We start from the raw sequence: 72089 nt of genomic DNA, 5'->3' as shown, positions 1-72089 counted from the left end.
ATAAGTAGATGTGTTCTACCGAAATATAGTGTTTCACTCTGATAGACACCACATCTATACACAAGCTGCAACCCCCCTTTCATCCTAAACATTCTTGTTCATAAAATGCTCAAATGTAATGCAAAAAAACATGTTATTTCAAAGGGCCTTTAAAAGATTGTCATCTAATCCTATCTAATAAAAGCATAATATGCTAAGTGTCTGACCCCTATCATATACACTGACCAAGGGGCAGGAGCTCTGACCGGTATGTTAGCTTGCTGCTGGGGTCCAGCCAATGGGGACTGGGTGAGAGGGCTGGACATGCCCTGGAGCCCTCCTGCGAGTCTCTCCCCAGCCAGCCGGCCCCCATCGGCCCTGATCAGGACTGGGCAAGACAACCCTATTGGCCGTGATCACTGGCCAGTCCAAGGGACCCCACCTGGGCACAAATTCATGCACTGGGCCTCTAGTTGAGAATAAATATGAAAGGACATCTTGTCTATGAGCTATAGATCACTGTAAATAAGCAGGTAAATGGTGCAGCTAAGTAATTCATTAAATACTTACTGAGCAACTGTTTTTTCTTTTTCTCAACTTATCAAATATTTGTTGATTGCCTACCATGTGTAAAAACCTGGCCCCGCATTGGGAAAAACAGTGAGAATAAGTTAAATATGGTCCTGGAATTCTCCCCAATAACTTAGATCTTCCAAGTACCGCATGCAAAGCTCTCTGCTGTAATAGTGTGTCAGGTTGATGATGGTGGTGGTGGTGGTTAATAATGTTAACATTATTAATGTTAACATAATTATTAGGTTTCAGACTCTAAGTTAAGAGCATATCTTAGAAAAGCCTCATTGCAGAGACTTGGAAAGTGAAGCTTCAATGTGAGTAACTTGGCCAAGGCCTTGTTTCTTTACAGGACAGAGCTGAGGTGAATCATCAGATTTCAGATCTGTCCTCTAAACCACCGTGTTTTATAGCCTCCATACAGAATGCACGTGTGAGCCAGGCTGGTCACTGAATGGGAATAAATTAGACATACTTTTTGTCATTGTCCTTTTTTTGCTTGATATTTCATGAGCACCTAACCATATTGATAAATATAATAAACATTAAAATTCTCACTTTTAAACAGCTGAACAATATTCTATTTTATGAATGAAGCATCATTTGTGTTGGAAATTTCAGTTATTTATTTGCTAAGTGGAAGGAAGTGTTCTAAGGGCCAAGGTTATGGTCTGAATCAAACAGACAAACTGCCTGCCCACCAGGTGCTCACGTTTTAGTGAGGAAGTGTTGCCAGTCCATCTTTCTTACCAAGGCCACTGCACTCATTCTCAACTGGGGTGACTCACAAAGGCACTTACAGTACAGTCTCCCTGCATAGAAGCTGTAACATGTGAAGTCACTTCGCTAAGATCTCTGTTCCCTATTACTAACTTTGTCAACCTTTTGAGCTCCAGAGGCTACCATTTAGAACCTACTCTTTAACCAAAAGCAAGATTATCTATATATATAAAAGCTTAAGCAACCATCACAACCGAATGGATGACCGAACAGGTTGTGTGGGGCGAGCAGGCCGGCAGGGGGGTTAGTAAGGGACAACCAAACCACTGAGCAGCAGACTGTGTGGGGTGATCAAGTTGGCAGGGGGGTTAGTGAGAGACGACAAAACAACTGAGCAGCAGGCTGCAAAGATGGAGGCGCCCACAGCCAATAATGAGGGAATATTCTAATTGACTGCCATGCCCTCAAAGATGGCAGTGCCCACAGCCAATAAGGAGGAATATGTTAATTGAATGCCACGCCCTCAAAAATGGTGGCGCCCTCAGCCACAAGATGGCTGGCAGGGGAAGGCAGTTGTGGGTAATCAGGCCAGCAGGGGAGGGCAGTTAGGAGTGACCGGGTCAACAGGGAAGGGCAGTTGAGGGGGACTTGGCTGGCAGGGGAGGGCAGTTGGGGGCGATCGGGCTGGCAGGGGAGCAGTTAGGCATTGATCAGGCTGGCAGGGGAGTGGTTAAGGGGTGATCAAGCTGGCAGGCAGAAGCAGTTAGGGGCAATCAGGCAGGCAGGCAGGAGAGTGGTTGTGAGCCAGCAGTCCCAGATTATGAGAGGGATGTCCGACTGCCGGTTTAGGCCTGATCCCAACTGGGAGTCAGACATCCCCGAGGGGTCCCAGTTTGGAGAGGGTGCAGGCTGGGCTGAGGGACAACCCCCCACTCCCAGTGCATGAATTTCATGCACGGGCCTCTAATCAAATATAAAATCGTAGGCACCAAAGAATCACAGGGGAAGGTGAGCGGACAGAGGGATGGATGGGGTCTCCAGTTCTCTGAGTCCTCATCCTTTAATTTCTCTTTAATTTCCTGGACTGTGATCCCAGCAGTGGGGACTCTGCTCAAAGACTATTGTGGGCTAAGTCTAGTTTCATTACAAGAAAACGAACTCAAGTCCTCTTGCTCCTTATTGCTGTGGCTTTTGGAAAAATTTCTTCAGGAAAACACAAGTATTGATCTGACTGGAAAAAATCAATGTTTTACATTTATATTTTATGAAGAAAAGTAAGTTATTTCATACATACTTTGAAAATATATTTTGTTTGACTTTGAAAGGGGATAGATAACTGACAGGGGACAGAGTGAAAATGACACGGGTCCTTATTTAACTGCATGTATATCTATGACCATGAATTTGATGTCTGAAGTGAAACTATATTCATATTTATACATGGCTTGGTAGACTTTTATACCCAAATTTCACCCTAAAAATTCCTTTTTTGAAGGAAGGGAAGGTAGGGTAAAAAGAAAACATTAATACAAACAAAACAAAATTTTATTACAATTTCAAAATTTAAACCTTAGAGAAATTAATCATTTCTGTTGATTTTGCCTTCATAGCTGATAATTTTTTAATTGGCTTTATTGACTTTAGAACATTTTATCATACACAACATAGACATGTGTGAGTTGTTAAAGGTGATTATTATGAAACTAGAGGCCTGGTGCATGAAATGTGTGCACTCATGGGAGTCCTTCAGCCCAGCCTGTGCCCTTTCCCAGTCCATGAGCCCTCGGGGGGATGTCCGACTGACAGGGAGTGGGCCTAAGCCAGCAGTTGGACATCCTTAGTGCTGCTGTGGAGGCAGGAGAGGCTCCCGCCACTGCCGCTGTGATCGTCAGCCATGAGCCCAGCTTCTGGCTGAGTAGCACTCCCCCTGTGAGAGCACACTGACCATCAGGGGGCATTGAGCGTCTGCCCCCAGGTAGTCATTGCACATCATAGCAACCAGTTGTTCCACCATTCAGTCGATTTTCATATTAGCCTTTTATTATATAAGCTAGGAACTTGACATCAAAATTTAATAATGGACTGTATTTGGGGAAGGGAGGAGCTGTTATGTTATGTTCTTTTGTGTTACATAAAACCCATTTTTAAATGATAAATGATCCCACTTATTATGGGCTTGAATATATAGGCTTCATAAAAATGCAGACAGCCAATTTCACTATCTTATTGGGTAAAACAGTCATGTAATATTATCTATTTTTCACATAGTGCAGTAAAATCACTGTGATGGATTCTTCCTTCAGAGAGAGGAAGGGAGAGGGAAAGAGAGATAGAAACATCAATCAATGATGAGAGAGAATCATCAATTGGCTGCTTCCTGCATGCCCCCTATTGGGGGTCAAGCCTGCAACTCAGGCATGTGTCCTGATCCGAAATTGAATTGTGATTTCCTGGTCAACAGTCAACCACTGAGCCACACTGCTGGGCTTTGATGGATTCTTTTTTTTTAAATATATTTTATTGGTTCTTTACAGAGAGGAAGGGAGAGGGATAGAGAATTAGAAACATCAATGAGAGAGAAAAATCAATCAGCTGCCTCCTGCACACCCCTACTGGAGATGTGCCCGCAACCAAGGTACATGCCCTTGACTGGAATTGAACCTGGGACCCTTCAGTCTGCAGGCCAACGCTCTATCCACTGAGCCAAACCTGCCAGGGCTTGATGGATTCTTATATGCAACAAATAACAATATAGTATTTCTGATTTTTCAAACCCAAAATATACATTGTGTGCAATGAAGATTTCTAATATTCAACTATAGTAAATAAATTCTATTTCTTAGAAAAATAGAAAAATTTATATAGTGCATTTATAGCTAATTAAACATTACATGCTTATCCTCAAAAATTGAATATATTTTGAATATTTGCACTTGACACATTGCTTGGTATTATGAAGTACTAGAGGCCCAGTGCACAACATTCTGCACTGGGCGGGGGGTGGGGGAAGGTCCCTCAGCCCAGCCTGCACCCTCTCACAGTGCGGACTCCTTGGGGTTGTCTGCCTGCTGCAGAGGCAAGAGAGGCTCCTGCCACTGCTGCTGCGCTCACCAGCCATGAGCCTGGCTTCTGGCTGAGTGGCGCTCCCCCTGTGGGAGCGCACTGACCGCCAGGGGGCAGCTCCTGCTTTGAGCATCTGCCCTCTGGTGGCCAATGTGCATCATAGCAACCGGTGGTTCCACAGTTCAGTCCATTTGCATATTAATCTTTTATTATATAGGATGATCTTGGTAAGTTATTTATATTCTCTAAGACTCATTTTTTTCCGAATGTGCAAGGATATAAATAGGAAATACAATATCAATTTCTCAAGTTTATTACAAGTTTACATAAACTAGAAAATGTGAAATGGCTCAGCACAGAGATTGTATACAAGGGTGCAGAGATATTAATAACACATTTTTAAAATGAAGTCATAAGTTGTTTGAGTTAAAGCTACATATGTTAACATTAATTAATCTTGAAAACGATTTGTTGAGCCATAAGAAGGACAAGGCAGGGAGAGGATATGATTAGAGAGGACAACCCAATCACATGAATGGAGCATCATTTGAAGATGTTGTTGATGTGGGTAATGAAGCGGGTTGGTAGGGTCCATAAGTACTTGCTGTATTATTCTTTGTCATTGGTTGCATGCTTTTATTAAAAAATATAGAAATTAAGTATAAAATTGAGCCTACTCTCAACTTAATGATCATCAGAAAATGTGTTTGATATTGGCCATTTCTGATATCTTTGTTTCCATACTGCATAACATGTATCATTTCATCTGCACCCCAGTGAGCAAAAGCCTAGCTCACTCTGTGTATTTCTCTGGCACCAGTGGATGAAGTTTGGAATAATCTTCATATCTTGCTCCCTGTATTTACACTGATTTTCTTATACCCAACAAGATGCTTTTTCATGCTGACTACCATTCTAAATCCTTCTGCACTAACTTCTGTAACCATGAGCCTGCCTATTTGTTTACCTTTGGTAGCCCCACACCCAGAAGAAACAGTGTGTATATTTAATATAGCCAGAGAGAACCGTGAGATTTGTTGTCAGTTGCCCGACAATTGATGAGGCGCTTTGGGCATTCCAAGAACATAAGTTATCTCCAATTCACATATGCTTCAAACCTTTACTAGACCTTGGTCATGAGTTTCAGAAAGGTATGCTTTAGGTTTGCTACATTACTGGTTTAAAAAGCTAGATTTTTGCATAATTCAAGTATAATGGTCATAATATAAGAAAGGCTTGACTTCAAGTTAGTATCTTTAATCTGTATTATTTTTTCTAAACAGAATCTTAAATAAACATTTCACTGATTGACAGTCAGTAGCTGTAGCCTTCTAATTTGAAAGTAAATTTTAGTTTAACCTTCATGTTGTTAAAGAAAAGCAGTACTATTCACTCAATAATTAGACCTAATTGGTTTAAGAATTTAAATGCTGTCTTGGTACCACACATTTCAAATTGTGTATATTTCACAACTGTAAATGGACTCCTGAGATGACAACTACAAGCTCTATCTTATCAGCTTGTGGCATACACTCATGTAAACAGGAAAATTTAGAAGCCCAGTTGCTGACAGTTGCTGACATTTGAAAATAAAATTTAAAACCAAAGGTAAAATAATGTGATTTCTATTTTGATTTCTGAACTGCATATGACATTGAATCTCTGAACTGCAGAGATTGACTACACTGTTTTATATGTATCTTAATCAGCAGCATCATTAAATATGTACCAATAATTATGATACCAAAAGCACAAGCAACAAAAGCAAAATCAGGTGAGTGTCACTATGTCAAACGAAAAAGCTTGTGCACAGCACAGGTGAAACAACCACAGAATGAGGAAAAATATTTGCAAAAGATATATCTGATAAAGGATTAATAGTCAAAATATATGAGGAACTCCTACAACTCAATAACAAAGACTCAAATAGCCTTTAAAAATGGGCAAAGGACTTGATGGACATGTCTCCAAACGAATACAAATCAATAGCAAAATGAAACATTATCTTACATTGTTAGAATGGTTACTCTCAAAGCAAACCAAAGCATAATGCATGTTGGTGAGAATGTGGAGAAATTGGAACTTTTGTGCACTGTTGGTGGAAACTTAAATGAAAAACAACATGATGGCTCCTCAAAAAAATTAACAATAGAATTACCATAGGATCCAGTAATCCTGCTTCTTGGTATATATTAACAAGAACTTAAATCAGGATCTCGAAGAAATATACTCACTCCCATGTTCATTGCAGTATTGATCACAATAACCAAGATACAGAAACCACCAGAAAATGTTCATCAATGGATGAATAAATAAAGAAAATATCATCTACATTACAATGGAATATTACTCAGCCTTTTAAAAAAGAAAGAGCTCTATCCAGTTTGACTCAGTGGGTAGAGCATTGGCCTGCAGACTGAAGGGTCCCAGACTCAGTGGGTAGAGCATGAACATGACCGGGTTGTAGGCTCCAGCCCCAGTAGGGAGCATGTAGGAGACAGCAGAACCATGACTCTCTCTCTCTCTCTCTCTCTCTCTCTCTCTCTCTCTCTCTCTCTTCTTCTTCTTCTTCTTCTTCTTCTTCTTCTTCTTCTTCTTCTTCTCTGAAATCATTAAAAATATATTTTAAAAAATAAAATAAAAAAGAAGGAAATCCTGCCACATACAACATGGATGAATCTGAAGAATGTTATGCTAAGTGAAACAAGCTAGACACAGAAGGAAAATATTGTATGATTCTAATTCTATGGAATTTAAAATAGTCAAACTTATAGAAACAGAGTAGAATAGTGGCTGCCAGGACTGGGGGAGGAGTGAATGGAGAGAAGGTATTTGAAGGGTATCAAGTTTTAGTTATGCAAGATGCAGAAGTTCCACAGATCTGCCATACAACACCGAGCCTACAGAAAACAATACCCTAGGGCAGTGGTTGGCAAACTGCAGCTCGTGAGCCACATGCGGCTCTTTGGCCCCTTCAGTGTGGCTCTCCCACAAAATACCACGTGCGGGCGTGCACATACAGTGGGATTGAAACTTCGTGGCCCATGCGCAGAAGTTGGTTTTCGGAAAGGTGATAGATGAAAACAAGTATACAAGACGAGTGTGGATGGGGGAGTTGGAAGGGGTCGACCTCAGCGAACGTACCTCAATCAGATTGAGGACGTTTTTAGCAAAGGCCAGCTTAGGAGTACCCTAATTAAGTTAATAACAATGTACCTACTTATATAGTTTACGTTTAAAAAATTTGGCTCTCAAAAGAAATTTTAATTGTTGTACTGTTGATATTTGGCTCTGCTAATGAGTTTGCCGACCACTGCTCTAGGATGTACTTAAAAATTTCTTAAGAGGGTAGGTCTCATGTTAAGTGTTGCCAAATAAAAACATTTAAAAAATTTACCAATCATAATATCTACCATTTATTAAACATCTCCCATGTTTCAAATATTCTGTCAGACTCTTTCATGCATTAGCAATGATATATTTTAAAATAAGAAAGTGATGATGTACTTTAGAATTGTACACCTGAAACCTATATAATTTTGAAAACAATGTTACCCCAATAGATTCAATTAAAAAAAAGAAATGGGAAAAATAAGATAAGCACAAATAAAACTCAAGATAACTACTAAAAAATAAAATAAAAAGAGAGTAAATTCCCAGAAAGTGTGATAAATGTTGTTTTTGATTAATACACTTTTGCCCACCCCTCCAATTTTTATACCATCTCTCTGTTCTATAACAGAGATTTTGGACACTTTCCCTCCAAGGCAACCAGAGAGAGTTAATGAGAAGAATGACCTGACCTGCTATGACTGTGGGATATCTCCCTGCCATGTGGAGAGGGAGTATAGTGGGGTAAGATGTAAGCAAGGGAACCAGTTAGGATCCACTAAAATGGACCACAACAAAAAGATGGGTGTTTCGACTGTATCAGTGGCAGTAAAAATGGATGAAATAGAGGGATTTGAGAAATATTAATGCGAAAGTTTGCACACTGCTAATCTTCCACTTACCCTTGCCAATTTAAAACACTTTGCCGGGCCATTTTAATTTCAAAGACCTCATTCATTTTTTCACAGCAGTGAGCCAAATTCTATGGGAAGGTGAAGAACAGAAATGTTGTGGCTTGCTTAGAATCTGGCTTTACTGGAATAAGAAATTTCTTTAAGAAGCCAATTCTACAAGCTCTATAATAGACTCCATTTTTACCCATAAAACATAAAAATACTAATATATCCTATCTTGATATTTCAATACAGAGGCGCCAAGTCTGCATTGAGCCTCTATGTGTAGTTCCCTCAGTAACTTTGCAAATGGAAAGCCTCCAGCTGCTCCCTCGCTCCTCCAGGTGTTAAAACCACCTTTGGGGTTGTCTTGGACATCTTTGGATCTGATACCTTCTGGCTCTTGCTGTCTCTGTGGCCTGCAGGCTGGGAGATAAGGCTTTCTCCGATCAGCACGGGCTTGCACAGGGGAGTACACAGGGTCCTGCTCATGCCGGGCAGCATCTGAACACTCGGTATCATTACACAAGTTATGCAAACGTCTCAGGTGTTTCTCAGGTGGTTGGCTCACAGCCTTCACTTTGAAAAATGCTGCATTAAAGGTGAAAGTGAATCAAGGGAATTTAGATAGATTAAGGTCTTCTTATATCAACCTGCACCTGCTGTAGGGCTCTGTGACTTGGAATTGCATTCAAAAATCTGTGTGTTTGTTTATGGGCATTCTTTTATTGAGGGGGAAAGTCTATAAATTTCATTACATTCTTCAAAGGTCTGCCCACAACTCCACCCCCAATGCTAATAAGCTCTGAACATTTTGTTTGTTTTGAAAACCACTTGTCCAATTCCTCCATCCCCAAGCTAGACCTGGATATCTCATTCTACGTTAACGGCTATGGTTCCCACCTTTGTTGAGTCCCCTCCAAAACTACTGAGTGCCACAAAGCAGGCCAACGTCTGGGCTTCCCAGCCCTTGATATTTACCTAGATTAGAGGACTCACCACATTCCATCCTGACTATTTGCTTGAGTGTCTGTTTCCCAGTCGAAATACACAGCAGCTGAAAGCAGGGACCATGCCACTGCTTCGCTCTAGATCACCGGTTCTCAACCTGTGGGTCGAGACCCCTTTGGGGGTTGAACGACCCTTTCACAAGGGTCGCCTAAGACCATCGGAAAACACATATATAATTACATATTGTTTTTGTGATTAATCACTATGCTTTAATTATGTTCAATTTGTAACAATGAAATTGGGGGTCACCACAACATGAGGAGCTGTATTAAAGGGTCGCGGCATTAGGAAGGTTGAGAACCACTGTTCTAGATGCTTCGCATAACCATCACCTAACATGTGTCAGGTGCATAAAACGAGGCACATTCCTAATAACTGAATGAATGCATATGTGTGCATATGCTGAATGCTGAGAAAGAGATGAAGAACAGAGGAAATGGATTTCTTTTTCTTCTTACTCAAAGCTGTAATTAAAGAACACTTTGGTATTGAAGATCATCCAATATAAAAAGATTTCAGTGACCAAACTAAGGTCCTCATGCCCTTGGATATTCAACCAAAATCCTGGCATCTCCAGCTCCAGTGGTTTGTGGTCCAGTTGTTCAAGGTGGCAGGTAAAGCGAGGCCGTTATAACAAATAGGATGCAATTTCATTATAGCCCAACTCACCTGGAGAGGTTTGTCCCTGCAGTGGCATAACTAACCCCATCTCACATGGAGAGAAAGTTACACCTTAGTGCTCTTGCTTCAGTCCTGTCAGTCAGGGACTTCGGTTTGAGGAATGACTGCTCCTTATCACTCTCCATGCCTCCAACAGGTCTGCGAGCCATGCCCCCGCCACAGGGCCTGCCTAGATTTCCCTCAAAACACATTTATTTTCAGCTACGGAAGAAATTTACTTTGCTCCAGACAGAGAGCTGTTTCTGGCCAGAGGCTTTTAGCGCACAAGGAAGAGCTATAAACCACTCTTCATCCCCTTCTGCCCAGAATCTAGGATTTTCAATCACTCGGCCTCGACATCCGAGGACTTCAGCTTGGCATACGCAGCAACTTCAAATCTGTTTGTGGTCACCAAATAATAAGGCTGTTCATGAGGCTGGCAAGAATAGACTTTTTTGGTGTTGCTTCTATTGTGTGTCCGAGGTTGCATTCCGGTCTCTGGGAAGGACAAAAGATACCATGTTGGAACGGTTGGGGTCCCGTGTATGAAGATAGCTGTTCTTCTTACTGTTGGGAGACAAATGGCTGTAATTGTTGCTCTATGTGTCACAGATATTTTTGCTGAAAGACTGTGGTTGTAGAATTCTGTGATGGAAGCAACAGGTAAATGGACCACCTGAGAAAAGCTAGAGGTAGCTGAGAGAGTTGAAGGTGGCCCTCAGTCAAGGAAATACTTAGGTTTTGCAAAAGAAAGAGCAAACAGTAATTAAATTAGAGAAATTAGTGGTTATTGGCCTTTTGTGTTCATTCATTTGTTAATTTTTTGTTTGTGTATTTATTTGCAGTAGATTTGGCTAAAATATTTTCAATTATTCGTGTGTCTGTTTTTGTTTTTCTTCTAATTTTTGTTGGACTGGTTTTTTTGTTTGTTGTTATTAGCCAACAAGTGACACAGGGGAAATTCTCTCAGGGTTAAGAAACTGAGAGTGCCCATCTATAAGGTTCATATTCTTTTGATTATTCATTAATTAATTATTTTTAAAAAGCAACACATATTTACTGTGTTATGGGGCCTCTTCTAATACTGAGGATTATAGATAAGACCAAGATAGTCATGACTTCACTTCCAAAGATATCACATTCTAGTGAACAGAGACAAAAAACATGCAAATGATTATTGTAATTACTAGGAAAAAACCAAATCAGGTTGTGTGATTGTGATTAGAGTTGGGAGGGAACTTCAGACAGGATACTCGATGAAGGTTTGTTTCTCTTAGAAGAGATGAGATCTGCATGATAAAGAGACAGCCATGTAATAATCTAAGGCAGTGGTCGGCAAACTCATTAGTCAACAGAGCCAAATATCAACAGTACAACGATTGAAATTTCTTTTGAGAGCCAAATTTTTTAAACGTAAACTATATAGGTAGGTACATTGTTATTAACTTAATTAGGGTACTCCTAAGGCTTAGGAAGAGCCATACTCAAGGGGCCAAAGAGCTTCATGTGGCTCGCGAGCCGCAGTTTGCCGACCATGGATCTAAGGGAAAAGCTTTAACATCAGAAGAAATCATGCCACTGTTTTCTTCTCTCTTTTCCCCACAAAAAAGAGCCTAATCCTCAGTAGAGATGAAGATAGTGAAGGGGACACAGTCTTATGTACAGAATGTTTGGGAGACAAGAACATTTATTCTTCTTTAAGGAGAGGTGGGATGCAATGGTCATAGTACATAGTAGGTACTCAAGACATATTTTGATTATCGAAGTGAGCAATGTATTATATAAAAAGAACATGAAAAAGACAGAAGGGGCCTCCATGGCCTCAAAGAATAAGGCAGAGGTAAAAAAATATTCCTCCTCAGCTCAGGTATCTCTACTTAAGAAACATTTTCTCTTCCTTTCCTTGGTTTTAAAGTATCCCTTCATCAATACTCAGTATTTTCCTTTCTCTCAGTCAGAATTCTGTGGGGTTCAGAAGCCTGAGATTCTCCTGTGTAAGATCAAATTCAGTATTTGCAGCAGGAATTGGAGCTCAGACTCTTCCATTTCAGGCAACTAAAGGCAAAGGAAAAATCACATTTATGATGAAGCCCTGTCAAGTCAAAGTTTTGCCAAAAGTGTTTCCCTAGAAGAGAGTCTTCACAATAAATTAACCCTGGGAAGATACAGCCATCACTGTCCTTGTCCACAGTGTGTATAGGGGCTACAGGAACATTTCAGGGGCCTGGCACCAGAATGCTGACCAACAGCTACAGGCCCGGCCAAGTCATCGTCCCACCACTTTCGTTAGTATGTGATCTGCCTTCAGTGTTGTAGATGATGACTTGGCACAAAGAACATCTATGTCTCTTAGAAACTAATGTTTCAGATCCTTAACTGTCTGCAATGGCAACCTGATGGAGATGACTTGCCTTAAGATAGCCTGAAGCCTTATTCCAAGTTCTCAAACTTAAGGACCATCATGGTCGTCTGGTTGGTTCTGGCCATGGCATATGCACCTATCAGTTAAATAGTTCAGAATCCTCTGGCCACCCTATGATGTTGATTAAAAGCCCTTCCCTCCTCTCTCTCTCCCTGGCAACACTCACTAGATGACTACTTTGTGTCATCTCTGAGAGCCATGAGATCTATGCATAGTGTCCCCAAGGTGCCAATCACTTGCATTGTCATCCAGCTGACTGGACACAGTGCATCTGCTCATAGACATTGGCTATGGGCTACAGCATCCCCATTCCTTTTTCCATTCTTTCTTTAAATATTTATTTTTATCTTCTTCAAGTTGGACACTGTGCTAGACATCATAAATACTGAGATGAACAAATCCCTATTTTCAAAGAGTACATAGTCTAATGGGAGAGAAAAACACATAAATGGCATTTATAACAGCTGATTAAGTAAATAAATAGTGGGTAGGTAGTGGAGGAGATGGAAGATGTATGAATAGGTTCATTGAAATTACATTATTTATAATAAAATCCATTCTTCCCTTTGCATTGTTACTCCATGTTCAATTTTCTATTTCAATCAGATCCTATTCATTTCTTTACACACCACATTTCAAGAACTGTTATTGTAAAATGTGAGTATGGGAATAAATATCCCTATCTTAGTTTAATTGTACCTATTTCCTTGCCACTTCCATGTAAGTGGGGATTATTTCTTTGTACTTAATTGTTTCAATTTCAGAAATGATCTTTGTGATATGCTTTCTGTGGGTTCACTGTACATCTACAATGATTATTTCCACTCATCCTTTTTAGCCTTAAGGGATCCAACAGAGATCTCATTAAGAACATTTTATCCTGGTCTTCACTATTAATGTTTTTCCTTGTTTTCTTAAGGTTCACAGTCCTCATGACTTTACCGTCTGTAATTTGACCCCAGCCAGTCTCACCGTGTCTTTGTACTTTTCTCATGTATTCAATATTCTTTTCTAGTCAAACCGAATGACATACCTATCCCTAGTACTATTCCACCTTCCTGTTTCTATACAACTTGTCTTTCCCCCTTACCAAAATATTCTCTGTTCTCCCCATAACTATCTTGTTTATTCATCTTTCAATAATATTCACCCCTTTGCTTAATTATTCCTGGACAGCCACAATCATAAAAAACATTCACATATCCTTCTATGAACTTCCATGTCACTTATTTTTAGTTCTCATACATCATATTCTACTTAGTATGACATTTACTTATATGCTTGACATGTACATAACTAGACTAAATGCACCTTGAGGGTGGGAAAATAGTCTTGGTCACTGTTGTGTCTCTCACATAACGATGATCAATGGATGCTTGTTGAGTGTTAATGCCTAGCGCATTTTACATAGTTAATGAATATATTCTGAATTTGATATGGGTGAATAAATGGTTCAATGAAGAAAAGTCACAAAAGTAAATGGTATACAGAAATGTATTAATTGACAAAGAAAGAGAATGACCTTGTAGAGAGTGGTAGCTGACCCTTCCTGTCCCCAACTTCTGTTTCAGAAGTCGCATCTCCTCTTTGTGCGTATACCAACCTAATGCTGGCTCATGGTGGTATTATTCCAGTTCAAATTCAGCATCATAAATATCCCTTTAGCATCAAGACCAGGCGGGGTCCCATCATCAATTTTTTGTGAGAGATTCTATTATGATGAAGTTTTGAGTAGTCACATGCATAGCACGTGTGGGCATTATTTGTGTGTTTCACAATCACATTCACATTAATTGAGAAGTTATAAAAACATTTTAAAATTTTAAAAAAATGATTAATTCCTTCATCACATTACTAGTGCCTATTGCATACTAGTCACTATTCTAGGCAGTGAAAGAGAACCAATCCTGTGCATATGAGGAGCTTTTGTTTAGAATAATAGATTATCAACACTTTTCCTTCTATAACATTTTTTTCCTGCAAAAAAATGGGAAAAGTAAGAAGAAGTTCATTATTATATTATATTATCAAAGAGCTAGATACTTAATGCTTGGTGCTAAAATATTTTTGTTACCATTTGAAATCACTCCCAAAAGAATAAAAGAGTATTAGATATAAATCTAAGAAACACATACAGGCGCTGCATGCTGAAAACTACAATATGCTAATGAAAGAAATCAATGAAGACCTAATTAAATGGAGAAATTCTGTGTTCATAGAATAGAAGACTTGACATAGTAAAGATGTCAATTCTCTCCATATTGATCTACAGATTTAGCACAATCACTATTAAAATCCCAGGAGGATTTGTTATAGATATAGATAAATCTAAAACCTCTATGGAAAGGAAGAGGAATTAGAATAGCAAAAATCATTTTGAAAAATAAGAAGAAAGTAGAAATCACTATATATAACTTTTAAGACTGAATACTATATAGCTTGAGTAATTAAGACACCCTGGTATTGGCAAGAGTTTCGACACACAAATCAATGAAATAGGAAAGTCAGAAGTAATCCCACATAAGTATGATTTTTGACAAAGAGGCATAATCAATTCAACAGAGGGAGCCAAGTCTTTTGAAAAAATCTTCAACTAAAACTCATACCTAAAAAAATAAACTTGAATAAATGATAACTTTAAATATAAAAGGTAAAATGATCAAACTTCTAGAGGAAAACTCAGGAGAAAATCTATATGACCTGGAATTAGGCAAAGAGTGCTTAAAAACATCATTGTCATGATCTATAAAAGGGAAATTATGGACCTAATCACTATTCAAAACTTCTCTTATACAAAAGACTTTGTTACAAGGATGAATAGGAAGTCTACCAACTGAGAGACAATATTTACAGGTCACACATCCGGAATATATAAAAAATTCTCTAGACTAAGCAGCAAGAAAACAAACACTCCAGTTAGAAAAAGGGCAATGGCCTTGAATGGACACTTCACCATAGATGATACGTGGATAGAAAATAAGCATATGAAAAATATACATGTTTATAATTTGTGATACTTAATTCATGTGTGAACTTGTCTGAACTAAGGTTTTCCCAGATAGCTGGTAAAATATTATTTCTGGGTGTGGCTGTCAGTGTACATTTCTATGACACATCATCTGTATATTGCATTGTGTGCTCACCACCCAAAGTTAAATCTTCCCACCATATATTTGATTCTATTTACCCTTTACTATTCCCCCACCCCTACCCTCTGGTAACCATCATGCTGTTGCCTGTGTCTATGAGTTTTTGTTTGTTTGTTTTTCTTGTTTTTTTCATTTGTTGCTTTCAGTTTTATGTCCCACATATAAGTGAAATCATAGTTCTTAACTTTTTCTGTTTTACTTATTTTGCTTAGCATGATATTCTCAAGACCCCTCCATGTTGTCCCAAATGGCAGTATTTCATCTTTTCTTATGGCCGAGTAGTAGTCCATTGTATGTATATTCCACTGTCTGTCTTTATCCAGTCCTCTATTGAAGGACACTTCAGTTGTTTTCATGTCTTGGTCACCGTGAATAATGATTTAGCATTAAGTATAGTTGCTACCAGAATTTTGCATAAAAGTTATTTAAATGTAATCAAAATAAAAATACTTTAGCCCTGGCCCATTTGGCTCAATGGATAGAGCGTCGGCCTGAGGACTAAAGGGTCCCAGATTTGATTCCGGCCAAGGGCACATGCCTGGGTTGCTGGCTCGATCCCCAGTAGGGGGTGTGCAGGAGGCAGCTGATCAATGATTCTCTCTCATCATTGATGTTTCTATCTCTCTCCCTCTCCCTTCCTCTCTGAAATCAATAAATATATATTAAAAAAATACTTTAGATATTTTAAATAAAAATTACTGGAATGTTTTAAAAATATTTTAGTGAAAAGAAGCATCTTTTGCTTAATTCTTTACTTTCTCCTTCTTAGCTATCTTTCTTTTTAAAAGAGCTAGTGGGGGGGGGGGCAAGAGCTGGGAGGAGGTGGGCAAAGGGAGAGAAAATGAGGACATCTGTAACAGTGTCAACGATAAAAATAAAATGAAACAGAAAAGAACTAGTTCTTTCATTATTCTTGCAAGGAGGAGGACACAATTGGAAATTGAATCAGAAATGCTCCCATTTTCTTTGGCACCTCCATCGTGTGTAAAAGGTATGTTAACCTCTCACCTTCCCCCAGTCACACACAGACTGTAATTAGCTAATTGAGAGCATTAAGACCATTTTAAAGTAATTGATGTTTAGGTCCTTTGCTGGTACTGTACCATATTTCTAATACATGTTCACAGGGATTTATATTAACATAAAAGAGCCTATTACAGCTTAGGCGGCACCACACTGCTTTTCTGATTAGGACTCAGTCCGGAATGACTAGAGCCATAGATAAACAGCCAATGCATCTCAAAGAGGCACCAGCAGGTGGAAAGAGGAAGTCAGAAGTGAGAGACATGGGCTCCTATGATTCCAGGCTGGGCAGCTTTAAGCTGCATTTCAGGGGGTGTGGAATGGAGAGGAGGGGTGTCTGACCCTGAGCCCAGCGAGGCAGTGCCCGGGCCTCCACCTCTGCCTTGTTTTCCACTCGGCTCTACATTGTTCACCTGTTGTACTGCGGCTTCTCTGTTCTGGGCAGATTTACAAGTTCATCATTGTTGACATCATTTCCATGCACATGTGTCACCCTGGGCTTGTTGAGAGGATGGCTGCTATGGTAGCGGCACAATTTAAGACAATGAAACACACAAGAGCTTGGACGTAGGAAACACGCAGATTGGCTGTGAATCCTAGAAGAGAAAACTTAACCAGAGAGATGTCAAAGCAGCATCTCTAAAAGGGTGGCCTGTGAATCCCTGCCTGGCGATTTCTTACTGTACTTGTCACAAAGGAGGGACTCTGGGCCTCATTCCAGAGATATAGAAGCAGAATTTGAGACTGAGCGGAACGCAACCCAATTTTTAACACTTATGTAGAATAATTCCTCAGCACCCTAACATCGTGCATTCCTGATTTTAAGAACTAATTTCTTACTTTCTCAAAGGTCTGATTCCGTTTATGAAAATTTACTATGTTTTCATCTTCAAGCAATCGAGAGATGTAAGCACAAGCACCTGCCATTGTTTGGCAATCTAATAATAATTAGGAGAACGTGGGAGGACTCTGTACTTCTCTACAGTCTCATGGCTTTAACTGTCATTACCAAGTAACAACCCAAATTTATTTGTCAGCCTACTCAAACCTCCCTTCGTGTGTCTAATAGAAACCTCAAATTTTAGCAGAGCTCAGACTGAATTTAATAGTCTTGTGCTTCCACACTGGTCCTCAGTAGTCTTCCCATAATGTCCAAAGGAATTATATTCATTTCCTAGGGCCGCCATCACAAAGTACCACAAACTAGGTGGTTTTAAAAAACACACAGGCATTTATTCTCTCATAGGTCTGTGTAGGGCACGGCTATAGGGTTAAGCCTCGGACTGACCTGTTGGCACAACCACAAACAAGTCCCAGCTTAGAGGGCACAGTCCTCTTAGCATAATTAGGCTTGACCTTATGATGCTCCCTAGATCTTATCTGGGAAGGTAATGGGCTGAGGGAGATGTAGCAAGTGCTGCCAAAACAAGTGAAACTCACAAGAACATTGTAAGTATGGTGACCACTACCTTGTTTACCTCTGGCTATAAAATAAAGGCTCAGCTTGCCTCTGGATCTCTCTCTGTGGCCTCTGCCAGGCACAGGAAGATCCACAGACCCAGCTTATTCTCTCTGTATGTCATTTCTTCATCCTTCACCGCCCCTCACTCAGTCTTTCGAACCCTTAGCTGAGTTGGCTCGGCACAGGTCTGGAGTCTAAAAGTCCAAAATCCAGGTGTTAGCAGGGCCACTGTCTCTGAGAGCTCTAAGAAAGAATCCCTCCTTGCTTTTTCAGCTTCTAGTGATTGCCAGAAATTCTTGGTCTTCACTGGCTTATAGACATCATCCCAACCCCTGCCTCATTCTTCACCTGGCCTTTTCTGCGTTCAGTTTCCCTCTCCTTCCAAGGGCACCTGTTATATTAGATCAGGGCTCACCCTACCCTAGCATGGCCTCATCTTAACCTGATCTCACCTGCAAATATTGGGGATTGGGACTTGAGCAATTCAACACACAACAGTGATTCATTTAGAATAGAAGAAAACAGTTACCTGCCTCCTATGGTACTATGTCTTTGATCTCCTTAAGGATAAATCTCCAGCTCTGACATTGGCCTACATCATCTGGCTCCTGACCACCTCTTTGAACTCACCCTTTTCATTCTCAGCTCTGCTCCAGCCATATGGACTTCCTTTCTCAGACATTTCAAGACCCTTTGCACTTGGTTCTCCCTCCTACCTGGAATTCCCTCCTCCCAGATACCTGCAAGGCCCACAACTCCACTATGTCCATGAGGATTATTTCTCTTTCCATTTCAACAAAAACTGGGTTTTCACATGGCTCTATCCCCAGTACAGACAGAGCCTGGCAAATGTTATTCATTTAAAAATCAACCTTCACTTAATCTCAAAGCAACCTTGAAAGTTGAATACTATTCTACCCTTTTAACAGAGAAAGCTGAGACTCAGAAACTTTAAACAACTTTCCAAAGATTCCACAGCCCACAAGTGACAGAGTCATGTTCCCTCCCAGGTTTACCTGTCCCTCCAAAGTTTTTTCAAATATAAGATATCCTGTGATAAAGAAGCTGAGCAGGTAAGAACAAAAGGTAAGAGGGGAAATGTCATGTTAAAAACTTAAAACAAGAATGCAAAAACCACAAATTCTGCAGGTGTTAGGCAAGTTCCTTTAACTCACTGGTTCCTGTTCACTCATATGTCAAATGGGCTAATTTAATACAAGTTACTGGGAGGAATAAAAGAAAAAGTGGCCAGAACCGGTTTGGCTCAGTGGATAGAGCGTCGGCCTGTGGACTCAAGGGACCCGGGTTCGATTCCGGTCAAGGGCATGTACCTTGGTTGTGGGCACATCCCCAGTGGGGGGCGTGCAGGAGGCGGCTGATCGGTGTTTCTCTCTCATCGATGTTTCTAACTTTCTATCCCTCTCCCTTCCTCTCTGTAGAAAATCAATAAAACATATTTTTTTTAAAAAGTGGATATTAGAATCCGAATATATTCAGAATCTCAAAAAAATATCTCTCCCCAAATTATGTAATAATTACAAACAGAAAGAAAAACAGCTTTACAATGGAGGAACCTGCTAGACAACTCTCTTAACCTTGACACCATCTTAAGCAATGTCGGCCTCAACCAACATCATGGGTATCTTAACATGAGGCAGTAAAGTGGACAAAAAGTGCATATTCTGAATCTAATCATGCAAAAATCTGGAAAAAACAAAATTAAGGGAAATCCTACAAAATACTCTTCATAAACGTCAAGGTCAGAAATGACGAAGAAACACAATGCAACTGTTTAGCAATTAAAAAGTCCAAAAAAGAACAGACAACTAAATTCAATGCATGATGCTGGATGTAACCCGAGCAAAGGAGAAAATAGTTAAAAATAATATCATTGAGCCTGATGGGCATGGCTCAGTGGTTGAGAACTGACCCATAAACCAGGAGATCTGAGTTTGATTCCCAGTCAGGGCGTGTACTCAGGTTGCAGGCTCAATCCCCAGCATGGAATGTGCAGGAGGCAGCTGATCAATGATTATCTGTCATCATTGATGTTCCTATCTTTCTCTCCCTTTCTCTCTGAAATCAATATATATAAATCATTGAAACAATTTTTAAAAGACTAAACAAATTGTTGATAACATAATATCATTGTTTCAATGTTAAATTTCTTGATTTTGATCATTATAGCTATGTGAGAAATGTCTTTATTTATAGGACAAACCTACTGTAGAATCCAGAGAAAAGAGCAAAATGTCTTCAATGTACCCTGTGAAGAGAACCATAGGGCTAGTGGGGCAAAACATAAACAACTGATGAATCTCAGAAAAGGTTGAGAAAGTTGTTTGCACTATTCTTGTGACTTTGTGTAAGTCTGAAATTAATAATAATAACAACCCCAAGAAAATAATCATGTTTTACAAACTCATTTGGAACTTGTTTCAGTATAAAAAGGGAACATTCTCTTAATTGACACATTCCACCAATATAGTGGGCAAAATTCCAGGAAGAAAGGCAAGACTCCTCCAATAATATGGAAAGCCAGGAAGTATATTCTGCTTACCACATTGACTTTGATGAGCTTAACCCATTACAATGCTTGGAAATTATGTAAAAAATTCTAATAAGTGTCTATGTAAACACTTATTGAAATCAATACATAGGCTGGGATTTCTGATGCGTTGTCTAATTAAATCAAGATACAGTAACTATTAATGGACTGTTAGCTAATCAAAAAGCAAATACAGACAAATCAGTTAAATATGGTGTCAATGAAAGGAAATGGTCCTTGTGAACAGTGACAGGAATCAGAAGGTTGGGAGGGCAAAACGTAGCAGCAGTCTCCCAGAACTCACAGGGCTGTGGAGAGGAGTGTGCAGATGAGCCCGTGTGAATGACAGCCTATTCAGCAGGCATGCCGCTATTACTGGAATGCATTACTGAGCAATAATAGTTGCATGTCGCAGCATGTCCTTATGTAACTAATTCCCCTGAGTCTGGTTTCATGCCTAACTAATATCCCACTGGTTTTAAGGTATCTTCCCATGCAAAAAGCTGGTCAGGGTAGCTCACATTTTCTAGTCAAGAAGTTACATTTCTCAGAGACAATTAATAAGCTAGAGTTCTGGTTTATGTATTAATCCCCATGAGTTGGGTTAGCACAAGCCATTATCCCAGAGACCAAATGTCTCCCGCTATAATAACAAACACGGTGTTTAGATCTGCAAATCTAATGATCAGACTCTGGGCCGCAGTGACTTTTTCTAGGGTGAAGTCACCACCTTGTAACTCTAATTAGGCAGGAAGGCAGTCTCCTCCTGTTTGTGTCATCCAGTGGGAAACTCTGTGGGTATTTTTGATTCTCTCTAGATTCTGGTAACAACAACCAGGTTTTCCTTTGGGAAACTCCTCATCTCCCATGTTTATTTTGCAGCTTGGATGGGGATAACATGACACCTGATTTCAAACCTACCAATTCCATTATCCCTCCAATTGGTTAAATGAATAGACAACTACCCCAGTGCAGGCCAGTGAGCATGTCTCTCTGACTTCCATTATAATCACTGGGACAGGCACACTCTCCTTCCCCCAGGGGCTGCCTGGAGCAGCTGATACCTATCTTGCCACAACTTGACAACAGACAGTTGGAGAGAGAAGCCTGCAAATGGAAAACAGGGCTGGAAAAGGGTAAGCCACAAACTCATGACACTATCATTTATACACCGATCCAGCCATGCCAAGATCGATCAACTGTGTGATCCAATAAAATGCCTTCTTGGCCAAGGTTTAAACGGACTTATGGTTGTAGAAGTTGTGGCTATGGATGCAGATTACAGAGATTGGATTTATTCTGAGAAGTGCGTGGGTGCTTCTGCTAATGGGGCCTGCTGGAATCTGCGTGACCTCAGGGGCTTTTTTTGCAATAATGGGCACCATGAGTACTTAGTTATAGATGCAAATCACCGGGGCCATCCAAGGAGAGGAAGAAGACATGACAAACTCCAAGAAAGGGTAACAAGCAGATTCAACTCTTGGGTCAGTACTGACTGATCTATTTGGCCGCCTGGACCATTTTGTTGAGTGAGAATGGGTCACAGGCTGTGCTTCAGCTCAGTGAGGGCATGTATGCTGAACTATCACCAATATCTGCCACAGACCAAGCAGGAGGGAATGGGGCCCCCCGATCCACGTGGGACTCATCTTTCCTAGAGGTGCCTGGGACTTGTTGCATAAGCAGTTCTGCACTGTAGGGCTCCCAGAGTACATGTAGAGAAAGGGTTGAAAAAACCATCAGAGAATATGGGCAGAGGGTGAGTGAGCCCACATGCTTGCAGAATTTGACAGACTAGACATAGACGAGCTGTGCATGGAGCACTCATGACAACCTTATGCCTGGTTCAGAGAAGAGAAGCAGCCAGCCTTGCCTGAAAACACTGCCATGAGGGAGGGTTGTCTGAGCTCCCGCAAGTGTGTACAGGTCAGCACTGTTCCTCTAGGCAGCATCTTGCCTGTCTCCTTTATCTTCATAACCTCAGCGTCTCTATCATGTCTATCAATAAATATGGGGATATTGATGCTGAATGAATTATTCTTTGAATAAATGGAGCAGCAAATTAATAATGGCAGGGAACACATAGCACAATGCATAGTGTGAAATCATACCTGTGTAGATCAGTTTGGAAATAAAATATCGGTGTCAGGAGTGATGGTGCTCAGTAGGTAATTTATGGAAATCTCTAAAAGATCTCTTGTGAATCCTGGTGAGCTTCTGACTTCCCCAGATTGGGTAGGAAGGAGCTGGTGTCTTCCACACAATGCTGGGCATCTCACCTTGCCCTGGGCATTACTACTACGGCTCTGGGGCATTTAGTGCTCAGAAAATAGACTTTTCTCTCTGTGACTGAACCCAACCCCAGGGGCCCTCTTCCCAATCCTTTCTTGATCAAAAATAAAAATGTAGCTGTAGCAGTAGTTTCTGAACCAGATGACATTTTCTCAGCTGTCTGCTAAAGGGGCTTAGAAAGCTGTGCCTTCAGAATTCCACCAAACAATCAGGAGTCCTTAGCTGTGTCGCCCTCTGATGTGGCTGGCGGAAGAGAGAGTGGCTGTGCCTTTGTTGCTGCTTTGATTGCCTGCCTTTTGTTCGAGATGTGGTTTGTTCGAGATGTGGTTTGTTCGAGATGTGGTTTGTCCGACTTGAGCAGCAATAACTGATTTACAAACCTTCCCTTTACTTTAATACAGAACCTTTAGCACGAATAGGCAGATATTGTAAAAGAAAGAGCATTTGTGCTATGGTTCCCAAACTCTGGAAATACCCAGGCACTGCCACACAGATGTTACGTGAGGCGATTTCTGTGTGTGAAGAGCATGGCCAGCTTTGCCAGTTGAAGGAACAGATGTGTTCCTACGCACACCAGATGCAGTGGTTTTAAGCTGTGAAAACATTCAGTGCCTTTTGGGAGCTGATGTTTTCTTGTCCCCTTTGGAGGATTCTCTGTCTACACAAACTGGAGCCCAGCTAAACAAGACATCTGTGGTGACTGTGTTTGAAGTCACAAAGGAAGGTGTAGCTCAGGTATTTTCATGAGCAAGATTTCCAACATTCTGGGGCATAGCTGCCACCTGCCAAGGAGAGTCAATAAATAATGATTCAATGGTACTTTTTTTTCAAAGCACATTCATGTGCCTACTATTTCCCATCACCACCTCATAACACTGTGGGTGTAAGTGGGGTAGATGGTACCCCCAATAAATTGGAAAGAGACACATGAAGTGAGTTTAACTTAAGGACATTTTGAGTACAGTAGGGTAAATATTGAATATATTCATCTTGATTCAGTGTCTGCCAAAAGATATCATAAAGCATGGTAAATAAGAAAATTAAAATATCTTACCTAATAATAGACAAACATGTAAATTGACCATCCCTCTGCTATGCTCACCAGCCAATCAGGAGAGTATGCAAATTAACCCAACAAAGATGGTGGTTAATTTGCATACATAGGTGCGAAGCGGCGGAGTGAAGACTGAAGGCTCTGGCTGGAGCAGTGAAGACTGAAGGCTCTAGCCGGAGCAAAGGCCTGGGTCCCGGGTGCTGGAGGAAAACCGGTGCCGGCAGCCAGGGAAAGGGAAGGCCTATTGCACAATTCTCTTCTTGCAACAGGCCTCTAATATATATATATATATATATTACTTAAAATATAGACACTTTCAGCTTGCAATGACGAAAATGAACACAAACGTTAATAGTTCATAAAAAATATTGAATGATCTATATAGAGAAATGGGATGTGTTACTTCAGCAGCCCAAACAAAGACATTATCTAATGAGGTATAAACCAAATTAAGAGCAATTTCAAGCTTGTATGTGGGTTAGATCATTGCTACTCCAATTGTGGTCCATGAACCATCTGAAAGGCTATCATCTGGGAGCATGCTGAAATGCAGAGATTCAGCCCCACCCGATTATTCCTGACTCAGAGTCTGCATTTTAGCAAGATACCAACATGACCCTCCTGCCCATCAGATTTAAGAAGCACTGGGTTAGAAAAATCTACAGTGCTTGTTATCCCAAGAGAACATTTTGGATTACAAAACAAGTACCACTAAGATAGGTTGGGTTTAATTCAATGCTGATGGGTATAAAGGTTTTTACAAAGGGAATATGGGGTGATTGATACCACCAACCCTTACATTTAAGAGTGGCGCTGTTGAGGCATAGTCCACTGACTGAGGCAGTGGTTCTCAACCTTCTGGCCCTTTAAATACAGTTCTTCATGTTGTGACCCAACCATAAAATTATTTTCATTGCTACTTCATAACTGTAATGTTGCTACTGTTATGAATTGTAATGTAAATATCTGATATGCAGGATGGTCTTAGGTGACCCCTGTGAAAGGGTCGTTCTACCGCTAAAGGGGTCGAGACCCACAAGTTGAGAACCGCTGGACCGAGGGGTCAATGCCTCTAAGTTTTTGCACTCCACAAAACTCCCAGAGTGAGATGCGACTCTAAAGAAAAGGCATTAGGAAACCCTAAAGTGTTTGAGATGAGCCTTCCTATGACCTGGCCAGGAAGGGGCCTCAAAATAGAATTTAAATGTAGGTGTAGGAGAATACAGAAAGCTACATCCCTTCTCCATTGTGAATTGCAAGGGATAGTTTTACCCGCCAAACACACATGAAGAAAGGGCCTGACCGTGTCCTAAGTGGATTGTAAGTTGTTCAGCGTTAGACTATAAAACAGCTGCTCTGGGCCGCATCATGACTCGGCTTCTATTAGTCTCACTCTGACATGTTTAGGAAAATCAAGAAGGTCTACTCTAGCCTCTACTAACAAATGCAACAGATGACAACAAACAAGCAAACAAAAACAACCTTCTTTATTTGCTTCAGCTGAAGCCTCGTTAGTACGTATTAGGGTATTGATTAAAAAGTCTTCTGAAAGACTTCAGATCTTAGACTGCAGGAAACCTTCTCTTTGACTGTTAGGTGTGACCTTCCCTCAATGCAAACTGACAAGTTAACTGTTCCCAGGCAGATTTACTGTGGCAAATGCCGGTTGTAAAATGGTGTTATTATGTACAGTGGGGAGCTGTTTCAAGTGGTAGTGAGTCATTTTGTTCAGACTGCCTGCCTGGGGCAGGTTAGCAATAGGTTTAACGGGAGAAAAACGGACCGTCCGGGCGGATTAGGACAGTGCTTTCTGCTTTGTATATATGGACCCAAGGCTGAAGCACATTATTTTATAAATGACTATTTTATTTTCTGGAAAGGCTTATGGGTAAATGGTTGATGACCTAAGTTTGAGTCAAATGCCTTGTTTTGTCCTTTATTCCTTTGAATTATGTGAACATTATCATGTTGGTGAGGTTAAAAATGTACTTAGGAAAATAAAAATCTCCGATGAGCGCTGAAAATCCAAGTTCACAGACTACATTTATTGTTCCACGAGGGTGGACGAGCTGAGTTCTGGTTTCTCATTATCTGGACATGTGCTTGATGTGTTACCTCGGGTTTTTGAGGGTGGAAGGCCATTTACTGATCTCTCTGGCCACAGTGGAGACAGATTGGATTTCTTGACATTCTTTTTTATTCTTTCTTCTCTTTAATGAAAAGTGTAGCCACTCAGAAACATATCCAGCAATGTGTTTATTACAAACTGTTTTTCACACGAGATTTTCACTGAATATCACTGTTTATATATGTTCATAGTTGGTCAATAAAGCAAACCAAACCAGACTTAAAGGATTTTATCAAAATAAAGTATGTTAGATGCTATGTCTTATACAAAGTTCAAATACTTTTGTACCAGTAAGAGCAGAAAAAATGAAATAAATTAGCAGTTTAATATACTTAAACATGACATTATGGTAACTGATTTGGGGTTTTTATGTTTTTCACAATTAAAATTCATAAAAATTATATATATTCATTAATATCCAACATTATTTTCCAAAATTACAGTAATTTGATTAACTCTTAATGAAAACCAGCTTAACTTGCTTAATCAGTAGAGATAAAAGTACTTATGAAATTACATATAATTATTTCTCAACTCAATCCATAAATAACTTCCTCCTTGACTACTTTCCACAATATTGATTGACAAGTAACTATTCTAAGGTGGATTTATTATAGTAACTTAGCATTTAAATAGCTGTAGAAGAGATTTCTGTGGGCAAACTTATTGAATAGATACCTCACCAAAAAGACACATGAATGGCTGATAAGTATTTGAAAAAAGCATTCAACATCAATAGTCATTCAGGACAAAAACACAATGAAATATCATTCCTTGCCTAACAGAATGACTAAAATTAAAAAGACTAATAACATCAAGTATTGGTAAGGATGTAAAATAATCAGAACGTTTCCAACTTTGGGGTGGAAATGTAAAATATTATAATCATTTTGGAAAAAATTCTAACAGTTTCTTATAAAACTAATTATATGCCTATCCTGTGGACCAATTGGGTATTTCCCCAAGAGAAATGAAAATATATGTTCACAAATAGATATGTACAGAAATGCTTACAGCAACTTTATCCAGAATAGCTCCAAATTGGAAACAGCTCAGATCTCTACCATAGGAAAATGAATTGAAAAATTTGTGGTTTATATACATAATGAAACACTACTCATAAATACAAAATAATTAACTACTGATACACTTAATAAATCTTAAAACCTCACCAATGAATCTCAAAAACATCATGTTGAGCAAAAGAAGCCTTCCATGAAAGAATATATATCATATGATGAAATTTATATGAAATTAATTAAAATCATAGCATAGGCAAAAACAATCTATGGTGTAAAAAAACACAAAACAGTGGTTTATTCTGGAGATGGAGTGGTTTTTTTTTCCTGTTTGTTAATTCTCACCTGAGGATATTTTTTCCATTGGTTTTTAGAGAGAGTAGAAAGGAGGGAGGAACGAAGGGAGAGAGAAACATCAATGTGAGAGAGACACATAGATTGGTTGCCTCTTGCACATGCCCAGACAAGGGTCAGGGATTGAACCTGCAACCCAGGTACATGTCCTTGACCAGGAATCAAACCCAAGAGCCCTCAGTGTGTGGGCATATGCTCTAACCATTTAGCAATAGCCAGGGCAGAAAGTAGAGATTTTGACAAATGCATACACCTGGCAACCTGAACCCTATTAAGATACACTTGTAGAATATTATCACAACCAAGAAATGAAAAAATGGGCACCATATCTCATAGAACTAGTACTCCACAAATTAGTGATTTTGAAATTGTGTAGTATGTAACATCTATTCTGTATGTATCTAATGGCAAATTGAAAATACTATCTAAATGTTGAATATTCCCAAAATAATATCTCCAGTCTTGGAATTTTCCCTTAAAATTGACTCTCTATGATTCACCTGCCTACTTGATATCTCCCCTTCAGTGTCTAAGAGGAATTTCCAACTTAATATGTGCAAAACTAACTCCAGATCCCTCAATACCCACACTGGCTACTTCCAGAATGTTCACCACCCTAATAACTGGTATCTTCATGGACTGAATTGTCATGCCAAATATTCAAAGTCATTTTGGAATCTTGCCTTTCTCTCACAGCCCACACCAATTGATCAATAAATTCTACTGACTCTCAACCTTTAACAACCTGTCTTGAATCCAAACACTTCTCATCTCCATCACCTCGGTACTTCTCATTTCCGTCACCTGTATACTTCTCATCTCCATCACCTGTATACTTCTCATCTCCATCACTGAGATGCTTCTCATTCCCACCACCTGGGCACTTCTCATTCCCTCCACCTGTATACTTCTCATCCTGCCACCTGGGTACTTCTCATCCCTCCACCTGGGTACTTCTCATCCCTCTGACCTGGGTACTTCTTATCCCCACAACCTGGGTACTTCTCATCTCCACCATCATTATGCACCGGGACAACTACATAACCATGTAACTGGTATCCCTACTTTCCACAACCAGAGTGAGGCTTTAAGATAAAACTGATCACATTACTTCCCTGCTCTAAGTCCTTCCTGGATCTTCCACTATCGATAGAATAAAAGCCCACCATGTTATTATGTCTGCAGGGTCTGAGTATCTGAACCATGGATGCCTCTGGGAACTCACCTTCCACCACCCCCTTCTTGGTCACTGCCTCCCCAGCCACAGTGACCTTCCTGCTCTTCCATGAACCTTCTCAGGGCATCAGGAATGTTCTCTGCATCTGGATTGATCCTTTTATTCTGTTCTCATCTCAAAGACTTTCATCATCACCATATTTAAAATAGTGCCCACCCTTCTCCACCAGGCACACACACTCCCTCCTTACTCTTTTATTTTCCTTTTGTATAGTCCATATCACTATCTGACATATTATTTATTTAGTTTTTATTTTGATTGTTTGTTTGTTCTCTATCTATTAGAATGAAAGTTTATGAGAACTGAAATCTTAGGGGAGAAAAAAAGAGAATAGTTTCAATACCTAATGAGCTTTCTGGTATTTGTTGCATCAGCGAATAAATAAATAAGTGTGGCTGTATCCCCAAATGTGTTCTATCAGAATTCATTACAAAGACCTAAAATAGATTCCCAGACCTAAAGCCCAGGAGAATTTACCTTAATATATCTTTTAGGTCTGATGATTTAGGCAACGTTTGAAAGCACCGCAATAGTGGAATGCCCTCCTGGACACTAAACATCGCTGCAGTATTCAGACGCTGATAGATCTAAGATAGTTCTGTGTTCCTACAGCTACATTTGTGATTTTGTTCATCCTGAGATAACCAGTGGTTATAGTTCTTGACTCCCATACCTTATTCTTGATTCTGCTACTTAGATTTTGTTACCACACTGTCTTTTGATAAATTCCATCTCTTTCTCCATCATACATAATTCATCTTGTGACTATTCAGTTACCCTGGATGCATCTTGCTATGCGATGTTACTGGACTGGATTCCTCCACCTCCACACCCTCATCTCCTGCTCTGAGATAGGCTTGGTGAGCTGACAGTCAGAGAAGAAAAGCAAGTAAGCATTGTTTTCCACCTGAAACCCTCTCCTTGGAGCCAAAAGGGCCTTATACTCTTTCCAGGAAGGGAAATGTGGTTGGTGTGAAAGCTTCAGGTCTGGCCTGGTTTTAACCATCTTGGGAAGAATGTAGTGGAGAAAGGGGTCTGCCCAGTCTTTTCTTTAGCTGCACAGCATAGAATTCTGGGGAATTTCTTACTAGCAAACACACAAACTTTTCAAACAGTTAAAGTAGGCTTGGCTGCTTTGAGAAACTCAAATTAAATGTTCAATATTTTATGAAAGCTTTGAGTCCTAATGTTTACTTGATCTGATATGCTCTCCCTGCAAAGAAAAACGAGAGGTTTGGGAAGATGAGAAAAGTGCAGCAATGACTTGGAGGACTCTCCGTTGGGCACTTCATTACCGACGGGCTACAGCATAGGACGGATGAGACCTTCCCTCTGTGAGGTGAGTGTCCAGGTGAAATCTGCCACAACTGCACTGCCAGATATGTGCGGGCAGATCTAGCAAATACAAATATAGGACACATGATTAAATTTGAATTCCAGATAAACACCAAACAATTTTTTACTATAGCCATGTGCCATGCAATATTTGGGACCTATTTATACGAAAAAGAGTATTTGGTGTTCATCTGAAAGTCAAATTTAAGTGGGAATACTGGCTATTTTACAAGATGAATGCTACAATTGTTCCCTCTGGCCATGCTACAACCAAGGATTCTGAGCCCATCTCAAGGAGTTAGGGAAGTCAAATAAAATAAAAACAGGGAAAGATTGCATACTAGGCACCAACTACCTTCATTGACATGAATTCCAGTGATATTAATATCTGAGGAACTGGGTTATTAACCATCCAATAGCAAGTGCTATTAGTAAATGCTTTGTAAATAGCTTAATGTCTTATAAGTAGATTTTGATGGTCCCCCTGATATCAATTTTATATATTTGGGGCACACACATTAACTTTTAAAACACTCAGTAACATTCTACTTTAAGATTTTTATGGGATTTTTTTCCCCACCAGAATAACCATTTTGTTTTATGATGTTTAGAAATTTCAGGATCCTGAAGCCATTGTCAGAATGTCATATCAATATCAAATGGATTACTGAGTGGTGCTGGAAACTTAAACTACTTAGACAATAACTTTATATAGTTATTAGTAGGTACTCAAGAGATTATAGAAACTCCAAGTGGAAAATTTACTGGTTATAATTAAGTTAAAATACAAGATGCATCACCATTCAAGTCTCTGCTCAAATGTCTGGTCTATTCCCAATCATGGGGTAACAAGGACAGGACTTGACCTTCTTCTGGAAAATGAGAAATAAATGTAGAGAACCACTGTTTAAAGACACTGGACAACAGGTGGGGTCGGCCTGTAATCCATGAGAGAGTGAACGAAGGAGGGGAGCTCTACAGTTGTCTTGACTTTCTACCTGGAGGATATTTTCTGAACACAGACATCGAATGGAGGGAGAACCAAACAGAAATTAATTATAAATCCTTTTACATATGAAGACATTGATAGGACATAAGTAAAAGGATTAAAAAATAGAACACATATACACTAATCAAAAGGAAAAGAAGACCTATATTAATATCAGACAATGTAGACGTCAGAACATAGACTATTACCAGAGATTTTTAAAACAAAGTAATTTTTTCACAGTGATAAGACTTATTGTATTATGTGTCATGGTAAACACTTTCCATAACCAACATCTCAGTCTTCACAGACACCTTATTGGGGAAGTATTATTTTTATTCCCCTTTAACAGATAAGAAAGATAAGGTTCTAAACCAGTGATTCCCAAAGTGTGCACTACCGCCCCCTGGTGGGCGCTGCAGTGATCCAGGGGGGCGGTGATGGCCACAGGTGCATTTGTTTTAACTTTTTTTGTATTACCTTTCTATTCTGAGTTCAATAAATAGTTTCATAATTTCAAACTTCAATGTTTCTAATTTACACCTTTCTTTACTATATTTTACGAAAAAGGTAAAAACATTAATACATATATCTTTCTGTTTAATTGCTATTAAAATTTAAAAAAATTAATTTCCAGGGGGCGCTGAGTAATATTTTTTCTGGAAAGGGGGCGGTAGGCCAAATAAGTTTGGGAACCACTGTTCTAAACAGTTAAGCAAATTGACCAAAGGGAGACAAACAAATGGAAACCCAAATCTCCATCATCTGTCATCTGTCACCTGGCCTCCTGCTGTAGCCACCAAATTGTTTTCCTTTGCATTTGCTCCTGCTTTCTGCAATGCACAAGTAGTAAGAGAGAGCTTTTAAATTGCACGTCTGATCTTTTCCCTCCCCTGTTTAAAGTCTGCCAGGGCTTTCTATGCTCTGATGATCCCTCATCAGGCCTCCCTCCTCCAATTCATGGGAGCCCACTCTTCCTTTTGTGCCCTGACTTGGAGCCAGTCTGCCTCTCTCTCAGGCCCTCCAGGAAAGCTTGTTCTGCTTGGCATCAGCATCTTCGCCCATGCTGTTCCCTCTGTGTGGAATGTTCTTCCCTCCCCCCCTCACAGGAAGCATTCCACATGCCTCCTTAACTCCTTCACACTTCAGGTCTCAGCTCCAATCCGGCTTCCTCAACTTTCCTGGTTCCCAGGCTAGATTAGGTCATCCAAATTATATTCTCACACCTAACTGTCCTTTTTTGTTGTTGTTACAATTATGAATGTATGTGTGTGTGTGCATTTGATTATTTAATTAATGTCTTTCTCTTTCCAGCTAGACTCTAAGCTCATAGTGGACAGAGATTATTAATCTGTTGCTCACTTTTTATTTCCAATGTTCAGAATAGTGATCTATATATAAATATTTGTTAAATGAATGAATAAGTAAGGAAAGGGAAAAAGACAATGGAGAAAGAAGGATAAAAAAGAAAGGATAATAGTGAAATATATGAAAGAAAGGACCAACAAGCTCAAGTAAGTATTTACAGACTAATTCCATTAGACGATAATAATTTGATTTATAGGAATATTTTTATAAGCACTGCCTCTAGCATACCTTAAATGCACTTGGATTGCCTTGCCAGTGTTGCTCAGTGGTTGAGTATGGGCCCAGGAACCAAGAGGTCACAGCTCAATTCTTGGTCAGGGCACATGCCTAGGTTTCAGGCTCAATCTCCAGTAGGGGGTGTGCAGGAGGCAACCGATCGATGATGTTTCTCTCTCATCAACGTTTCTATCTTTCTAAAAATTCAATAACAACATATTAAAAAAAAAACTTGGATTTATATAGACCTTTCTCAATGCCAATCTGACATATGAAATGCTTTCATATACCTAATTAAGATAGCCAAAATATAGCAATTATTTTCACTTTGACATTTCTGAATTTGAAAGCAGCAAAATCTTACAAACTAGTTATTTTTATTTAAAGACTTTAAATTATGTATTTTATTTAATTTTAATGTTTCGCTCTTCTAAGCCTTGCAGTTTTAGAATGTGACTTCTACAGAAACTTTCCAGCTCTCTCTGGACCAGCTTCACTTGTTTCAATCTGCCAAGGTGAATTTCACATCATGCCATCAGTGGTCATAAATGCATTCAGTGGCAAGTGATAGCAGGAAATTGGGGTAACAGAATCTTGAAATCTACTACCTGGTAATTAGGAAGCCTCTAACATGGGTTAGTATGCCTCCAACCAAGGTAACCTTAAATACTATATGTTTACTGTAATAGCTCTGAGGATATATCTGTGTGACAAACAGTATGAAAATGATATAAACAATTTCAGTCCAACAGTTGACTTGCCTGATTTTTGTTAAGGGGCAGGGCCTGTGCAGGGAAGACAGGGCTGTAGAGGAGACAGAGCACATTGGAGAAGCCAGTGTTCTTTTCATTGGTAAACACCCATCCCATTATCCCACGTGGATCCAAGGAGTTTCCAGTGGTTGGACCCAGACTCCCTTCTCATAAACGTAGACAAAGAGTCCAAGCAAGGCCCACAGGACATCTGTGTATTTCTGGGGTGGAAAGGGACGGAGTCGGTGGCAGCATTAAAAAGAAATGGACGTGATTCCACTGCTGAGGTCCCCTGATTTTACCAGTTCTTTTCCCTCACAGCTTCAATTTTTTGAGCTATTGGTAGCTTTCTGTTAAATGCCTTTATGTGGTCCCCTTTTCAGGAAAGTAAGGTTAAGTTAGTCAGCTGGATTCTGCTGCTCAGAAAAACGCCAACTGAAACACAGGCACTGAACTGCGCCAGACAGACCTGGATCAAACCTTAATCTGCTGCTTCCTAGATCTACAACCTGTTGGGAATTTCCTTTCTTAATTTCTAAACTAGGGTTAATTAAAAATACTTCTCTCTCACACTGGCTGGTGTGGCTTATTTGGTTGGGCATCTTCCCATGCTCCTAAAGGTTGCCAGTTTGATTTCCAGTCAGAGCACATGCTCAGGTTGTGGGCTCAATCCCTGGTAGGGAGCTTGCTTCTTCACGTTCACATCGATGATTCTCTCTCTTTCTCTCTTGCTCTCTCTCTAAACATCAATTTTAAAATGAACACTTCTCTTTCTCCCTTTTTAAAAGCAGTTTTATTGGCATATAATTTGCATACCACAAAACTCATCTATTTAATGTGTACCATTCAATGCTTTTTTAGTATATTTACAGAGTTGTGTAACCATCACCATAATCTAATTTAGAATATTTTCATTACCCACAAAACAATTTTGTGCTCACTAACAGTCAGTCCCTATCTTCCCTCCACGCCACCCCTGACCCCAATCCCTACCAGGCCTAGGTAACTAGTAACCTACTTTCTGTCTCTATAAATTTGCCTAATCTGGACATCACATAAATGGAATCATACTATATGTGGTCTTTTTTTTTCCACTTAACTTAGTGTTTTGGCAGTTCATCTATATTGTAGCATGTATTGATCCTTTTTATCGATAGTGTTCAGCTGCATGACAGTATCTCATTTGTTTATTCATTCATCAGTTGATGGGCATTTGGGTTGCTTCCACATTTTGTTGTTATGGATAATTCTGCCGTGAACATTCATATACAAGGTACTGATATAGTTTTGTTTCTCCTGGATAGAAACCTAGGAATGGAATTTCTGGGTCATATGGTAATTGTTTAATGTTTTGAAGAACTGCCAACATGTTCTCCAAAGGGACTACACCATTTTACATTCCCATCAACAATGGAAGAGGGTTCCAATTTCTCTACATCCTCACCAACACTTTTGAATGTCTAGCTTTTTTATTGCAGCCACTGTAATAGGTATCTCAATGTGGTTTTAATTTGAATTTCCCTAATGATTAGCCTCTTTGAGCATCTTTACATGTACATATTGACTATAATTGTGAGTAGAATTGCGAATATGTACATGTGAAATGTATTGCTAAGTATTCTATTCATTTTCATGATATTGTAAATGATCTTGTTTTTCATTTTTTCTGAATTTTTTATTACTAGTAGGTAGAAATACAATTGATTTTGTATATCAATCTTATATCCTGTAACCTAGTTGAACTCATTTATTAGTTCTAGTAATTTTAGTGAACTCCTTAGGGTTTTCTATATATAATTTCATATTATCTGTGAGTAGGAATAATTTTAATTTTTACTTTCCAATATGTATGACTTTTACATTATTTTCTTGCCTGATTCCCTAGCTAGAACCTCCAGACAATTGTTGACCAGAAGTGGTGACAGCAGCTGTCTTCATAATATTCCTCAACTGAAGGTTGGGGGCCATCCTGTCTGTCACCATTAGTGTGCTGTTACTTATAATACCTCTCTCTTTAGGGCTACAAAAAGAATAAATTACATAACATATGGAAACTGTCTGTTATGGTGCTTTCAAATACAATTGTGTGGTAGTGACTGAAATCCAAATTAGTAAGACTGGCACCTAATACCCCTCTCCCATATAGGCTGCATTTTACCATCTTTCTTATCAACCAAAAACCAGATCTCAGCTCTAAGTAAATCACAGCTTCTAGAACAAGCTGATCCCCACTTTAATAAAATCACTTGGTTTAGTCACTTAACAATTATCTTTGGGCACCTAATGCATTCGAGAGATTGTGCTACCCAAGCAAGTCTTGTGGGGCAAGGTGCAGACAGGTGATACCAAAACCAGATTCGCACCTACATGTATGACAATGGCAATCTTCTGGGGAGATAGTTTATAAACAAGTAAGTAAAATCAAATAATAATGATAAGTTGTAACTACCAATTTGTATTTCATAATCACTTCACCCTTTTCTTTTACCCAGTCAGGGATGTAAAGTGCAGCATAGGGAACGTAGTCAGTAATATTGCAATTACTATGCATGATGCCAAGTGGTACTGTAAATATTGGGTGGAATACTTTGTAAAGTTTATGATTGTATTACCACTATACTGTACACCTGAAACCAATGCAGAATAATATTGAATGTCAACTGTAATTTAAAAATAAATAAAAGCAAAAAATAATAAGTTGTAAGAACCATGAAGGAAACAAAGACGTTACAAAGAAAAGAAGACTCACATGAGATTCAAAAATCAGGGAAGTTTTTTTTTCGGTAGAGAAGAAAAAGAAAGCAAAACCAGAAGGATAAGAAGGTGATGACCATCCAAAGACCTGGTAAGCCATGCCCAGCCCAAGGGGCCTGCATGAAGGGAAAGCTGAAAGCAATGAAGGCTCTTCTACAAGGAACTGAGAAATGGACAGAGTAATTGCCAAGTAATGAGCCAGAGAGAAAGTGGTGAGAAAGTCTGACAGGTAGTAGTAGAACCATAGAGGGCAGCCTTGTAGGCCATGCGGGAAACTTCAATATAAAGTACATAAGGAACCCCCAGGGTTAAAGTTAGACAGTAGCCGGACTCTTCATGTGTGTTATAAACTTCCTCTCACACATGGGTAATGCATTGGAAAGGGTACCAGCAACCCTGGTGGGTGCTCAGTGAGGAGGCTCTTACAACCATGTGTCTAGGGCTTGGAAAGGGTAGTTACCAGAAGTTGGGGACTGTGCTAGGAATATAATCTCATAGCTATGGACTGCTCCCTTGGAGAGTGGCTAGCTTCATATCTTACCTCTAATACTTCAATAAAAGATGACTGAACTATGTGCACTGCACATTTCTCTGGGCTTCATCGAACTTCCCTAAAACTAAAGGCTAACACATGACTTGGCAGCATTGCTGTGAAAGACAAGTATGCCTATGCCCCAGATGGACAGTCTACTAACATGATTGATGAGCCTCCATTTCCCAGCCTTTGAAACAGGAATTTAAATGCACTTCATGGTGATTTCTTTTTCATTATTGTATAAGATAATATTTGAGATCAGATATTACAAGTATTTGCCACATAAGATACAACCAGTAATTGTTAACATCTATTTTTTTAAAGAGGGCAGAGTTTTATTTTATTTTATTTTATTGTAATCTTTATTGTTCAGATTATTACAGATGTTCCTCTTTTTTTTTCCCCCATAGCTACCCTCCACCCGGTTCCCACCCCATTCCAGGCCTCTTTGTCCAATCTCTTCCCACACCCCCAACAACCCCTTCCCCCTGAGAATTGTCAGTCTGCTCCCTTTCCATGCCCCTGATTCTATTACATTCACCAGTCTGTTCTGTTCATCAGGTTTTTAATTCATTTGATTTTTAGGTCACTTGTTGATAGATATGTATTTGTTGTCACTTTGTTGATCATAATTTTTTTCTCTTTACCTTTTTCTTCTTCTTTATCTTATTAGAGAATACCCTTCAGCATTTCATATAATACTGGTTTGGTGGTGATGAACTCCTTTAGCTTTTTCTTGTCTGTGAAGCTCTTTATCTGACCTTCAATTCTAAATGATAGCTTTGCTGGGTAGAGTAACCTTGGTTGTAGGTTCTTGCTATTCATCACTTTGTATATTTCTTGACACTCCCTTCTGGCCTGCATAGTTTCTGTTGAGAAATCAGCTGACAGTTGTATGAGTACTCCTTGTAGGTAACTAACTTTTTCTCTTGCTGCTTTTAATATTCTCTCTTTGTCTTTTGCCCTTGGTATTTTAATTATGATGTGTCTTGGTGTGGTCCTCTTTGGATTCCTTTTGTTTGGGGTTCTCTGTGCTTCCTGGACTTGTAAGTCAATTTCTTTCACCAGGTAGGGGAAGTTTTCTGTCATTATTTATTCAAATAAATTTTTAATATCTTGCTCTCTCTCTTCTTCTGGCACCGCCATAATTCAGATGTTGGTTCGCTTGAAGTTGTCCCAGAGGCTCCTTACACTATCTTCATATTTTTGGATACTTTTTTTTTTTTTTTTGCTTTTCCAGTTGGGTGTTTTTTGCTTCTTTGTATTTCAAATCTTTGACTTGATTCTTGGGATCCTCTAGTCCAGTGGTCAGCAAACTCATTAGTCAACAGAGCCAAATATCAACAGTACAACGATTGAAATTTCTTTTGAGAGCCAAATTTTTTAAACTTAAACTATATAGGTAGGTACACTGTTATTAACTTAATTAGGGTACTCCTAAGGCTTAGGAAGAGCCACACTCAAGGGGCCAAAGAGCCGCATGTGGCTCGCGAGCAGCAGTTTGTTGACCATTGCTCTAGTCTGTTGTTGAATCTCTGTATATTATTCTTTATTTCAGTCAGTGTATGCTTAATTTATGATTGGTCCTTTTTCATATTCTTGAGGGTCTCACTAAATTTCTCAGAGGTTTCTAGAGGATTTTTGAGTAACCTTATAACCGTGGTTTTGAACTCTATATCCAGTATTTTGCTTTCATCCATTTCTTTCATTTGTGACTTGTTTCTTTGTCTCTGCATTTTGGCTGCTTCCCTATGTTTGTTTCTAGGTACTGAGTAGCTAAGTCTCCTTGAGTTGATAGAGTGGCCTTGTGTGGTAGGTGTCCTATAGGGCCCAGTGGCTCAGCCTCCCCAGTCACCTGAGGTGGACACTCTTAGTGCACCCCTTTGTGGGCTGTTTGCACAGCCTTGTTGTAGTCAAGCCTTGATTGCTGTTGGTATCACTGGGAGGAATTGACCTCCAGGCCAATTGGCTGTGATGACCAGTTGTGTCTATACTGGAAGATCTGTTGCGCAGGATACACCCATATGGGGCAGGACTTGCTTCAGTGGGGCTTTGGTGCTCACTGAGTCTGCCCCTTGAGTGTGTCTCTTATGGATCTGAGGAGTTGTAATCTGCTATGGTCTCACTCTGACAATTGGGTACACTGGCTCTTGGATCTCCAAGGAGGTGCAAGGTCAGCCACTGTCTGGGGCCACCCAGCAGGAGCTACAAAGACATCTGAAGATTCCTCCTCTTTGTACGGGGTTTGGAAGTGCCCAGACGAGGCCCAGCTGTGAAGCAAGGCAGGCTGCTGCTGTCTCGCTTTGGGCCTTCTTTTGGAAGCTCTGGGGCTCTCTGACCCGGCTGAAGTTAGGCGGAGAAAGGACAGGCCATTCATATGCAAAAGTAGATGCACACAAGTGGGGTGTAAATTGGGTGGGGCAGCGTCTCTGGGAATCACCAGGACAGAACAAACAACAATGGCTTCCCGTCATGCTGGAAGCCGATCCACCCTTGCTGCTTGACACAGTCGCTGCAGGGAAAAAACATCTGCACAGCTTATGTTTCAAGGGACCTGGTGTATATGGCATACTGTTCTTAATATGTTTGTTCCCCTTCTTAACGCTATGTGTTTTAAACAGGACCACCTCCCCGAGAAAGGTTGTTTCCCCAGGTGAGGATTTTTATCAGTAAAACCCCTTAACTAAGTGCCAGGCGGGTAGTTAATCACTTTAACTATGAACAATCACACTTAAGCTACATAATCTTTACTTAGAATAATCTCCTTCAGTTACTTCCTTGTAGCTTAATAGAACAATAGAGTAACCTTGGAATGGAGATAAGAAACGCCCTAACCTTTGGAATAGAATGGATAGGATTAAGATCAACTAGTATAAATACAGATGTAAGAGGACAATAAAGGGAGGAACCTGGCTATGATGATCACCTGAACGCTGCTTCCGTGTCATTCCTTCTTCGCCGACTCCGTCCACACCTTGGGGAACCCCTGGACCTTTTGGGGCTGGACCCCAACACTGTCAGCCCTGCACCGGAGAGGTCCCCGGGTCTCCGCATCCCATGCCCCCATGTAGGAACAATCATTGTTGCGAGCACCTCTGAGAGAAAGCCACCCTCACATTCCTGTCCCAATGCCAGACAGTCCAGTTTCTCCCCGTATGTGTCTGGGTCCCCCAGAGTCTTGCCGGGAACTGGAGTTCAGAGCAAGCAGGAGCTTGTATCTCCCTCTCGATTAAAAGAGCAGCACATCCAGGTGCCAGCACTTTCCATGCCTCCGCACCTCTTACCAGTCTCAATGCGCTTTCTTCACCTCTTTAGTTGTGGAACTTCCACTCAGCCAGCTTTCCTGTGGTTCTGGGTGGTAGTTGTTCTGCCTTTTAGTTGTAATTTTGATGTGGTTGTGAGAGGCAGCAAGTATAGGTGTTTACCTATGCCACCATCTTGGTTTCTCCTGTTAGCATCTATTTTTATCATTCCATTATTTTTTCTGATTGCCCTATGACATGGACATATAAAATATGTAATAGACAGAGTAAAAGCTAAATACAAATATGCCTTTAGTTGATATTGGAAATTTTATCTTAACAATGTTTTGGTTTCCCTCATTTAGTGGTAGACCCATTGAGGGAAGGAGACTATCCATCTTTGTAGTCCCAGTGCCCAAAACAGTGCCAAAGTACTAGTATATGTGTCTACTGGATCAATAAATGAATGTAATGATGAGTGGTTAAATAACTTATATTTTGAGTGATATATTTGCCAGAAACTGAGCTAGAATTTTTAAAAGAATACTTTAGTTAATTTAATAACGCATTTGGAAACTCCAGTTCATGGAGGGGAAAACAGAGCCTTCAGTGGTCCTATTACTTGTCCCAGATCAAGCCACTCACCAGTGAATGGCTGAGCTCATTCTCCACACCCTTCCTGTTGAAAGCCAAGTCCATGCTTTGCTAGGAACAATTAACCTATCAGTTTCTCAATGGTGATGACCATCTTTTATACTTTTGTTGTTGTTGTTGTTCTGCTCACAGCTTACTGAGCACACTATATAGAACCAGTTATTCACTGACTGACTTATTTACTTATGGGCTCAGCTTGCATTGATGTGTGGACAGTGGGAGTTGACTGTATAGGATTGAAACCCCTGTGTAATAAGTGAGTGAAAAATTTTGACTTTAGCATTAGAAACACTAATTTTTTAAATAAGCAAGCTATAAAAATAGCTCAGGGTGCTGCTACTGTTCGACTTTAAGCCTAAGGAAGAAAGTGACTAATATTTCTCACTATGTAGAATTCAAGCATTTTTATACCTATATCCACTCTATTTTCTTCTAAATAATAGATGGCCAGTGACTTTTAAAAGTACCAGTATGTCAGTATAATTATCTAAAATGTAACAAAAAGTTGTACTCTTTGTAGACTAGAAGGACATATTTTAAATGCAAATGAAAGATTTTTAGAACTTGTATATCATCTTATCCTTTGAAAAGTTCCCATATTTCTATTCTTCACCGTTGAAAATCCCTGGCTACTCTTTTCCTGTCACCATTGTGGGATAAAAGAATTCTGTCCGCGGACTGGTTTTTCTTGAAGAATCCATTAAAGCTTAAGCTTGTGCACTGCATCAAGCAAGTTAACACATTCATTCCCTCAGAGCAGATCCCAACTCTTTTGTGTCACTTAATATAAGGGGGAAAGAGGTAAAAGAAATAAAGAAATAGTGGTGGTTGCAGTGGTAACCTGCACAGACAGGTGGGCTATCAGATTGCCTAACAGCATGAAGGACAAGCGGTAAAGATAATAAGTATGCTTTATGCTCACTCTTCAGAAATAACACTCCCAAATTCCAAGAAATAATCCATAGTAAATAGAAACTCAGAGAAAATCAGAGAGAAATATTCATGACCCCTTTCATAAATACATCATCCCTTTTTTGGAAGTAAATTTCAGGGTTATCCTGGATCCAGGGCACATACTCTATTACTAAGTCAATCACTTCACTTTTTTTTTTTTTTTGGCATGTGTTTGTTTTAGAAAAAAATAAAGTCAGACTTCTTGATGGAAATATCCCAGAGGTTTACTCTAAGAAGCTGTATAAAGTGAATCCTGATTTGAATAATATGGATATTCAAAGCATTGCACACCAGCCGAAGGGTTGGTACCCCTGACATGGGAAGGCTACTTGGCTGTCCAGAATGACGAATTCAGCTCAGTCTGGGGTCTCTTAGCCTAATACATGCTCCTGTCATTGTCCTGGAGCTGGTCTGACTTGGGGAGACTGAATCATACTAATAAAGCTCTGAGAGACGGATGGGCTTTGAGAATGGCAACTGCTGAATTAAAATGAGAAATGAAATTATCAAGTAAACAGGATATTAGCACCAGCTCCACTGCACGTTCTTTCCCTGTAGGCCAGTGTTGCCCAAAGCAAAATGATTACAGGGCCACTGGTTCTGTAGCATCAGAATAAGAGAAGTTGATAATCATACCTATTTGCATGTTTAAGGGCTCACATACCTGATGACTCACATATCTCCACAATAAAGACATGGCTTCTCTTAGAAAGGGGACCCTGGAGTGGACATCTCTGACATATTTCTCTGTGAATATCCTTATTGTGTTTATCTCATGGTTGTCCGTTACTCCATTCATTGGTCCATTATTTCTTTATACATTTTGCTGTCTTTAATTATGTTTTATCTGATCTGGATGCCATTAATATTTTTAAATTATGGAGAAAATAACTCAGATTAAAGTACAAGCAGGAGATTCATAACTTTAAAATATGACCCTGCCCTGGCTGAATGGCTCAGTTGGTTAGAGCATTGTCTCAATATGCCAGGGTTGCAGGTTCAATCCCCAATCAGGGCACATACAAGAATCCACCAATGAATGCATAAATAAGTCAGACAATAAATCGATGTTTCTGTCTGTCTGTCTGTCTGTCTCTCTCTCAAATCAATACATTAAAAAATTTTAAAAATATGACCCATATACCATTGATTTCTTCCAGTATTTCAGTGATAAGAGCTTCTACACTTTCCATAATGTTCTTCATCTCACTCCTTCTTGTTCAACACACAAAAGGTTGTGTTCTACCATTTGTGGACCCCGGGTACCTTGAATAGGGACATAATCCTATATAATAAAAGGTTAATATGCAAATTGTCCCCTTGACCAGAAGTTTGACCATGGGGCGGGACAGCTGGCCAACCTCCCGTGTCCCCTCCCCCCAGCCAGCCTGGCCTGAAAGGCCCTAATTGGGGTGGTCTGGCCAGACCCCACCCTTGCACGAATTCATGCACTGGGCCTCTAGTATCTAATAAATAGTAGTGTGTTGAGAAGTGACATTCATTTATTCAGCAGTGTTTCTTGAATGCCTACTATGTGCTAGACACTATTCTAGGTGCTGAAGATACAAAAGAGAACAAACTCAAGTCCTTGACCTCATGGAGTACATAGTCCAATAGGAAAAACAATGACATACAAATAAACAGAATTAATACAACAAAATCAGTAAGTAAGTAAATGAAGAGTATCACAAAAGAAAGTAAAACAAGGCAAGGGAATGGAAAATGATGGGGGACTGTTCAATGAGATAGTATGACCATGGAAGTGATGATGGGTAGAATTAAGGCAGATTTTGCCTCAACACAGAATAGTACTCATAACAATCCCAGCGGAGCCACAGGTCACGTAGCCTTGACAGGCAGGAAACTTGACCTTGTGAGGCACTTGGGAGTGAAGGACTGTCTGTCACAGACTAGAGCTGATTTCAAGGAAGATGCTATAATTCTAAATAGACAGAATCTGAGAAGCAGTCCTCATGTCAACCTGTTCCAAAATCATACTGATGTATTGTTAAACATTTGGAAATAAATACAAATTCACAACTCCAACCAAAGCTAAAATCTTACCACAGCTACTATCCAGGATTATTCATTAATTTTCATTAATTAAACATACTTGGAACAGAGATTCATTGCATAATAAGTTTCTAACCATTAACCATTTGATAAGAGAAAACTTACCATCATGAACATTGCTTTCGCTCTCCTGCTATCTTCTCTCTGGTTTAGAAAAACACAGTATGGAGCAAAAAAAGAAGAAAAATGGAAGAAGAAGAGCCCCACTTTACCCTCTACAAAAGTACCATTTCTTCACATGCCAGGGCATCGTTCCATTTTGTTCCCACCCACATGTACATGTTCTTTATCATCAGATAGGACTGCTCATATTATATTGACCTTATATACTGTGTAATCAAATGAAGGGCCAAATGCTTAATAAGTTATGGTAGAATGCTCACATATATGGCCTCACTTCAATGCCTTTCCCTGTACCACACCTTTGCCATATGACTTTGTAGCTCCTTCCATCAAGAGACGGAGGTGACTTCTCCACACTGTAAATTTGGCAAGGCTTTTTGATTCGCTTTGACCAACAGAATGTGGCAAGAATGCTACAATTCTAAATAGAATAGTATTCTAAATAGTATTAGTGTTAGTGTTCTAAACAATATACTAATTCCAAGCCTAAGCCTCAAGAGGTCCTAAATGCTTTTGTTTTCTCTTGGAGCCAAGCCTCCACCATGAAAATAAGCCCAGTCTATCCTGGGAGATAATGAAAGACCACACAGAGGGATCCCAGCCACAACTTCAATTAGCCTGTAGTTAGCTTACCTTGAACTGATCATACATGCACACATATGAGCAAGCCAGCCAGCCTAAATCAGCCAAGTCTAACCATGATCTGTATAACTTCCTAACCAACACACAGACTCATGCCCTTAATCCAATTTTTGTATTTAATAAATATTGATGTATTCAGTTACACAGCATAGTTCATTGAACCATATGCATGAAGTATGTTATCTCTCATCATCATCGTCATCATTCTCCAGCTACAAATATATAAGGATACTGGAAGTTGGGCACTGCATCCGAGTTATGTCATATCAAGAAATGAAACAATTGGGATGTTAAACGTATTTGACACATAGAGATTTTTGTTTGTTAACCTATGCTACCAGTTATAGCAAGAATTAGAAAAGGTTAACTCACAATTATGATATTAAGTGAATATTGATGAGATTCTGGACTTGATCAAACAACTGTGCACATAATCGTTTTTCCAGGTTTTTGGAGTCCAGGGGTGTTGGCAGAGATGTGCAGGTGGAACAAAACCATCCTTTGTAGTGAGCCCCATGTTCCACTCGCTCTTCATAGAAGCATTATGTGCTGCTTGGGCAATTGGCTTCTTAGATATAATAACACAAGCCTTACTCCCAAGTATGCATTGGTTAATAAAAAAAGAAGCAACCCTGTTCAATTTGTCAGTGGGGAGACCTGGGGAGACCAAGAGCAACTAAAATATTATCTTAGTTGTTAACTACAATGTTGGAATAGATCTCTACTTCTTAAAGATAAATAATTAGAAAATAATACATGTAGCCAATTAAAAACAGAATCATAGAAAGACAGCATGAATGTTAATACTTGAAGTAGAGGTGGTGAATAGAAATTCTAGACATGACCAAAATAATCCATTTAGATAACTTCAATAGGGCTCAAAAAATTGTCTCTAGTAAACAGGAAAATAAATCCACAGTAACTCTACAATAGAAAGAGGAAGCCAGCAAAAAGATAAACCGAGTCAACCAATGGAACTCCAGTAGGGTGGCTATATGAACACCAGCACCCACCTCTTCTCTCAGGGCCCATTGAAGTGCCCAACAGAATACTGAATAATTGGTATGGGCACTAGATACAAGGCCAAGGGCTACATACGTAACAAAAAACTGGAAATCATGTTGGCTATAAAGTAGTGCACACAGAATGAGATTGAAGAAAAGTTTCCATTTTTCCTAAATCTGAATAAATATATTCTATCTGGGCAAGAACAAAGCATCTAGAATTCAGAGAGGAAAGAAAGGCAAGAGAGGCTACCCGGTATTAGGGGGAACACCTGGATTGTACCCCCTCCTCTGCAATGTGCACTTTCTTCCTTCTTACCTTCTGCAGGTCTGGTTGGATGGGGGCTGCCACAGAGACTGGCTCCAGGCAGCTGCAACAAATAAAAAGAAAAATGCTTCACTGCAAAGGCAAACTCAGTCTGACTGTCCACCGCGAGGCTCCCTCCAAATTCTCCCAGTATCTGAACTGAGAAAATTAACTCTAAATTCAATCTCTATGTTTTCCTTATCTCTTCATCTGTGCAGAAGCCCACACAGTCCTTGAGAGATTTAGTTACTTGCTCAGGGCCACATAGCTTTGACATTAATTCAGAGAATGGAAGATTAATTCATTCACAAAAAGATCACTTGACAAATATTGGAGGTTAACCAGTAGTTTTTAAACTTGAACATTAAGAAACAACTATCTCAAATCAACATCCAACATCATGTTTACTTGGTGCTAATGGTATTATAATTAAAATGAGGAAATGTGGGGCGCGGTTACAGTGTTTTGGCCTTATCTCACTTTTGCTCTTTAAGCTTACTTTCTTTTTTCTTTTGAGCTTACCTTATGCGCGCGCCTTGGAGCCTCCTTTCACTTGACCACCTTTTTTAAATTCCCCCGAACTCAGGCCTGTTCGGACGCCGTTTGTTACGCCCGAACTCAGTCCCTGGTTGCAGAACTCAGTCCCTGGTCTCGTGCCATTTGTGCCGCGCCAGCACGACCAAGGGTGATCCCGAGTGGGGGCTCGTGAGTTTCAACCTCACTCAACTACATGCACCCGAACTCTATCACAAGGCACGTGGGGCTACGTGTTCGGACCGTAGGTTCAAGCTTACAACCACAGCTGTTGGCTATGATTGTGCTGAGAGGGCCCTGCCCTCCAGCTGGGACTTGCACGTGGCAATGAGAGGACCCTGTCCTTTCATTAGTCCGAGGCTTGAACCTGGCCAAAACACGGTAACAGCACCCCACAAGGAAAGCCAATTTTTTGCTTGATTATTTCAATGTTGCCAGTAATGAAATAAATATACACAAGATTATATTACATTCTTGCCCAGCAAATATTCTTATTTAAAAGTAGCCATGCAGCCCTAACTGGTTTGGCTCAGTGGATAGAGTGTCGGCCTGTGGACTGAAAGGTCCCAGGTTCAATTCTGGTCAAGGGCATGTACCTTGGTTGCAGGCACATCTCCAGTAGGAGGTGTGCAGGAAGCAGCTGATCAATGTGTCTCTCTCATCGATGTTTCTAACTCTTTATCCCTCTCTCTTCCTCTCTGTAAAAAAAATCAATAAAATATATTTTAAAAATAATAATAAAAAAAATAAAAGTAGCCCACCACAGCTTGGTGAAGCTATGGAAATGACAGGACACCCAGCTGACTATGAGACTACAACACCATAAAATGGTAATCTAGGTGTGTTTATAAAAAAAACTCTAAAAATCACTTTCTCTATTATCCTAGCCATTCTAATGCTAGATATTTATCTAACTAAACTATTAGAAGTGTGTGCAATGACATGTGTGCTCACAGGGGTATTCATAACAGCACTACTCATAATACTGAAACATTGGGAGCAAATGTCCAACCCTAAAGAAGCAGGTTGTGAATGTATGTGTATGCACATCAATCCACTCTTGTGCTACTGCCATTTGAAACCAGGTGATTTTCTGTTGTGGGGCAGTCCTGGGCCTTATGGGATGTTTGGCAGTGTTCTTGATCTCTACCTGTGATGTTGGTAGCAACCCCCAAGCTGTAACAACCCCAAATTCCCCCAGGCATTTCCACATGACCCTTGAGGGCAAAATCATGCCAGGTTGAGAACCATTAATCTCTATCTATAGCTCCATGCACAGCAATATATAATTTTTATCTGTTAATGATACTTCAATAAAGGTAGGAAAAACATATTGAGCCTCAGTTCAATAAATCCCACCTCTATCTCTTCTAAAAAAAAAAAAAAAAAGGAAAAAGAGCAATGCTTTGGAGAATGTTTACCAAAAGGGAAAATGCTGATTATATACCATTGAGCAAAAAAGCAGGCAGAAGACTAGTAGAGAGAATATGATCTTACTTTCTTATACAAAAAATAATAAGAGAGGGATAGAACCAAAATGGTAAAATGTGTTGTCTCTGGATGTTGGGCTTATAAGTGAACTTTTTTTTTTTTTTTGGCTTTTTAGTTACACGTTTTCTTCTTTTCTACAATGCAGCATGGGTTATTTTGACAATTAAAAAAGTAATTTTATTTTTTATTTATGTTGAGAGAAACAACAAATTTTAATTTCACTTATTAATGTATTTATTGATTGATTCATGTATGTGCCCTGACTGAGGATTGAACCTGCATAACTGGATGAAGCTCCAATCAACTGGGCTGCTTAGCCATGGTCAAAAAAGTGATTTTAAAGTAAATGTCTACAAGTGCTTTATTAGTCAGGTTCTGAGTTGTGAGCTGTACAGCCCACCTCTTGGTGACCTAGCAGAAGGTATGAATTAGTTGGTGTTGCCTGGCTTGCAAAAGTGAGGGGGGCGGGGGGCGGTGGTGCTGGGAGATGAGGCTTGAGAGCAATAGCCCAGGAGCAGCAGCACCTGTGGCCGAGCTCAAGCTGCAGGAAGATCTCATCAGCATATTGCTGCTGGGCCCATGTCATCACTGGAGTGGGCCACTGGGGCCACTGGACTCGCTCTGGCTGTGGCCTCCTGAAAATTGCTGCTCTGGACGAATTCCACGGCCTTGTCCTGTTTGCATCATTTGTTCCAATTCCAGCATCCATGAGGGAGTCTCCAGTGGTATGAGCCCAACTCACAAGCCCATAGCTTAGCATCTGTGAGGGGGAAATATACATGTTCCCTTCATGCTACTAAGGAAGGAAGTAGGGCCTTTCTCCCACCAAAGTCTTCAAAGGGAGAAGCTCTAGGAAATGGAATGGGGTGGGGAGGGGAGGATTGTATACTGATAACCAAGAACAAACAAAGGCAGATATCTTTTTAAAAATATGTTTTTATTTATTTATTTATTTATTTATTTATTTATTTATTTAGAGAGGAAGGGAGGAGAGAGGGATAGGAACATCAATGATGATAGAGAATCATTGATAGGCTGCTTCCTGCATGCCCCTTACTGGGGATCAAACCTGCAACCTGGGCATGTACCCTGACCAGGAATCAAATCAGTGACCTCTTGGTTAGTAGGTTGATGCTCAACCACTGAGTGTCAGCAGCCAGGTGCAGATGTCTTTTTAAAGGGGTATGTTCTTCTTTGTACAGGTCTATGGTTGTTAAATGTTATGTAATAATGAAGCATTTCAGAAAAAGAAAAACCAATATGTTTCTTTTATTTATAATGAAAAACAGCATCTATAACTATATCTATCTACACAAAACAATGCATATAATCTAATTAACAGCATCTGTCACTCTCACGAATATTTTTCAGAAACAGTTAACTCCAAATGTTAGAATGTGTTTGTTTTTAACATTGATTTAGCTCCAATCCCAGTGGTCACCCTGACATTCAGACAAGAGAATTGCCCTTCACGTGGCTGAGCAAAAGGCAGGATGCTGTCTGCAGTGAGTACCTCTGCCAGGGCAGCCAAAGGAATTACACATCTTTTGTTCCTCTCTCTCTGAAAGAGCTACACTAAGTCCGTTAGTAAATAATTTCCAGCGACCCTGATCAAAAGCAGTTTTCCCCTCCTGAAGGCATGAGAATCTCCTGACACCTGCCTCCACGCTCCAGTAATAGGACTTATTTCCCGATGAAAATATACACGGCTAACTAAATCCACGGGGAAAGAAGCTGCCAGTCTTTTTTTTTTTTTTCCGAGTGGATTAGGTTGTGTCAGCATTTTCCACGTTGCCAATCCTCATCTGTAGGGATTTGGTTTCTATGAGAGGTGATAAATAGGCTGCGAAGTCCATGAAGCCAATCAGTTGTTTTATAAGAGGGAATTGCAGAGCTTTATGAAATCCCCTTTCCTCCTGGCCACCAGAAAATAAAAACAAAACAAAGCAAAACAAAAGAACACACTCTATTGCATGGAGCAGCCAGGACATGAAAATCCACAGATAAGGCACAGACCTCAATCTGCTCTTACTTTCATCCTGCAGTTCCCCGTACTCTTTCTTTAGCTGGTGGGTGACTGCTCATTGCGGCACCATCTAAAAGTGCCCCTGAGCCCAGCTGGTGTGGCTCAGTGGTTGAGCATTGACCCATGAACCAGGAGATCACAGCTTGATTCCTGGGCAGGGCAGATGCCCGGGTTGGGTTGTGGGCTCGCTCCCCAGTAGGGGGCGTGCAGGAGGCAGCCGATCAATGATTCTGTCATCAGTGATGTTTTTCTCTCTCTCCTTCTTCTTTTCTCTCTGAAATCAATAAAAACATATTTTAAAAAATAAAAATAAATAAGTGTCCCTGAAATGGAGAAAATGGTGCTGGTTTAAGTTACCAGTACATCAACTTTTCTGCACCTTTTTCATTCATCTGAACATGACAATTGGGAAGTAGGAATGAGAGAGAGAGAATGGAACTGTCTGGAGAGGGCTTGGAGCATACATTGTGGGGCAAGGAGTGTGGCTGGAGAGTCAAGGACTTGCTTGAGTCCCAGCTCCACTCTTTAAAAGCAGGACTCGAAGATCTGAACTCTGTTGGACCTCGGCTTCCTTGCATGAATCTGAATATGAATAGCACAGCCATGGGACATAAGAAACTCTGTAAATTTTAACTGTTATTATATTATTATTTTTACTACTTCTATTTCTACTTCTACTCACTCTGGGTAGAGAAAGGACAGAGAGAGGGACAGAGACAGAGGCTTCCCTCACTCACTACTCAAGGAACATTAACAATTTCCCAATTGTGGCCCAAAGAAGAAAATGCAGATCAGCCACCATTAGCTCCCACTCTTATGACCTCAGAAATGGAAATGGTTCCAGTAATGGAAAGGAAGTTCAAGCATCAGCTGGTAAGAGTGAAGATGCTCGTGCCCATAATTACACACCACAGACCATGGTCAATGCTGCTGCTGCATTAATAACGTGCAAAGCTCCACAGCAGCTGGGGTTCCAGTAGCAGCTGTAGCACCTCAGCCTTCCTCATTGATTCCTCATTGTAGCGGGGTCGAAGGGGCGACTCTCCTGCTGTGTTGAGAAGCCATTTGATGCTAAATGTGACTTTTTAAGTATCAAACAATATTTTAATATAAAAATGTTGGCTAATAGGACATATTGCAGGAAATGTACACAAAATGAATGCTAAGTATGAAACACATGTTGGGAATGGTGATCCATGTCTCCATGGAACAGCGGTGGCTTTGAGGCGGGCCAGCATCTGTGCCCAGCTGCTCACTCATGCTCCCCATTTGAGTCAGTGAAAGGCATCTCAGAAATCAAGTCACAACTGACTTCCTGACTCTTCCTGCTTCCCAAACCTGCTTTTCTAAATGGATATATGCCTTCAAGTATATACTTAGAACCTCATCCTGATTCCCAGGGAAGTCCAAACTGCCATCCTCTTTTCTTCATATTATGATAATAACTAGAGGCCTGGTGCACAAAATTCATGCACAGGGGTGTCCCTCAGCCCTGCCTGCACCCTCTTGCAATCCGGGACCCCTCGGGTAGGGTCCCTAAGCCTGGCCAGTGATCAGGGCCTATCGAGGCTTTCCTTCCCCTGGCTTCCAGCAGCTGGCCCCGCCCCCACCGCTGCCACTACTTGCCATCTGTGCAATGCTGCCCCCCTCCCCCGCCACTGGTTGTCTCCCTCTGGGGGCAACAGGCTTGGGGTCTGATCACTTGGCTGGCCAGACCCCACACCCACTGCAGCACCACCAGCCAGATGGCCTAGGCCTCCCTCTTTGGGGATATCGATTGCAGGGCTCCGTGATTGGTCATCCAGCAGAGGGAGGCCCCGCACACCCAGCCAGGGCTCCACAATTGAGGCCTGGGCCTCCCTCTTTGGGGCAATTTCAAAGCCCCTGCCCCCTCATCGATTGCCCAGTAGAGGTAGCCTTGTCTCCCTCCAAGGGAATCGTGGTGCGATGGCAGGGCCCCCCGACCAATCGCATCACACCTAACTTGGCCTGCCTGGCGCCAGTGCATGTCATAGTGTGGTCATCTGGAAGGTCATTCAGACGGTCGTTCTGCTGTTCGGTCATTCTGGATGTTCGCTCAATTTGCATATAATGCTTTTAATATTATAGATGATAACAACATTAACAAATATAAACAACTGGATATTTGCCAGGCATGGTTCTATGGAATCCTATAAAATAAAAGCAATACGCAAAGTGTCTGGTCATCTGGTCAACCAATCAAATCATAATATGCTAATGATATGCTAAGGCTGCACAAGCGCTCACTATGATGTGCACTGACCACCAGGGTGAAGATAGTCGACTGGTCAACCAGTTGTTATGACATGCGCTGACCACCATGGGGCAGACGCTCAATGCAAGAGCTGCCCCCTGGTGGTCAGTGCGCTCCCACAAGGGGAGCGCCGCTCAGCTAGAAGCCAGGCTCACAGCTGGAGAGCTCAGCGGCAGTGGCGGGAGCCTCTCCCGCCTCTGCGGCAGCACTAAGGATGTCCAACTGCCAGCCATCAGTCGGACATCCCCTGAGGGCTCCTGGACTACAAGAGGTGCAGGCCTGGCTGAGGCACCCCCTGAGTGCACAAATTTTGTGCACTGGGCCTCTAGTTTACATATAACATTTCATTTTGTTCTCATACCAATCCTATGAAGTAGGCATTATTAGCCCTAGTTTGTAGATGAGAAAACAGCACAGAGAGGTTTAGTGAATATTTTTTTCTCCTTTTTTATTTAATTTATTGGGGTAATACTGGTTAATAAAATTAAACAGGTTTCAGGTGCACAATTCCACAACACATTACCTGTTCACTGTATTGTGTGTTCATCACCCCAAGTCAAGTCTTCTTCCATCATCATTTATCCCCCCTATAACCTCCTCCACCTCCCCCCAACAATCACCACACTGTTGTCTATATCCATGAGTTTATTTTTTTTATTTTTTGTTCACTTCCCTGATCCGCTCACCAAGCCTCCACTGGTGTCACTCTCTGCCATGCAGGGTCCATTCTCAGGACAGCAGCCAGTCACCCCATAAGCTACATCCTGTCAGCCCTACATTCCAAACCTTCCAGTGGCTTTCTGTGTCACTCAGGAAAGAACCCAGGCCCAGGGAGAGTCCAGGGCCTGTAATGACTTCATCTCGCCATTTCCTCCACCTGATCACACTCTGTGCCAGCCACAGTACTGGCCCCCTTGTTCTGGAACATTCAATATCCTCAGTGTCAGGTCTATGCACAGATATCTGCAGGGTCACCTTTCTCTCCTCCTCCAGCTCTTCACTCAAAGGTCACCTCATTGAATTCAACCCTGGTCACTCTACTTAAAAGTGCACCTCCTCTCCCCCCGCCCCCAATATTTTTAGTCTGCCTTTCCTCAGCAACTGCGATTTCTTAATATGTTATACTGGAGGCCCAGTGCACAAAATACGTGCATGGGTGGGGTCTCTAGGCCTGGCCGGTGATCAGGGCCAATCAGGTTCCCTGCCTCACCTCCCCACCTCTTCCTTCCCTTGCCACCTGCACACTGCCATTGTGTATTTCCCCACCTCCCTGCCTCCCTGTATTCTCCTTCCCTCACTGCCCGCATCTGCCACCACCCACCCCTGCTTCACCATCCCAGTCCAGGGTCTGGCCCCGATCAGGTGATCGGGACCTGCCAGCTGGCGGGGGGGGGTACCAGGAGGTTTGCCGGCAGGCCCTATTGGTGATCGGGGCCTCTGGGCTGGGGCCAGTTCCTGCATTGAGCATCTGCCCCTGGTGGTCAGTACATGTCTTAGCAACTGGTCATTCCAGTCATTCCAGTCATTCTAGTCATTCTGTCATAATGGTCGCTTAGGCTTTTATGTATATAGATGTTCCAATTCTCTGTTTTATTTATGATCTTTCTCCCCCTACCAGTAACAAATGACCATAGAGTTTTGTCTTCATAGCTGTATCCATACTGCATAGAACAGAGGCTGGAGCATAGTACATGCTTAATACATATATGTTGAATTAATGAGTAAATACATGTATCTTGTAAAGAATAAAACAATGATATAGCTGAAAAATTACTGATATGAGTGCTTAATTTACAGAGGTGAAGCCTTGTAAAGAACACAAGTGCCCTGGCTGGTGTGGCTCAGTTGGTTGTGTGTCATCCATGCATTGAAAGGTTGCTGGTTCAAATCCCAGTTAGGGCACATGCCAGGTTGTGGGCTTGATCCTCAGTAAGGGGCATGAAGGAGGCAGCCCATTGATTCATGTTTTTCTCTCTCTCTCTAAAAATCAATAAAAATATTTTGTTTTTTAAAAAAGAAGGCAAGCACATCTTTGTGATGGTTGTAAAATGTACAAGTGGCTAATATACATTACATTCAGTCAGGATGTGACTAAATCTTTTGTCTACCAATCACAACTGCCTTACCATATACCTTTATTCTACCTCATTCCTTCTTCTCTCTAATACTAGAGACTATTTTGTCTTTTTGTGGGTTTTTGGTCCTCTCTTCTGAGCTTTGATCTCAATACTAACCTGATTTTGCTGTATAATAAAACTGGTGAGTGGGATTTAACCAAAAGCAATTTACCAGCAATGCTTCAGACCCTAGGCCTGGCTCATGTAATTTATAGACTGGATGCTCATCTCTGAATAATCAGGAAATAGCTATAGTTTGAATTTACCTTCTCTTCTGAGGATTCTGAAAAGCTCACCTATTCAATCCCCATTTTGCATTTCTATCATCTTCTTTCTCTAGTATTCCATATCGTTGGGCACTTTAGCTGCACTGTAATTACCTCAACATCCTCTTCCCTAGTCAGGACATGGCTGCGACTAACATGAATTACTTTAAAATATAATCAAGTTAAATTGTGCAGCACATTTCAATGCAGTTTTTCATTTTCGAAGGCTAATGCATAAATTTGCTTTATTTTTTAAGCTTGGGGCAGCCGTGTGTGATAAAAATATCCCACACATTTGAATATTTGAATTTAAGGTTTGTTATAACTAACTCTAAGAAATCTCTTACATTCAGATGACATAGGAGATCAACAGAACAAATCCAAGTAAATCCAGATTTCTCTTGCTTTTATTTACCATGTGTACACACCACTCAAAACTTGGACTTTAGCATAGACTGCTCATTTATTTATGTCTTATTTAGAAAACAACTGATAAGTATAAGCTTTTTATACTACACCTCATGGTCTTCTGAGGCTAAATTGAACTAAGCTACACATGATGCCTTCAAGTCTACAAATGGCCTAATTTACTGGAGCTATCGTTTCTCACATATCCACGTATCTTTCAGGCAAACAGCTTTGTGTTAAATTCACTTCCATTTGCATCTTAGCACTATATTAGGTGGAAGAATTTGTTACTTTTAGGGAGTTGGTTTGTTAAAAGTCAAAAATATAAGCTGCTAAAGAAACTTACGGAAGGTGTTGTACCTTAGTCTTTATATTAACTCTAGCCATCAAACTTTTTGTTGCTATCAAAACAGAATAACCTAAATACCTTGATGATAAAGGTGTCACCTGAAAAAAATAACAACTTTTTCAAAAGTGATTCTATTTTTATAAAAAATTTAGTATCCTGTGTCTTTAAAAAAATATTGGTTTTACTATACACAGTATTTAGAAATTATTTACCTAAGCACAGATCATCAAATAAAAAGGAAGAAATTAAGCTCAAGCTGCAATATTTAAGATACACAAACACCATTCAATTGATTTAGCTGTTGTTTTTTGTTTGTTAATTTTTCATAAAAAACACCCCAGTCTACCTAGAGATAAATAAAACAAAAAACAGTGTTACAGTTATTGGTTAGATAGAGGATGTCACAAACAGGAATACATATAGGCTTAGGGTTTAGCTATAACTTAGGTGATAAATGATTTTTAATTTTTCTGTTTTATTTGCTAATTTATATTATTATTCAAAATTTTCATCATTCAATGTGGTCAAGATTTGTCAGTCTCCTCATAAGATATTCAATGGACTTGGGCAATGTGTATAGTGTTATCAAGTTAATGAAAAATTGCATTTACATATTATACTGAATATAGGAAATATTTTACTCCCTTGTGAGACTGGAGTTTCTTTCCATTGGACGATTGTTAACTTTATGTCATTTCATTGTTCACCAAAACTTTTAAGCAGTTCACCTGCACTGGAAGAATACTATTTCATGTCCACGCATTCATGTTAATGATCCCAAAGATGACAGCTTCTAGCTAACCAGTAAACTGATTTGTGGATCTAACAGAGATTCTCAAAGAAAAAAAATACATAGAAGTGAATGAAAATAAAGTATAACAGATCCAAAGTTGTGGGATGCAACGGAAGCAGTGTGTGAAAGAAAACTATTGAACTGAATGTTTGTATTTGTAAAAAAGAGTTCTAGTTAATAATCTAAATCTAAGTCTCTAACTCCAGAAGCAGGAAAAACAAGACAAAAAAATCCAAAGTAACTAGAAGAAAAGAAATAATAAAGAGTAGGAATTAGTGAAATTAGAAACAGAAAAACAAAGCCAATGAAACAAAAAACTGGTTCTTTAAGAAAAACCTGTTTAGCCAAATTGAAAAGCTGAAAAAGTGAGAAGACACAAATTACCAGTAGTATTGAGAATAAAACAGATGATATCATGACAGATTTTGTAACCATTAAAAAAATGAGGGATATGATAGCAGGATAAGGTGATTTTATAATAAAGGAATATGAGACTATGATAAGAAGATTTTACAATTTAGATGGAATAAATCAATTCATCAAAAAGCACAACTATATCTTCCCCAACATGATATAGATAATTTAAGTAGCTCTATAAATATTAATGAAATCTAATTCATAATTTTAAACCTCCAGATTGATTAATTTTCAAATTTGAAGCAGGCTTGTATACTTGGAATTAATCCCACTCGGTCAAAGTGTGTAATTCCTCTTCTATATTGCTTAGCTCTATTTGCCAATATTTTTGTTGAAGATTTTTTATTTGACTGTTTTGTTTGGTTTTAGTGTCAGGGAAATGCTAACCTCATAAAAATGAGCTGGGAAATGTTCCCTCTTTTAATTATTGAAAGCAATTGTATAGAATTTGTGTTAATACTTTTTTAAATGTTTGGTAGAATTCTCTAGTGAACCAATTGTAGCCTATATTTCTTTAACTGGATATTTGGACTATTTCAATTAATTTGTTATTAAAAATAATACAACATCTGATTGATCAGTATTGGTGCCAGTTGATCCTCATTCATACTATTATTTTCTTGGAATGAGTGGTTTTCAATTGTATATTAATTTTGTGTGTGTGTATCATGAGAGTCTGGATCCTGTTTAATCTTCCATGTTTTTAGCAGATAGTTCCCCTTTTGAGATGCTGCACCTTGTCAATGTCTCCCCAGCAGAAGTAGGGCATTGATACCCTCTGACTCACAGTCTATGGATGAGTTGGAAGTTTAGCTTCACTGTTTTCCTGTGGGAAGCCGCTTATTGTCTTCACTAGCAGAGAGGTGTGGACAAGGAACCCGGAAGGCTGGTGACCCTTGAAGCCCTGGCAAAGGTCAGAGCTGTACACCACTGTTTAGTCCAGACAATGGGGCTGAAACAACTTCCCCACCAGATAGTCATGTAAATCCTTACTGATAAGATTGTCTGTCAGTTACTGGAACTTGCCTGCCTAAGGGCTATAGGTGGATCCCAAACTCAATAAATGGATGGCAAGGCCTGAGCAGAAGGGGAGTCCATCCTCTTGGGATGGGCTCTCGCCTGGCCCCCCAATTTCCAAATTATTGTTTCTTGTCTCGTCTCTTTCATTTGTGTGTGGCCCCTCTTCCAGATCCTGAACCCTGAACCACGCAGGACGTGGGGGGACATATATACACATTTACACACTTCCCTGTGGAATTGTAAGATCAGCTTCCTACCAAGCCTGCTAACACCAGGGCAGGGGAGGGTCCATCATTCCTTACTCACTCACTAGCCAAATCTCTATAAAGAGAATCTTCCCTCATCAATCATTTGATTACCCAAAGGTAGCCTAAGATAGAGATTTTTTTTCCATTCTTTTTTCAGATGGGTAGTTCTCCATTTTGTAGATATACCATAGTTATTTAACAAGTCCCCTATTAATAAATATTTGGACTACTTCCATTCAGTTATTTAAAAAAATGTTTCAATGAATAGCCTTGTGTTGACTACTTTTTGTGTTTTGTTTTTTTAATCACTAGTATTGGGAGAGATTCCTAGAAATTGTGGGAAGTGTAAATGCATCCTGATTTTCCTAGATTTTGCCAACTTCCTCTCCATATGAGTTGAACCACTCTGTATTTCCAGTAAGACAATTCTAATGAACTAGTGTCTGTGTGAAGGGGTTCTGAAAGAAAGAGGTAGAGAGGTGAAGAAGAAAGAGATGGGAAGGATGATGAAAGGGAAAACTTGCAGAGTTTAAGGATGGTCACAGAGGGAAATACTTACCCAAGGAAATTTTACGAGCGGAAAGGGTTGCCCTGGAGAAAATGGAATTTCAGAAACAGCTAAACCAAAAGGAATAGAAACTCAACCGAATGTGATTATTAATAATTATGTACAGTTTCGATGCAACAGCAAAAGGGCCCTTTTATTTTAGGACTAGCTAGACCGACCCCCGTTCCCGGCGGCCCGGCCCTGCTCCCGGCCGGCCCCGCGACAGGAAGAGAGAGTCCCCTCCCATGGGAAAATCCGGCTTAAATAGGGGGGTGACGCAAGGGGATTGTGGGCCCTGCCGATTGGCCAGGCGTGAGCCGGGTCTTGTTACACAGGATGTGGTCATATCTATGGCGCGCACTTTCCTTGATTGTCATTGGTTAGTTTAAAATCCCGGGCGCGGCCAGCAGAGGCCTGGGCTTCCGGGAAGAAGGCTACACGTGGCCCCAACATGGAGGAGATGGCGGAGAGCGCATAGCCCTCACCCTTTCAAACCAAAAGGAATAGAAACTCAACCGAATGTGATTATTAATAATTATGTACATTACTTAACACCAGTTTAACTCTTTTAATTTTTGCAAGTCTTTTGCCTCTACAATCTCATCTTTAGAGCAATCCCTAGAGGTTGAAGGAGAAAGGGAAGAGAAAGATAGGTAAGTGATTTGCTAAAAACAATGCAAATAGTTAAGCTCTTAATTGCCAGGATAATCAGGCTTCAACAGACTAGTTTGTGAGAGGTTTCCCCGCTCCCCCCCCAACAAAAGTGCTGGTATTGGTAGTTCGTATCATGGGTACTGTTTGCCTTATTAGATTGTTCTCTTGAATTAACTGCCTTGAGTGCAACATTCAGACGAGTTCACTAATAAGCACAAGGAACCTTCCCAAAATCATTGTTGAATAAAATGAAACCCCCCTCTTAAGCTCTGACAAGTAAAATACATACTCACTAAATGAGCAGTGCAAAATCATAATTATATTAGCAAAACACAGTTCACTTCAATGATTCCAATTACCAGTCCTCAGTTGTTGAATAAAAAGTAGACTCTGTAGAGGTTGGAAGCCTGTTCTGTCTAGAATATTATGATTTTGTTAGCTTTTTTGTTTGCATGCGGATTGCTTGCTGAGCTGGTGTTTATCTGAAAACAAAGAGGACGAATCTTTAAAAATGTATTGATAAACACAATACAATAGACAGATGCTGTATTGTAGAATTGTATACCTGAAACCTGTATACTTTTATTAACCAATGTCATCTTAATAAAATTCAATAAAATATAAAATAAATGTATTCATTGTCAAAGCTGCATTAACAAATTACCATAAACTTTGTGGTTTTAAACAACACCCACTTATTGTCTCACCATTCTGTCCATCAGAAGTCCAGCAGACTTGACTGAATACTTGGCTTAGGCAGTGGTTCTCAACCTTCTGGCCCTTTAAATACAGTTCCTCATGTTGTGACCCAACCATAAAATTATCTCCGTTGCTACTTCATAACTGTAATGTCGCTACTGTTATGAATCGTAATGTAAATATCTGATATGCAGGATGGTCTTAGGTAACCCCCATGAAAGGGTCGTTCTGAAGTATGGTACCTATTTGCTTTGTTTAACAATGGACAGGTTATTTTGATTTTCTGAATTATATAAATCATCCCATTCGATTAAATACCTTATTGATTGTAATGTGAATATCCCATGGGTTGTGGTCTTACTGGTCTTAGAAAGCACATTTTCCTTTACCTGGGAAGGACAGCACAGTTATCCCAAGGTTAGAGGGCTCTAGACCCAAAACTGTAATTTAGATAACATGCCTAAGTTTAACCCAGGTTACCCAAGGGCTCTAGATAATGTGTTTATAACATGCTGTTTTTTGCAAACTAGGTTCCTCATTCCAGACCCGAGGGCTCTAGATAATGTATTTCTGTCAATTCAGTGACCCCAATACCCAAAACTATAATTAACATGCTTAATTCTGCTTCTGTAAACTGCTTTTTTGCAAACCAGGTTCTTCATTCCAAACCTTGAGATGTAATCAATACCTTTGTGATCTTTGCCTATATAAGTCTGGTTTTGCCACCATCTTATGACTATGAGATTTGGGGAATGGCCCCTCATAGTCCCGGATTGCAATAAATGTGACTCTTTAATTCGACTTCTCGAGGCGTCCTTCTGTGATTCCCGGGGTACATTATAAGAGATAAACATCGATCAGCTGCCTCCTGCACACTCCCTACTGGGGATGTGCCCGCAACCAAGGTACATGCCCTTGACCGGAATCGAACCCAGGACCCTTGAGTCCGAAGGCCGACGCTCTAGCCAAACCGGTTAGGGCCAAATTTTTCTGTTTTTATTCTTGGATGTTATGAGGCATAAAAGAGGTCTCTTTTCTGACTAGATTTTCCCAAATGTAAAAGCTTCAGTCAGCAAGTATTTATTGAGCACCTTCTGTATTCCACAGTGCTGGACACCAGACTAACAAAAGGGCCCTGCTTTGTGGAGCTTACATTCTAGCAGTGAGACAGACAAGAAAACAAATGAAAAGAACTAGGAGAAAATAAAGTGTGTAAGATGGTAAGAAATGGAAGGGGACTGGGAATCCCTGTCTTATATGAAGGACTTTAAAAAACCTTTGCTGATAAAGTGACCTGAGAGCAGAGACCTGAAAAAATGAGGGAGGGAATCACATGGGAAACTGAGGAATACTCTCTCCAGGTTGAGCCAATAGACAATTCAAAGTCCCTAATCAGGAGGTGCCTGGAGTACTGGAGGTAGAACCAGCTGAAGCTCAGTGATCAAGGCAGGAAGTGGTGAGAAATGAGGTCAGAAGTGTTGTGGACAGAAATACCCGATCCCTAGAGAAAGCTCGATGACTCTGACTTCTACTCTAGGTGAGATGGGGAACCCTGGGAGTCTGGAGCAGAGAGGTGACATGACCTGACATGTTTTTTAATGATCACACTTGTCTAACATATTCAGCATAAATCAGAAGTAGGTCAAAGGCTGAAACAGGATGATCAATAATAATGCTACTTAAATAATCCAACTCAGACAGGATGGTGGCTTGAATGAGGATGACAGTAGTGCAGGTGGTCAAAAATGTAAGATTCTGGCTATATTTTAAAAATCGGATTTGAATGGAGCATAGGTCCAGGGTTTTTAGCCTGAAGAACTGAAAAGATGGTGTATCGGATGCTCTGAAACACCGCAAAGCTCCCTCTACAGGACCCATTGATTTCCCCAGTTGCCTGATCTGTTGCCAGCCCTCTGGCTAACTCCCAGGCCTCTCTAGAAATTGACTTCAACTGAAGACAATTCCCTAGCTGAAGGTCACACCCCCTTGCTGGCAGTGTGCATCCAATGAGTGATTAATATGGGGATTGGGAGAGAAAAGCATAGGATGCCCAGTCCTTCCAATGATGATTCCGAAGATCTATTCCAACTTCAGAATTTCCTGTGAGATCAGCTGAGACCTTTGCTGAAAGCGTGTCTTAGTCCAACTTCTACCTTTGCCCAATACATTCTTTCCTTTCCCCACAGTCACTGATACTGAGATTAATCTTCTTGCACAATAATTTTCATCTCAAAGTCTGATCCTCAGAAAATACTGAGTCTGCAACAGATAGAGCAACCATTCACTGAAATGAAGACTGCAATCAAGAGGGATATGGTAAAATTAAAAAAAATAAATAAAAATAAAATTTAAAAAAGAGTGGGTATGGTGACAAAATTGGGGGGGATGTGTTAGAAATATTTTGAACAAAGTTATCAATAAGCTTAACATTTGTTGAATATTTACTACTTAACAGATACTCTTTCTAGTATTTTATATGAATTGATTAAAAAAAAACATTGTGTAAGTTAAGATATCATTTACATTCTCAACCACTCTGCAATAATGAATTTTCAGAAAGCATCCCTGGGAATTTTATGCATGTTACATCCAAACCTATTCTGACAAACCTACTCTGCCTTTCTGTAGGTCATCTGGTTACACATGTCCACAACACATGGGGGTGGGGGGAGGGAGGGACATCTGTAATATTTTCAACAATAAAGATAATATTTTAAAAAATCACTTCGTGTATAACTATGCATGCAGTTTATATATGTCTTTCTGATACTGAATCTGTCTTATTTAATAAATATTTATTGGATGAATAGATGGATGAATGGTGGATGGATGGATGGATGGATGGATGGAGATGGAAGGATGGATGGGTAGATGAGTGGATATATGGATAGGTGGATGGATGGATAAAAGAAAGAATAAATAAATAATAAACATATAATGGGGGATCCACTTCTTCAAAGGTAGAAAGAAGTGACAGAGCACAGAATACTATGGAAACTTCCTTATGTTTGGGATGGCAGGGCTAAATAGTGAGAATGAAAGGGTAAGAAATGTTGGGTTGGGTTGGACAACTAAACAGTAATGTGATAATAATGGGCCAAATTTCAAGGCTCCTGGTATCTGGAGAAAATGTTGAAAATCAAGAGGATAGAAATAAACACCTAATCGCTAATAATTGTTTACAACGTTGTGCCTGCTTAACCCAGACACCCAGAAAGCTCAAAAGGAACTGCTAGAGAAGAATCATAAGCATGAAAAACAGGAGAAAGCCAAAAGTCTAGAACTAAGCCATCTAACATGATGGCTACCAGCCTCACATAGATATTTACATTAATTTAAATTTAAAAAAGAAAAACACCACACTTGCTCAGACCTTGGATCTCCATACCCACATGTGGCCAGTGGCTACTGCACAGTGCAGATTTTGTAGACCATTCCCTCAGTGCAGAAGGTTTGACTACACCATGCTGGAATAGAGTCATAGGTACCCACCCATCATGGATGGATAAAAAGCATTGTTTTTTGTTTAATGGATCATTTAGGAGTCTGTCCCTTTCAGGTAATGGAAATCAATGACAACAATATATAAAAATAGAAGGTTTTATTTTATAGATACAATGATAACTCTGTTCAAGGACAAGAAGGGGGTGTCATCTGGAACTACCCCTCTCAGGTATCAACCTCTGCCCTCTGTTCCTTTACTTCATTCTTCCATTACTCTCGTGACTCATCTCACAGCTCAGAGATGGGCCTTTCCCAGTCCAAAGTCCAAGTTTCCAGGAAAAGGAACTGACTGACCCTTATGGATCATGTGACCACTCTTGGTCAGATTAACTAATGTTCATGTGGGAGAAGCTGACTTGGGAAGTTACTGTGTAGACACCGTGCCTAGAACACATCCCAGTGAACTAGGACCAGTGCCGATGGAAAGAAGGTCACTGTGAATTGGGAAATAGCTTTAACAGTGACTATAACTTGAATTCGCTGCTGTCCATCAGCATCCTTCTAAAGGTCTTCCTTTGTCTCCATAGCTTCTTGTTTTCAATGTGTGGGTTGGGTACCAGAATGATTTGCTGTGGTATGTGTTACCCCATGTGGGCCAGGGACCCAAAGAGAATTAATGTGGTTTTATAAAGGGGTTGCATACAGAGGTGTAGGCCTAGTGCAGGAAAATCACAAGGGACAGTGGATCACTTTGAGGCTGGAAACAGAGGGGGCTATATTATCATCAGACAGACTTGAAGAGACAAAAGGAGAAAGCAGTTTCCCAGCCCGGGAGACAGAGAGGCCACGGGAGGAGTGCTGATCTCTTGCAGAGGCATGCGTTGGCCCATGGGAACCAGAGACCAGACCGGGGGAATGGAGCAAATACCTCAACCTTACTCCTTCTCCATTTCTGATCTGCTAGGCACTTCCAGTTAGCTGACTCTAACTCTAAACCTAAGTCCGAAGGTAAGGGAGCTTGCCAATGATTTCCATACCAATTAGCCCCCTGAAGGACAGAGTAAAGTTAAAGGAAAAGACTAAAAAGTAATCCACAGGGACAAAGGGCCACTAGCTCACCCTTAGAAGCCTGAGCCGGCCAGCCAGACAAGACTGTTTCTCCTCCATTGACCTAGACTTCCTATTTCTAAGCTTCAGCCTCTGTTGGGAAAACAGTTTCAGATTTTAGTCATGTTTGAAAAATAAAATAATAACAGGGCACCACGTTCTTGAGCTTATCTGGGAGACAGCAAATGTGCTATAGATTTAATCGGTTGAGTATTATTTTCGGTGAATTGCAACCTCGCCACTTTATTTGTTTGTATTGAGCAAAGTGAACAAGTGAGGAAGGAAGCTCATCTGTCTGCGTTGATAGAGGAAGACCCAGGCAAGGTTGCTCAAGGACAGCTGTAGCTTATACCTAGAGAAGCTTTCTGGTGACAGGTTAATTCCAATCACTAAGTTGAGCTAGAGATGTTCTTGTGCTTGTTTTGTTTTTAGATTTCTTCTCCTTTGCAGCCTGAGGCTGCAGTGTATTTCGGATGACATGTTTGTTCAGATGCTTGCCTGCTCTCAAGGAGCAGTTAGTAAGCTCACTCTGTGTTCTTCGGCTCTAATCGGTAACCTAGGAGCCACACTTTATTTAGAATTTTCAATCAAATTCTTCAGCAGAGTTCTTGGAAAATGATCAGTCACACAGTGTCTGATGTCTGGTTGGCATGCTGGTGATGACGCTTGAAGAGAATTTTGTGTCTTAGCAAGAATATGGAAAAAGGAAGTTTTCAGAGAACAGAAAGAAGGCAAACAAGTTTGCTTTCTGTTAAAAACTTTCCTTTTGCTTATACATTCCACTCTGTCTCTCACTTTGGAGATCTCCTTTTCCAAGAAGAAGGTAAAGGGAAGAAATCTGGATTTGACAGTTTTGCCAGGTGCTGATCCTGCCCTGACTACAAAGTAAGAATGTCACTTATTCAACTCATTCATGAGTTCGCCACTCCACACAAGTCATCTGCCAACTCATTAAATATTGGAGCACTCAACACTAGTTTCTGTCTTTTTTGTCCACTTTAAACACTTTTGGGTAAAAGTCATCCACACTCATGGATCCAGTGACCGTGAGTTCTATGATAGATTTGTTATTTTACTGCCTGTTTGTCCTCTTGACTTTTCTTTTCAAGAGCATGTCAAGGTCAACATGTCCAGAACTAAAGGCATGATCTTCCCAACAGACTTGGTCTTCATCCAATGTTTCTTTCTTCAACAAATTACATCAGAAACCAGGAATAAACTTGAGCATCTTCTCTGTGTTAATTCCATCCTCCCCCGTACAATCCATTACCATTCCACTCAATTTTTTGACAAAATATTTCTAGAATATTTAATCTATGTTCACCTCCCCCGACAGCACTCTAGTCAAAGCTGCAATCAGCATTCAGGGTCACTTCTTTGCAATGGGTCATAATTTGTTTCTTCATTTTGTCCTCTTTCCATCCTCTATTCATTCTAAAATCGGAAAGCTTCTTTAAATACCCAAACTAAGTGTGCCAGGAAAATACTGCACTCCTGCCTGTAATCTCACTTTAAAAAATGAATAGTTTCCCATTGCTTCAGTGGGTTTTCATTGCTTCCCATAGGATACAGTTCCTGCCTGTTCTGGCTGCTCCCTGCCTTTTCAGCGATGTCTCTATCCAAGCCAAGACCTCAGTCTCTGCAGTCAGCCACATGGGCCATTCTCTCTTGGCCACAGGGCCTTTGCACCTGATATTCCTCCTGCTCAGAATATTTTTTTCTCCTCTTAATCTCAAGGAAGTCTTCTTAGATCTACCTGACCTAACCATATACTTCTATTCCAAGAGCTCATTATTTTTGTACAGGGGGGCCTTGACTTACGAGTGTCCCGACTAACGAGTTTTTCGAGATATGAGCCATCTCTCTGCCGATTTTTTGCTTTGAGTAGCGAGCTAAAATTCGGGTTACGAGCCAGCTTCAGATACCACACCGCTAGTTGGCGCAGCGAACGTCACAGTGAACGCCACATCAGCCCAGCATCCCGTGTCTCATTCGTTCACTTTTGATTTGACAAACGAGTAATTTGAGTTACGAGCTCCGTCACGGAACGAATTAAACTCGTAAGTCAAGGCCCCACTGTAGTTATTTTTTTTAAAGCATGTGTCTTCTTTTCTGGTTAGAGCAAGATTCCTTTTTATGCCTTGTTAGCTTAAATGTTTATAAGCCCTCACTGCCTCACTTGGGGTCTTACCTTCATTTCATTGTCAGCTCCAGGAAGGCAGAGAGGGCGTCCAAGGCATCTTCAACAATTTGCACTTAATGGAAACACTGCTTCAGTTGTTCCATCTATAAAACAAGAAGCCCAATATATACCGGACAGTGTTTCTTTCATTATTAAGTGAGAGACCGGCTTCTTAGGGCAGAGCCTGAATCATAAGGAAGCTGCATTAAACGGCAGCCACTGCTACTGTTGTGTCTGCTGCTTTATAGTCCCTGCTCCCAGGGCTCTGCAGTTTCTGAGCAGTGGTTGCCCACTTATCTCAGGAAGATTGGCAGGCTGAGTGACTTTCTAATTTAGATGTCAGATGAGGCATCCCTAAATTAGCCTTTCGCAGCTGAATTGAAAGTCTGGGCCCAAGCATTCTGCCTAATTGTACATCCGTCTAGAGCTCTTCCATTGCTTTGCTCTCTAAGAACTATTTAGTAGCACGTGCATTTCCCCCAGAGGCTGGCAGAGAGGGATGCATTTGAAGCATGAAACTTTAACGCAATGTTTCGTTTCTTACTGGGAACTTCTATTCTGCTGTTTAAAGGAACTTGGAACTTGGAACTGACAAGGCAACATGCCATTCCAGGGTATTCTGACCGGTTGGCATGCAATACATCATCGATGACACCTTTAACCTCAGTAATTATGCCTTTTGTTTGGAGTGTCTCAATGCTTCAAGCTCAGGCTGAGCTGTTTTAGGGTGTAAATTAGAAAGAATCAGGTACAAATGGGTAACTGTTGATTCTGAAGGGAAGATTGCTTAGGGAACAGAAAGGGGGTGGCTCATGGCAGGAGAAACAAAACAACAGAGGCAGTGAGGAAGGTCTTGATCCCCCACTGGATCGCCTGTGCCAGACAGGTGGCCCCACCTCCAAGGTGCTAGGCAGCTGGGTGGTCAGAGCGACTAGCCACACCCATCTCAGGAGAACTTGCCTGGCCTGATGGGAACCACTGCCCTGGAAATGCCAGACAGGTGTCCTCATCCCCCCCCAGCCAATGGCGACTGTCACAGTGGGGTCAAAGCCAATCCTCTTCTCCCAAGTAGGACAATTTTGTGGCACTATTTTGCTCCAGAGTTCCCTGTGGGATCAGCACCTAAACTACATCCTCACTTAGCTTTTCCCTCTGCCCTGCCTTGCTTTGTTTACAGCCTCACAGATTTCTCCAGAGAGCACCCCCTTGTTAAATCAGATTCTGTCTGATACTCAATCAACAAAACCTAATGTAAGGCTCACTGTGACCATTCAATCCACAGGGCATATCTAAGCAGGAAGACTAGCCATTCCAAGTTGTATTTCAGGGGGGTGTGGGAAGTTGGAGGGAGCCTTGATGAACACATGCAAAAAACCAGAAGGTAGAGTTTGGGTCTGCATGAAGCAACAACTTATGGACACTGTGTCTGTAAGACCTGGCTCTGGTGATAGGAACCCTAAGATCTAAAATCCACAGGGACTCACTGAGGACCGACTGAAGGAAACTCCAAGGGCCGCTATTTTTGTTCAGATGCTGTGTGCTTGGACTAGAGTAATAAAACAAGATCATAAAGGTGACCTTTGGGGACTGTCTCAGCGAAAAGGATTTTCCCTGATGGAATCAGCAGAAAATGGTCATTCATAAAATCTGGCCGATATGAAGAAGCCCTTGTTCAAACAGTACCGATACGTTTCAGAATACATACTAGTAAAATACTGCGGGTAGAAAGATCAATGGAGAGTTATTCTTCAGGCCTTTATTTGTAGATGTTTAAATACAGTCATTAAAGTGAAGCCTTTGAGCGACTTTTAATAAAAACAAACATCTTTCCCAGCTGTGTTTTGAAGCCCATTTTTTTCATGGATGGGAGCAGTGACAATCCATTCAGCTGAGCTTTGATTTTTTTTTTTTAAATACAATGGAGTGTCAATTGCTGAATATTTTTCTGTTGTTTGTTTGTTTGCTATTCCATTTATTTTGGTATCCTGAATCTAGAGAAATGTAAAGCTAGCTCTTTACATTTCAAAGCGGTATCTCTTGCCCTAAAGGGAGAAGAAAAGATCAAGCCTTAGGCCCAGAACAGCATCAGCAGGAACCTGCATTAGGAGGGAGAACTGTCAAGTTGCTACCCACATCGGAAGCATTTTCTGTGTAGAGGGCGACGGGGTACTTTTTGTTTGTTTGTTTGTTTGTTTTTAGAATCACGGAAATTTAGGAAGAATGTGTGAAAATAATATGAATTCAAAGAGGGACAAATGCAGGTTATAAAATCCATCTAGCATGGCTTTCAGGATAATGGTAGGGAAACAATTACATGTAATTATTTGCTGAATGTTTCATCAGCTGGAATCTTGCATGCCCGGGCTTTCTAAGGCTGCTTGCCTTGTCATGCAGACCTCCCTTAGAGGTTGTCTTTTCTGAGAGGCCTCCCCTGACTTTCAGCCTCCATGGCCACTGGGTCAGGCTCACAACACCCTTCCATTCCATCTCCACACAGGCTTGGATTCCAGATACACCACCCGTATCTGTCCCTGACAATCAGCTTAGGCACTTTTGTTCTGTTCCTGTAGTTGTCTTTTCCTGTCTCCAGTGTCTAGGACAGAGCTTGGCTCATGGCAGGTGTTCACCAAATACTTGTTGATTGAATAAATGAACAAATGTCCCCACTGGACTCAAAGTTCCAGTGAAAGAAAGAATTAGGTCTCTTTTGTTCAATGACTTGATGGAATCCTCAGTGCCCGGCCCGTAGTCTGTGCTCAATAAATATTTGTTAAGTGAATTAGTTATCTTGGACTATAAAGATAGAGTGGAAAACAAATAAGAAAAGGTTCCTGGCCCAGAGAAGTTAAGTCAATGAATACTTGAAGTGGCTCATTAACTTTTGACTTAATGGAAGGAAAAAAAAGAGAAGGAAAAAAGTATTTAGATGAATGGGCCTTCTTTCTGGAATGAGACTTAAATACGTTCAACTGTAATGTTTAGCTGTAAATGGCTTGAAGTGTGAACGAGCACAACTCTATTTTCTTCTCACAAGACTCTGGGATTAGAAGATGATCTTTGTTCTCATGTAGTCAAATCTGGTCCAGTCTCTTCTGAAAGACACTGTGGGCCCAGCCTGCAGCTCTCCTCTGTGTCACCTGCCCTGAGACTGCTTGGTGCCTTGTCTCAAAGATACATGTCATAGGTTGATTTTTCTTAGACTCTGCTACTTCAGTTGCTCAGATTCATTCACTTAGCTTCAATTTTTATCAATTGACATCCACAGAAGTTTTGTGCCTTTCAATAGACACTGTAAAACACCAGTGATTGTGAACCCGGGGACTGACCTTGATTCATTTGCTTGGCTCTATAGCCATAGTTCTTGCCAGAACAATTAGTTCTCTCCAGGGGTTGCTTTCATTTTGCTCAGAGAACGGGAAACAATGCAGCTCATTTTTACTGGTATATTCAATTTTCTATAAGCATCCTTGTTAAAAATAGATAGCCCTATTGCCCAGCTCTGTGACACTTCCTGTAAGCCACCACTAAGAGTCCGCTGGACAGAAGAAGTCTAACCTACTTAGCCATTTCATGCAAGCTTTTCTTCCTTCCCGCTCCGCTGCCCTGAATGCTTCCCCAGCCTCACCTGTCTGGCCTGATCTCTGGCTGCTCCAGACCTCTAGTTCTTGTCTAAAAGCTCAGGTATTTGATGATACTCTTACCATGTCTCTTAATATTTGTAATGTCATTGCTGCTGAATCATTCACATAATGTTCTTATATAACATTTTGAAAAGGGTACAGTTTTAGTGCTCGGGGACATATGAGTGGTTGCTAGGGGTTGGGGGTTGGAGCAGGAGAAAGGTGATGGTGGTTAGAAAAGGAAAACATGAGGGATCTCTGTGGTGTTGGGTCTGTTCAGTATGTTGACCATGGTGATGATTACAGAAAATGACACATGTGATTAAATAGTATAGAGCTAAATAGAAGCAAATACACACACACACACACACACACACACTCATGTATACACCAATGAATACAAGTACAACTGAAGATATCTAAACAAGACTGGTGGGTTATATTCATGTCAATATTCTGGTTGTAATATTATGCTATAGTTTTGTAAATTATTAATATTGGGGAAACTTAATAAAGTGTACATGGGGCCTTCTTATATTGTTTCTTACAACTGAACATGAATCAATCTGCAATTATCTGATCAAAACTTTCAATTAAAAATAAATTGAAAAAGAAATATAAAGATGTGTGCAGGGGTGAATGGACAAAGAAGGAAAGGAATGGGAAGGGGAAAGGGGAGAGGGAAGGGGAAACATAATGGAGGTAGAGAACATGGAAGAGCAGGTAAAAGGAGACAGGAAAGTAAGGGAGGAAAGACTGAGTGGGGAAGGATGGGGGGGGAGGAAGAAGAATGAAAGAAGAGAGGGGAATAAAAGGGAAGGAGGAGAATAGGAAGAAGAAATGGGGAGGGAGGAGAGGAGAGAGGAAGAACAAAAAAGGTGAGAAATGAATTGGGAAAGAGAAGAGAAAGAGGTAGAGAATGAGGAGGCTTATGAAAATAGGAGAAGAAACTAAAGTTATGAACATCTTTGCTGATTGTAGATGTCAAGGGGGAACTCTCCCAATTCAGCAGATACCTGACTGCTTAATTCCATCATCACTCAGTAGATTACCAGGTGGGGACACACAGAGTATCCCAGTTTAAAAGAGAGAACTCCCCTCCCATCACTGAACATGTCCCAGAAACACGTTACCTTGATGGAAGATTGGGCATCTCCCACTCAGGTTGGGTCACTCAAGCTATGAGAGATCCTCATGGCTCTCCGAGGCAGAATAAACATGCTTATGTTGCTTCTGAGCATTTGGATGGCCCCTTATCTGTTTGCCAACTCTCTTGCCAAAGGACAAGCTAAGTACAATCCAACTAGCTCTCAGCTGATAACAACTGACTAAGCTGAAACTTTGGTTTGAGGGACTAGACTTCCTTATTTTATATTCCCAACAACAGTTGTGGAGTGATGGGACATAATAGGCAGTTATATTCTCTATAAATTACCTATAAAATTACAAAGCTAGTCCTGACACACTCACACAAATATCTATAATAATAAAAGCATAACATGCTAATTAGACCAGACATCCTTCCTGGTGTCCTTCTGGATGACCTTCGGGACAAAGCCAGGGCTTCGAGGGAAGCCTGGGTCCTGGGTCCCAGCAGCTGGAGGGAAGCTGATTCCGGCAGCTGGGGGAAGGAAGGCCTACTCTTGCACGAATTTTGTGCATCGGGCCTCTAGTAATAAAATAATGTTCAGAGCACAGACTAGAAGCCTAACATATTTTAAAATCCTGGCCACATCACTAATGACCGATAAGATCATTTTTGCTATTATTTTGGTAAAAAATATTGGGGATTACACTTTTCTGTGTGCATGACTTGTGTCTAGCACACTTTAGGAAGTCAATAAAAATGTCATTGTTGAAATCAGCTCATAGAAAATAGGGATCACTTATTTCATTTATTGCATTTATTCATATATTTTTTCAATAAAAATTGTTAGGCATCTATGTGCCAAGTAATATACAGGTGAAGGCAATACAGTCCCTGTCCTCAATTATTCATAGTATATGGAGTGGAGACAGACCCCTAACTGAGAATGAAGAAGTATGCTTTGCTCTCTCACCACTCTGGATAAAGGAGTTTACTGCTTCAGAATTTTGACTTCTCTGTAATTATGCACACTTTACAGATCGATTAACTCATCTTTTGCTCACACTCTTTGGCTGCAAATCGGCTCTATTTCTGCAGTAACGCCAGGGAAAAAGAAAGAGTCATTGTTAATGTTTTATTAAAGGCACCGACATTGCCAT

This window comes from Myotis lucifugus, unplaced genomic scaffold (assembly GCF_000147115.1).
Source record: "Myotis lucifugus unplaced genomic scaffold, Myoluc2.0 scaffold_155, whole genome shotgun sequence".
Lineage (NCBI taxonomy): Eukaryota > Metazoa > Chordata > Mammalia > Chiroptera > Vespertilionidae > Myotis > Myotis lucifugus.
The sequence above is the reverse complement of the archived record's forward strand: the minus strand, read 5'-3'. Positions refer to the sequence as shown.